We start from the raw sequence: 72,089 nt of genomic DNA on the forward strand, positions 1-72,089 counted from the left end.
CCAAAACACCAAAAAGAATAACTTACAGAAGGAAAAGTTTATTTGGAGCTCATGGTTTCAGAGGTCTCAATTCATAGACAGTAGATTCCATCACTCTGTGTCCAAGGTAAGGCAGAACATTCTGGGGGAAGGACTCTGTGGAGAAATGTTACTCAGCTCACAGCAGGACTAGATAGCTGATAGAGAGAATAGGGAAGGCACCACAGAGAAGACACACCTTTCCAGGGCCTGCCACAAGTCACCAACCTTCTCCAGCCATGCTCCCACCTGCTTAGTGACCACCTAGTCAGTTCATTCAAACAAGGATAGAGTTATTAGGTTACAGATATCATAATCTAATCATTTTACTAAAAATATTCTTGCATTAATATAGAAACTTTCAGAGGACACCTCATTTCCAAATCAAAACACATGTTGAAGAAATTAAGACATTGGATTGAAATTCAACTAATAAATTCAGAACAGCAAGAACACATAAGAGAAGTAATACATAATTATATTGATCATATATCACTGAAGCCACACAGGTGGTGTGTTTTTTTTTAAAATTCTGAATAATGAGGTAATATAGGACAAGTACATCAAATGCCAAAAGTAGGGAGTAAGCAAATTGTATAATAATGTACCCTCTTGGAGAGGGCTGGTAACCAATTTGATGGAATCAATTTGTATCCTGAAGGTTTAGTGAATAGCCAAGTGTGATTAAGTATTTTAATAGATTGATAGTGATTAAATAAAGTTAGTTAAATCCTGGAATTAAATAATCATTTTTTATAGAACTGTGCATGATAGTAAAGGAATTTAGTGGTTTTAGTGGTCAATAAGCAGAAGATGAGTACAGGGAATTTATATGATCCACCCATTATTACCTCCATGTTAAAAATAAAGTTTTGAGATGGAGAAGTAAAAGGGATTTAAACCCACTAAATATAGATACTTTGGTCTATTAGAGCCAATCAGTTTATGTGCTTCTAAGTAGCATAGATAAAATTGATTGACTATTGTGAGCACTCAGAAAGTTAATGTAAAAAAAAGTTATTTTACCAAAACACAATTGCAAATGAAGAGTCATGTTCTTAGTTGAAATTTCCTGTATTTCTCAAAGACAAGAACAACTAAGAAAATGGACTAGATTAAACAAATTATGTTTAATAAACAACCCTAAATTTTATTCCAGCTTTACATTAAACTGGTTATAATTTCATATGCATTAACAAAAGTAACTGCTTAAATATTTGTATATGAAAAAAGAAAGACAATAATGTTCTAAATCAATTTATATTCCCCAGGTTTGATGAGTGTATTAATAATACCTCCATGTGCTCAACCATTCCTCAAAATCTGTTAGTGAATATGTACGTGTGTGTGTGTGTGTGTGTGTGTGTGTGTGTGTGTGTGTGTGTGTACACATGTGCATGCCCATGATTGTGTGAGTACAATTTCAGGAAAAAAATTGGCATACCATAACAGGTAATGTAGCATGTTTGTTTCTAATTTGACTGATCTACTGAATTCCTTCTATGAGAATATAGAATTATTTTCTTTGTAGGCAAAGAAAATGTGATCTTGACATGGTTCCATTTAAAAAAAGATGGTGATGAAATAATTGCCATTCTGCTATTTTCTAAATGGATTTAAAAATCATGCAATATGAAATGTTAAAAGTGTGAAAGAAAGAGTTGTGTATGATTAGGGGGTACTATAAAGTGAATGGTTGTATACCCCAAGAATTTGTGCAATGGAAATTTGAGCCTTGGGGGTTGACAAGGTCATGAACATGAAGCTCTAATGGATGAGATTGAGTCCTTTATGATAGAGACCACATAGTGCTCCCTTGCACCTTTCAAGATTTGAGTTCACATAGCACTTTCAATTATGAAAAAGACAGCCCTCTGTGAATTAGAAAGTGAGTCAGCATTGAGTCATCTGCTATCTTGAGCTGGAATTCGTGACCTCCCGAAATATTAAAAGTAAGTCTTTATTGTTTACAAGCCACACAATTTATAGTATCTTCTTATAGAAATTGAAAGAACTAAGGCAGGAGAGATACAGAAATGAAAGAGAAAGATTTGGAGGGAGTTGCCAAAGCAGAGAGAAAAATAGTGATAAAGTGGTACCTTAGTCAGGCAATCTAGTAATGTTCTTGTTATTTTATTTTTCTGGTTTTATAGATTATGAATAACAACAATTTATGAAAGATTTTTGGTAAATGATCACAATAAAAATTAATGCATGTTGCATTTGAACTACCTAAGAGCATACTTTTGGGGCAGAATAAAACCAATTAAGTTGAAACTAAATTCGGCTTATGTAAATATATTTAGAGAAAAACTCAGTCAACCAACTGAAAGTATTGAATTGAGAAATAAATATATTATGGTTAATATTAACTCATGGCTTTTCCTCATGCTGCATACAAATTTTCAGTATGAGTCTTAAAAGTAAGTCAACAAATAATAGCATTCTTATTTATGAAGTATGTATAGAAAGATGAAGTACAAATAAAGATGCAATATTAGGGAAACTATTTTATTTAATATCATAATACATAATACAAGTGTGAATATATATATATATATATATATATATATATATATATATATATATATATATATCCACCCTCTGGGAAAGGAAAAGCACTGGTTTAACATTATGACTTACAGTTTGTATTTCATTTGTTTCAATTCAGGCACAGTTGACAAATGTGTCATTAAAATAATTTCTAAACTACATAACTGTAGGCTCTATCTAGTTTCTTGTTCACATTGTGTACATAGTAATAATAATAATAATAATAAAACAACTGCTAAGGGCCTGCTCTGTACAAGGCACATGAAAAGATGAAGGTAAAGCAAAGGTAATCTGTTTATTTCAGAGCTACCAGCAATTTATAGAGAAAAGACTTTAGCCTTTCTAAAACAGAAAAATAGAAAATATTGCAGACTTTCATAACTGAATGTAAGGTGTTCGGTTAGTGTTCTTTTGATGCTTTAATAGTTCCAAAAACTTAATTGTTTAAAATAAAACAAATTATTAACTAATAACAGTGTGAGTCAAATATGTGTAATGGATTTTGCTAGGCTGAGACCTAGGTCTTTGCAGGGCTGTGTTCCTTTTGGAGGGTCTAACAAAGAATCCATTTCTAGCCCTTTCCAGTTACCAGAGGTCACTGGAGGTCACACCAATTCAGCCAGCTCTTTCATCCCCAAAGTCAGATACACTGAGCCGAGTCATTTTTTTCTCACATTGTGTCACTATCACCTTCTTTTCTACCTCCTTCTACTTTTAAAATTCCTCTCTTTATGTTGTGTCTCAATAAATAATTCAAATTAATCTCTCAATTTAAAGAATGTCTAACAACTTTTATTCTCCTTTGCCACATAATGTAACATGTTCACAGTCTCTAGGGATTAGGTCTGGGCATCTTTGAGGGTCAATATTCTACCTAACAAGTATATTTTATAAAATCTTGATAGCAGAAATGATAATAGCTGTCACCTGAAATAGTAGGAATGAGCTTTGCAAAGGTCATGATACTTCCACATGCTCTGATGTGTGTGTAAAATATAGGTCAGCTATGTAAACTGAAAATACTAGATAGCAAATTCCTTTAGTCCATATTATTAATTAATAAAAATTCAGAACTAGCAGCTACTCTATGAACTATAAAGATAAAACTTACATTATATGTATTTTCGTCTATCACATCTAAACCAAATAGTTATTGAAGACAATATTTTCTGATACTAGTTTCAGAGTAAGCTCAGATTTTGGCAGAGCTAACATAAGGCTGTTAAGTGGCACATGTTGTTTTATATGGCACAATATAAGACTAAAGCATATTCAGAAGACTACATGAGTACCTATGATCTCAACTATTTTCAATGAAATCTTATTATTTCAATTCATTCTATAGTACTTTAATTTCTGAAGTTGACAATATTCAAATAAATACTAAAATTTCAATTAATTTAAGTAGGAAATTATTTTTTAAAATATAAATACACTGAATAAAAAAATAACACTGAATTTTTTAAATGCTCCTAACTTTAGATGTATCTGAGTTGATATCCACTTTTTTCTTTGTTTTAATCCAGATGTTTGGTGTTCATGCTGGAAAAAAATAAATTGGTCCTTATCTTCTGAACACTGGAACAGATCTCAAATCTAGATGAATGACACAATTACCTGGATAAATAATCCATTTTTCTAGAGTGACAATCTGCCCTAATGTTTCAATAGTGCTGCTTTCAAAATGTGAAATAAGATGCCCAAATGTACACTTTAGTCCCTGAAACAAGAGTTAAAGAAAGGTGTCCTGTTATCAGATTTAATGTAGAACAAATATAAATCATAAAAATCAATTATTATTTTTAAGTGTACTTAAATGACATAAATTAATGAGAACATATCCTTATTTAATGTATTTCTGATATATAAAACAATGACATTTTTATCTTTTCCCCTAACTCTGTTTAGCGTCTTTGATCAAAATGTCTTCAGTATAAAATATATTTTCAACAAAAGGTAAGCAGTGACAGAATTTAATTTTCATTTATCATGTCAAACAACTGATATATTTATGTATTCCCTGGAGCATTATATTACATGTTTTAGCTGGTCATCTGAGACTAATTTATATATAAATATTACTATATAACAGATTGACAGTCATAAATGCAATAAGATTTTATTTAAATAAATAGGATACTTTAATTTTAATTAAATGAATAATATACTTTAATCCAAGTATGGATAGACAAATGAAAATATAGCATGTGATACTGATACCTCAAAGACTTTGCAGAAATTGACCCAGATCTTGGGTCTTTAAGTGAATTTCCAGAAGGTCAGAAACAGATACTTTGTAATTAGATTACTTTAAAAATCTGTACCATATTTACTCATTTTATATTTTCATTACTAGCCATAATTATTCATTTGATTTTATAAAAACAAAAGAGACTTCACAAAATGAGATATTATTTTATTTTCTGGATGTAGGTTCAGGCTTCTAGCTATTATTTACTTTCAGCATTACAAATACTTATTGACAATTAGTTTTGCTGACAATTCTTTTGGATTTGGACAGTTGAAAATTATTTGTTCTTATTTGAAGGTAATCTCTCTTTGTTATAGCTTCTAGGTATTTTCTTTTTTTGTAGGTAGTCTTTTTTATTGTGGTTTCTTTCATCAATTAAAAAAAAATAATATTTCATTTTCTTTTTCTCCATTATTTGGATTGAGAAACCGACTGTCTTCTTACCTAACACATGTTTTTAGTTTTGGGCTGCTTTTTTGTTATTTTTTAACCATTTTATTGTGATGTGTCTGTCTTGTCATATTTGTTTTATCTTGTTGTAGGTTTTTGAGCTCCCTGATTCTGTGAGTTGATATGTCTTGGAAACTTGAGATACTTTTGGTTATTATCTCTTCAGATATTTTTTCCTATTATCTCTTTGAGTTCATTTTGGATCATTCCCATTGAAATATCCTGAAGGTCATTAAAACTTTCATCAAATGGGCCTAGGTTACCCTTACAACCCCAGATAGTTTCCTTACTTTGATTTATTTATTTTAATGAATACTTTTAATTTCTCTTCTACCCTTCTCAAATTCTGTGGATCCCTATTCCGTGAGAATCTGGTATTCTTGCCTGTGCCCATAAGCAGATAATGTGTCATACTTTGTGAAGTCCTTGGATAACCTGGATATGAATATGAATTAATTATTTTGTTCTTTAGTAAATTATTATCATAAACTTAATAATGGACTGAGGATTAGGGTTAGTGGACTGTACTTAGGACCCCCCAGAATTCTAAGCTTTAAAAGTAATTAAAATGTCAGTTATTCCTTCTTACCCTCCATTTTATTTGATCTGTTGTATTTAATCTGTCATTCAGATAAAAAAGTAAATATTGATTTAGTTTGGGGAGGTTTCTTTATTGCCTAATATGTTTTTAAAATAAGTTTTCAATTTATCTAGCTTGGTCTCCATAGTAAATCTTTTGTGAATTTCTATAATTCGAACTTGAAAATATCCAATGTTCATGTAATTTTAGTAACTTAAAATGTGTGTAATTTTCCCTTTAATTCATTAAAATTTCTATAATAATTGTGTGCTATTGAATTTAATATTCAAAATGTAAATATAGTCTACAAGAAACAATATGGTATAATTTCTTACATACAAAAAATTAAATATAAGTTTAAAAAAGAAACAAACACAAGAAGAATGATAATAATATTGGGCAGTGTTGAATTGTGTGTAACAGATAAATTTAATGTTAAGCCCTACCAGGAGGCAGAGAGAAAGGCTTTTATCCTATGCCTGACTGTATATCCCATTGCTCCATGGGAAACCCCCCACCCACTGCAATGTGCACAAACTTTCATTTCAACCACTTTGCAAGGTGTTGGCTTAGACTCCCGAGAAGCCTAGCAGGCAGCAGGTCCATGTCTGGCTGGGAAGAGCATGAGGAGAACACAAAAGAAGGAGGAAAATAAAGTAATGTATTTTGCCAATGAACTTGCAGACCCTGAACTTCATGCAAAGGGGAAAGTTTAAAACAATGTATTTTGGTGGAATCTCTGTAGCCCGCACCTCACCTCCCCAGCATGCTTTCTCCCTAATGCCCATTCTCATTGCCATCTCTGCCCTTTACTACGTGGACCCTCTTGGCTGTCTTTGTCCTCCTCTTGGACCCACCAATCATCTGGACCCACCAGTCTTACGGCCTAGGCATGACATATGTATACCATGTGTAAACACCACTCACCATTAACAGCACCATCTAATGAGAATCAGTGTCACAAGGGTAAGCTTCAAAGTGGCTTAGGGATGGAAGTGCCTGGAATAAAAGCTGACTTGATGTCCCAATTAACACATTTCATAATTCTATTTCCTGCCCTTGCAGGTTTGCAGTCACCTCCCTCTAATTTCTGTGAGAGACAGAGATGGGGTTGATAGAGAGGAAGGAACTTAGTAATGTGATAGTTTTGTGGATGACTTGATACACAGGCTTGAATTATGCACATTAGGCAAATTAGGGAATGAAGGAGGAAGACAAAAAAGACAGAAGGACAGTAGGAGAAAATGTCATCCCGAGTAATAGTATTAATATAGATTGAGGCTTGGCTTGTGAGGGTGGCTGGAAAAATTGAGAGCAGAAAAAAACCAGCCACATTGACTTTTATTTCAGGGTGGAAGAGAGAAACTATTGCCAGACACTTTCTTCTCTGCTGGGGACAAACTAGCTATGGGGCTGCTCAATAAGATAACGGGGTGGCCTCCATTTTGGCCCAACCTGTTTATTGACTCTAGTGAAGGTCTTTGATGGAAATAAAGCTAAATACACAGAGAACCTGGGCAAGGTCAGCTTGGAAGACATGGTGGTCTCTGAGAGTGTTCAAAGAACTTTGAAACGTCTCTATGGACTGGGCAGCCTGAAAGCCCACCCTAGGATGGCTTCTTCCAGGGCTGCCTAGCCCCATCTTATTCACACAGGCAAGTGCTTGCAGAGGGCAAAGCAGGCCCTGCTGAACCCATTGGCACACACAGATTTTCAGAGGCCAGGGCCATGGGGAACAGAAGACCCCCCCCCTCCACCTGAGCCATCTCTGGCTTCATTTCCCTGCCTCCAGTTTCTCCCCAGTTTGTTCCTGTCCTCTGTTCAGCTTACACACACCTCTTTACTAATCTTTCCAAGCCATGAAACCCATCTTATCCCTTCTCACTTAAATATCTGTCATGGATCACCAGTCCTATGTCTGGTCACCTGAGCATGGCATTCCAGACCTGTCATAACCAGAAGAGCTTTCTCTGGAGCCCTGCCATCTTCCCCTCACATCTGAGACTTTCACCCAAGCCCAGATCTCCCCAGTCTACCAGTTCCTTTGCTTCTACATGGATGCACACCTGCTGTGGTACTGGGCCTTCCTTTGGCTTAGGTCTCCCCCACTCCTTTGTTTTTTCCAGTGGGCTCTCTGTCTACCCAGGTCAAGTCAAAGTTCAAGAGGCTCCTTGCTTAAGCTTTTCCAGGCACTTAAGTTGCCTTTGCATGTTCCTGAGGACCTCTCTTTGAATCTCTGCATTCTCACAGTTCTCACTGCTTTGTAAACATTTGTCTGTGTGTCTGGTTTTCCTAGGGCTGCAGCTCCCAGAAGATAGAGAGAGGAGAGGACAAGTGGCTTCAGTTTCTGTATATCTGCAGTGTCTCACATAACATAGACCTTCAATCAATGAGCAGAGAAGAAAGAGAGGGAGAGAGTAAGAGACAGAGGAAAGAGTGTGCAGGAAGAAGGGGAAACATGTATAGCATTGTTATCTGTGTCACAATGCTATTGTCATTTTACATGGCCAGCCAGTTAAAGACAAGATGGGCCGAGTTCACTTTAGAACTTCCTCAATGTACAGATGTTAGCCAGGCTACATGATGCATCTAGTGACTGAGAGCTAACCTAGGCTTTGTAGATCCAGATCTCCAAAAGTTGAATCCCATTGAAGTCACTGCCACTGGTGAGGTTATGTGAGCTTCAGCTCTATTGTCAGCAAAATGGTAGGAAGGTACTGAGGATTCAACAAGGCAAAGTACTTGAAGGACTTTGCCCAGAGCCTGGTACATAGCACATGATCATTAAAAATTAACAGACTGGTCTCAGCCTGGGAAAGCTGCCATTATTACAGATCCCCCATGGATGGCCTCTTACAAGCCTTTCCTGCCCAGATTCTTCCCCATGATCTAAACTTCTCATTCTCTTTGCTGCCTGGATAGATATGTCAGGGAATGGCCCAATAGCCACTGGGATCTTGGTGATCAGGAAACATTGTCACTGTCACACAAATATCCACCAAAGCACCTTGGCTATATCATTGTCTTAGAAGCAGAAGACTTAGCAAGGATTCATAGATCTGAAAGCAGGAGGCTCAGTTCTTCCACTGTGATCTGTCAGCCTGGAGAACCCAGAATGGGTACTGAACCCATGCACAGGGGCTTCCCATCAAGATAATATTGTGTTTTCCCCTCATGTTTGTAGGGTGTGGTGTCCCTTCCTGGAGCAGCAGTGCCTCCTCCCAAGCCTGTCTGTGTAAATGTTGGCACAGCAGCCCAAGAAACTTGGTGGCATTTCCAGGTTTATTTGTTAAGACCTTCTTGGGAGTTGGGGAAGAAGGTGTACTGGTTTTCTCTTCATCACCGAAATACAACAGGAAGTCCAGAGATATTAGACCAGTGTCACTCTTGCAGGCTGTGCAGATCCAGTTCAGGACAAAGGACATATTCCACTGCACTCATGGTGTCAGAGAGATATTTCCAGCTCCAGCTCTCTCCAGGCACTGGCTTCCACTGAAGTGCCCCCTCTGCTCAAGGCTACATCTTCTTCCAAAACAGCAGGCCTCCAAAGACTGGTAAAGCCTGGTAATAATAACACAGACCCTGGCCACACTCAGAGTGATGGCCCATCTTCAGAGTCCTCACAGGGTTGGCTGATGGCTTTATTGAGGTTCATCACAGCCCAGTCTCTCTCACTATGATACTTGCTTTTTTTAGGGATCCTGCTGTTAGGTACAGAAGCCAGGGCCTCATGCACATGGAAAGCACTCGGCCATTGAGTGACATCCTCAGCCTCCAGCCCCAATCCTTTTCCTCCCTCCCATCCCATTAAATGTCCTGAACATTGTCCATCCCAGTAGTTGCTTCCTGGGGAATCTGCAACCTCCAGCCCATACCAGGAGGAAGGGAACAAGGTGAGGCTACAACACAAGAGCCAACACTCTTGATGATGACATCTGTGGTCTATTTCTATGGTGTTGGGCCCTGAATCAGGATCTGGGAATGAAGTCCTTCACAGATGACCCTGTACTCCATGTCTTCCATGTTTGAAAGGTGCCAGGTACCAGACTTATAATTACTGACAGGAGTGCTAACCTTACTTCAGGAAGAGAGGACAGGATGTTTGAGTTGTCTTGTTACACAGCAAGAGCTGACTGTAACATTCTCCTCTAGTAGGAAAACATTCCAGATACACATGCATACCCAATAGCTCAAATTTATTGAGTACCAATACTGTGCCTGGCTTTGTCCTCAGTGTTGTTGCTCATTTTCTGCAAGACATGTCAGGTCTTGATTTACATGTGCGTATACACCTAATCATATAATTAAAATTTAATCCAAATATTTTAAGTCCAGTTTTATCAGGACTTCCCCCTGCCATTAAAGTCTCTCTTATTTGTGTATTTAAGCACTGATGGCCCTGGCTACAAAGTCACACAGCCTGTCTACTAATCCCTGCCAAGAAGCAAGAGAGGTGGGGTGTTGGCCTGGGTGGGTCAGAGTTCCAGCGGCCCTGCTGCTGCCTGGAGCCAGTGCCTAGGGAGTAAAGGCTCCCTGACCTGTCAGACCTGTCATCTGCAGCAGCCAGGCCTTGGCACAGCAGGGAGGCCTGCTGCAGAAGCCCATGCCATGCATCACTGCAGCTGGGTCCACAACCTCAACTTCCCACTACTCAACCTCCATTGAGAAAATGGAAGTGGGGCAGACATGAATGAATGGTGGGAATATAGCATTAGATCATTTCCAAACCTGATTGGCCAAAATCTGGACCAATAGCATTGGTACATTTTTCGAACCCTAATTAGCATAACTTTGAGCCAATCACAGTAACCCAAGGGCTATATAAGACCCCGTGCCAGACACATTTCTCAGAAGATTGAAGACAGCAGAAGAAGACAGCAGAAGAGGAGAAGGGAGAAGGCAGCAGCGGCAGAGGAGAAGGCAGCGGAGGCGGCGGCGGCAGCGGTAGAAGCGGCGGCGGCGGCGGCGGCGGCGGCGGCGGCTGCGGCAGAGGAGGCGGCGGCGGCGGCGGCGGCGGCTGCTGCTGCGGCAGAGGAGGCGGCGGCGGCGGAGGAGGAGGAGGCGGCGGCGGCGGCGGCGGCGGCGGCGGCGGCGGCGGCGGCGGCGGCGGCGGCGGCAGAGGAGGCGGCGGCGGCGGCGGCGGCAGAGGAGGCGGCGGCGGCAGAGGAGGCGGCGGCGGCAGAGGAGGCGGCGGCGGCAGAGAAGACAAGGGCAGAGAAGATGCAGTGTGTTGAACTGCGAGTCTTCTACACTGATCTTCAACAAATACTTGGTCCATCTGGCCTGAGGATTCCATTCTTCGTGTTTGTGGGAGAAGACCTTTAAAAGAAAAAGACGTCGAGGGTGAGTTGCTGGGGTGTGCTGCTCTGCACAAAATACCTTATTTATTTATTTTTATGCGGTGCTGAAGATGGAACCCAGGGCCTAGCACGTGCCAGGTGAGGGCTCTACAGCTGAGCCACAACCCAAGCACCCCCCCACCCCAAGTCTTGAATGTTCTTATAGTGAGTTTTTCCTCTTTGTAGTTGTTCTTGTTATTGACAAATCTAAACGATGTTTTTGTCTTGTGAAAATTGTTTTTCCCAAAATCCAGTATATCCATCGTTGAGGTATCTGAAAGTTAGGCTTCAGGATCCTAATGTAAGATAACATTGGGTAGCTAGTACTAAGTTCAGGAGGAACCAGGAAAAAATATGAAGGGAAGGACAAAAAGAACCCCTGAAAAATGTAACCTGTCAGGTCTTGATTTACATGTGCTTGTACACAAAACACCATATGATTAAAATTTAATCCAAATATTTTAAATCTAGTTTTATCAGCATTTTTCCTCACAAGTTAAAGTATATCTTATTTGGCTTTGAACTTATCAACGACTAACTAATTTTGCTAGAAATAATTTTAATATTTTCCTCCTTGTTTCATCTATTCATTTCATCATTTTCTTTCCATGTCTTTTACATTTGCCTTTACTTCATATTTAGTTTATTATTCTGAGAACATGAAGGAATTTTTTTTCAAATACTTGATTGAATTATCACATAAGGTTCTCATGAATGGGATATGCCATTCTGACCAAGATTTGATAGTTTCAAAGATAAAATTAACCTGTGGCACTTGAGAAAGGTAGATGTCTATGCAGTTTCTTACTTTCCAGGATCTTGGCTTCTATTGGATATTGATATTGAGCAATATCCCCATCCTCAACAATTTAAGTTACTCAGCATTAAAAGAATAAAATTATGGCATTTGCATGTGAATGGATGGAGTTGGACAGTAACGTGCTAAATGAAATAAGTCAATCTCTAAAAACCAAAGGCAGAATATTCTGATAAGTGGATGCTGATCCATAGAGGAGAGGGGTTAGACATGGAAAAAATGAAGAAATATACTGTTTTTAACTTTAAAATACAATAATCCTTTGTTGGTATTCATTCAATTTCTTTAATATATACAGTACCATTCAGATCATCTACTTATTTTTGTAGTAGGCATTTTGGTAGATTTTGTCTTTCAAGAAATTATTCCATTTCATCTAGGTTTTCAAATTTCTGATTACATAAGTATTCATAATATTACTTTATTATCCTTCTAACATTCAGAGAATATTTAGGAATGGCCTCTTTTTCATTTCCAATATTAGTAATTTATTATTCCTCTCCTTCTCTCTCTCTCCTTTTAGCTACCTTGATTAGATTCTTACAAATTTTATCTTTTCAAAAGACCATCTTTTTTATTATTAATTTTCTCTTTTGGTATCCTGTTCTCAATGTCATTGAGTTCTGCTCTAATTTTAATTATTTCTTTTTTTCCTTTTATTTAAGATTTAGTCTGCTTTCCTTTTTCTGGTTTCCTAAGAGAGAAGCTTAGGTTATTGATTTCAGATCTTTCTTCTTTAATATATGCATTCAACATTACCAATTTTCCTGCTGTTTTTAATGTTCCCCACAAATTTTTATAACTTGTAATTTGATTTTTGATTATTTTGAAATGGTTTTAAATTTCTCTTGAGATTTCATATTTGTCTCATGTCACTTTAGAAGTCTTTTTTTTTTTTTTTTTTTTTTTTTTTTTTTACCCTTCCAGTCAGTATTCAGGGCTTTTCACTATCTTCCTATTGTCAGTTTCTAGTTTATTCATTGTGATCTGAGATTAGGCAGTGTAATTTCTACTTGTATGATTGTTAAGGTGTATTTTATGATCCAGAATGTGGTTTGATTTGGATGGTTTTTCATGTGAGCTGGAGAGCAAAATGTATAATTGTATATATGTGAATTAAATACAGCTAATTAGTATTAGCACAATGGAGTCAGACTAATTAAAAATAAGAAAAAATTGTTTTTGCATTTTTCTTTCACTTTGTCTAATACTCATCATGTCTTTATGTAGATTTGTTTTCTGAGCTGTGATATTTTCTTTTCCTCTGAGGCATTCCTTTTAATACTTCTTGCAGGGCAAGGTATACTATCAAAGAGTACCTCAATTTTTGTTGAGAAAGTCTTGATCTCTGCTTCACATTTGAAGGATAATTTTACTGAATACAGAATTTTATTTGGGTGGTTTTTATATTTCAAAGCTTTAAATATGTTGCTGTGTTTTTTTATTTGTAAGGTTTCTTAACAATGTCTGATAAATTCCATGCTTTCTCCTAAAGAGCTAAGGTGTTTTTTTTTTCTTAATAGAACGTCTTTCAATTTATTTTTCTTTATATTTGGTTATCCACAGTTTGAATATGGTATGCTTAAGGTATTGATATTTTTTACATTTATACTGATTGATGTTTTAAGAGATTTCTATAAAGATCGGATGAACATGGTAAGGAAAATTAAGATTTATAAGTTAGGTATAAAGCTATCAAATAGATATGGTCCATGATGGAACATGGACGATATGTAATTTGAAATGTTCCAATTACTACATATAAAATGCTGGAAATCATAGTAACTATGAGTGGTAATGGCTATATTAATTAGACCATGGTGATCAATACGTGATATGTGCACATATGTGTGTATACATACGATCGTTTTGCATACCTGAATATATATAGATTTATGTGCTGATTAAACATTTTAAAGTAAATAATATCAACAAATTTAATTTTAATGTAATTTGACTCAAATATAAAAATTATTATTTCAGTACATAATCGGTGTTTAATGACTAATTGTATCCCTTCTTTTATATTAATTCTTTGGTACCTGTGGTTTATTTTGCATGTATAGTCCATCTTAACTCATACTAGTCACACTTCAAGCATTCAATTATCATATGTGGCCAGAAGTAACTATATTGAACAGTACAGATCTATACATTTTTATGTATTAAGAGTTCATAATACAAATATTATTTCAAAATGTCAATTAACTGGTATTTTCTTGCTATATTCCCATGATTAAGTCAGGTTTGTGGGTGTTTACCAGAAAAATCTCAGACATAAAGTGTCATTTTCATATATCATATATGAGTGGTACATATAGCTTCTTTGGTGTAACAGTATTGTTTTTTAAATCCTAATCCATTATTCAATATTTTGAAGAAAGTCACTGTACACAGTGGGAAGGTTTTGTTTAACTGTAGATCATAATTTGGATTTCTTGCAACACTTTAGATGTTTCACTGTACTCTTCATTTGCTTGCATATAATTTTAGATGAAAGAAGAAATAAGTTGAAATAATTCATCTGGTTTTTTTAAGTTATGCTGAGGGTCAAACCCAGGGCCTCAGATATGCTAGGCACGTATTCTATACCCCAGTGAGCTATAATTCTTAACTATACTCCAGTCCCTATAATTCTTAACTTTGCTTGTCCATAGGTGCAGTATTTTTTCCATTAGACTTCTTTCAAGATTTTCTCCTTGTCTTTTGTTTTCTGTAGTTTGAGGTGGATATAGGTAGGTGAAAAGTATTTGATATTGTATCTGGCTGCTGGAGTTCATCTCTGCTTATATATAAGAAAGAGAGAGAGAGGGAGAATTTTTGAGATCTGATTTAGTCAGCAGTTTTGCAGCTATGATCAAAAGATCTTACAAGAACAATTAGTGGATTTGGGGGCTCACTGTCTCAGAGCACTCAGTCCAGGGACAGCTGGCTCCATTCCTCAGGTTTTGAGGTGAGGCAGGACATCATAGCAGAAGAGTGTGGCAGAGTGAAGTAGCTCACATGATGAAAGCAGAGAGGAATGTTGGTAGCCAGATACAAAATAATATCCCACAGACATGTCCCCAGGGACCTACTCCATTCGTTCTCTACCTGCCTTCAGTTACCACCCAGGTAATCCCATCAATGGAATTAATCCATGGATTGGGTTAAGGCTCTCATATCCCAATCATTTCCTTCTTGCATTGTCTCACACATGAGCTTTTGGAGGACACCTCACATCCAAACCATAACAATTTCTGAGTTCACATCTCCATGCTCTGTCTGTTTTTGCATTTCTGTTCTCTGCCTTTTATACTAGAGGCTTTGATGTATCTGAATCTGGTTCTGCTACTTGCTTCTTCTCTTCACACTGTTATTTATTTCTTGTCTTAATCCTTATTATACATTTTTTCATTGAATGATGAACACTTATTAATAGATTTAATGTACATAAGGCAGATAGTGTGAAAATTGTTGCTAGTCTTTCTCAGGCTTGGAATTTATATAGTTTTGTTCGCTGACCATGCAAGGAGTTTAAGTTACTTCTTGGTTCTTACCTTTGTATCCTGTCTTGATTTTGACCTCTTTTGAATATTCTTGTTCAGGGAGTCTGGATCTTTCAATAACTTAAGTTGTAGCCCACTATACTAGAGCTCTGTTGTTGTGATGGTAATGAATCCTTAATCTCAAAACTAAGTGCCAGTCATGAGTGTGTCCATATCCATGAAATCTGACCTTCACACTATTTTTTCTTCTGTAAAGTGCAATAGTAATGTCAAAGGGGCTGAATGGAGAGAGTGCTCCTCTTCTACCTGAGATTTTGTGGCAAGGACAGTTTTTCCATTTTCTGTTCTGTTCTAACCAACCCCCTGCCATTCCAGTCCCTGAAGAGTAGACTGTTGTTAGGGAGAACACTCTAGGGTAATTTCACAAGGATTTTTTTCAAAATATTTTCCTGGCTCTATTTACCATGAGAACCTCATAGAAAACATAGAGGTACAACCCCAAACCTTCAGGCTGCAGCTCCCAGGAGTTAGTCATCTCCTGATAGTTCACACTAAGCCTCTAGCAGTTTCTCAAAGTTGCTACTGAAATCTCTCCACCAGTTTATGGCTATAGTGACCTCTGCTTCAGATCTTGGGCAACAAAGTCTCTGTTGGGACTCTCTGAATCCCTGGCTTTTTCAGATTTGGGGGAGGCAGTTTGCCCTGGAAATTTGTTTTTCTGATGTGTGTGTAAGAAAAATTATTGGAGTTTATTTGTTAGTTGTAATCTGATTTTCCTCGTTGTAAAATAGGGATGACAAAATACAGGATCTTTGTATATAGGAACTGACATCTTTAGATTCATTAAAAAACGAGAAACAAACAAACAAAAAACGCTTATCTCCACTACTGAAATTTACTTTGGAAGCATGCAGGGAGGACAGGTTTTTGTTTTTGTTTTTTAATCAAAAATCAAAAACTAATATTTAAGAGGAAGAGATTATTTTCCTTACTCTAATATAATGAGATAGGGAAGTTGACAGAATAAGGTTGAATTTTCTCTTATGGAATTTTAATTAAATTCAGGAAGGTACATTCTTCAGATTTTGTAGGTATAAGACAGAATGTGAGTAGAAATTCATTTGACCTAAATTCTTTATATTTAATACAAAATTATGCATCTGTGTGTGTATGATCATTCTTAAGTCAAATGTTCATTACAATTATTTACTATAGTTTAAAATTTTCTAATGATCATTTCACTTTCCAAGTTTGTAATTTCAAATTCAGGGAATTTACATCATTTAGAATATACTTTATAAAAGTATTCATCAAAATTAATCATAAGTAAATATATTCAAACCCTCACTGTAAAATTCCCTCATTTTTTTCCAAATCAAACAAAAACAAAGAAATTACCTTTGCGCAAAAACTGAAAATGGAAAATTTTAACCAAAGGGGAATTATTTAAAAATTCTCAAGTGTCCTCAAATCAAAGCTTATAGTGGAAACTCTTTCACAAATTTAATTATATTGGTCATCCTCCCCAATGTTTATAATGGGTTAGGATACCTAAACTGGATGCAAAAGCAAAGTAAAAAATCTCAGGCCTAAAACCACATAAAGGCTCTTAATATTTAGGATAATTTCTATTCCCCTTAAGGCATATGTTGTGAAATATGGACATCTTCTGCAAGTAACTGGCACAGCTATATCCCCAAATCCTGGTAGAATTATATAGAAGTTTCCAGAATTAAAGAATTTCTCCTCTCTTCAATAACTAAAAGAATAAAATCTCGATTTTTCGTAAAAATTGGATGTGATAAATATTATGGGGTGCTTTAGTTTTGGAAATTGGATACTCTTGGGCCCATGCCCATGTATGTAGTAAAGTATATAAATCCAGATTAGTTTTTAGCCCAAAGAAGAAATGGATGTGAAGTGGGGGAGTATGTCCTTCACTCAACTGTCACCATTCTTGAACCTTCTTGGTTCCAATTCAGATGGATGCTTGAGTGCAGGAATCAGTTTTCAAGCTGCAAGTACATTTGGTTTGCAAAAGAAAGGTTATTGGATTAGTAATCCATAGCCATTTGTCATGCAGCTATTATCTGCCAAACACCAACCTGGTTTTCTTCCCAAAGAGGATACACATTATCCTTCTTCTCTAAATGCTATTATTAACTGGTGGAGTCTTTTAGACTGCTCTTCACTCATTGGGTATCTGTTCTAGTTGGGAGCAGAGATATCTGGGAAAAGAAAATGAGAGGACTATAAAAAGGGAAATGGCCAATTCCAGGGGATAGAGGGCTCATTCTTCTTCCAGGGTCCCTTTCAAGGGAAGAAGCTGTTCAACCTAACTAGGTAGGCCTGCCTGGGGTTAACTCAGTCACTCAACATAGATTGAAGACAATCATGTGATCACACCAGAACCCTCTCAGGGGTTGCCAGGGCACTATATCCACCCTGAGTCAATTTTAACAAACTCAAGATTGCAATGGCTTTCTGAAGTTTTGAATATATAATATATAATCCTTCCTTTATTTCCTCATTGTTCAATGTTAACACCCTCCAATGGTTAGCACATTTTTGAGATTTAGAAAATGTTCTGAAAATTAAATGTGGCCATAAAATTGAAACAGGAAAAGCTACTATGGCCAACTCAAAATATTTGACAGTCAAGAAAAGCATTAGAAAAGCTGAAAATCAATCCTGATTATTTCTGTCAACTAACATCATTTGCCTAAGGTCATTGCAAATTATATGACGTTATCAAAATCTTTGGGCAGTTCTACTACCTGCAATGAACAATACAGTACACTCCTATAATTCATTCACTCCTGTAAAAACAATTTTGTTCTTAAATTAGCTTCTTCACAATACTCTCCTATTTTTTCTCCTATACACTTTTTAAAATCAACACTTTCCAAATCATCTCTTCCACTCTGGGCCTTTAAATACCAGAGATGTGCTAATCATTCTCAAGTTTACATGGGAGTATCTCACCTCTACCTCAGTGTTCCATACCCACCTTCTTACTGAGTACTTCTCTGGCTTTCAAATAGGCATCCAAATCTAGCAAGTTTCAAACTTTATTCTTGTGTCCAACATAAGCCAGCAGTCCTTGAAGTCCAAACCCACAGAATCACGTCTCATCTCTCCTCATAACAAAACTCTTCAAATAAGCACCACCTCTGCCATCTCTCATCTGGACTTTGGCAGTAGTCTCCTGGTTGATTCTGTCTCCTCCACACAGACAGCAGATGCTTTTTGGTTCATGAGTTTATAAAAGAAAGCGAGATGGGAGGTGATGAATATCTTGTTCAGGTTATGCTGAGCCTGACAATTGTCCCATCATTCAGAGCAGAGAGCAACTATCCCATGCCTCAGAGGCCCTCATCTGCTACCTCCAGATTTGCTTTTCCTAAATGAAGAAGGGAGACAGAAGATATCAAAATGATTCTCTTTATTAGCGTTAGCATGTGCTTTGCTAATGGTGACCTCTGTGGGATCACGTTTTCATTTCTTAATTTCCACTTGGCCCTCTTCTCCCATGTGGAAAATGAATTTATTGATACTCCCTTCATGTTGAGGTTGATATGAAGATTAAATGAGATTAAACTTCTCTGTAGTGCCTGACTCAACTCAGGTTGACTGTATGGTCATTTGTATTCGTGGGATTCTTTTATTTAGGTAAATTCCTTGTAGGTTTGCTGCCTCAAGCATCACGTATAAGTGAGATAGTTTAATTCCCAAGAATAATTTATCACCTCATCTCCAGGTGCTTGTCATTCATCTTTTGTCATGGATTGGATGTGAGGTGTCCCCCAGCTCACATGTGGAACAATGCAAGAAGGTTCAGAAATGATTGGGTGGTAAGAGTCTTAACTCAATAATTTTATCCCCTGCTAGGGATTACCTGAGTGATAACTGAACTGGTAGGGTATGTCTACAGGAGGTGGGAATTAGGGCAAGGATTTAGTGTCTATTTATATCTGGAAAGTGGAGTCTGTCTCTTTGCTTTCTGATCACCATGATGTGAGCTGTTTCCCTCTGCCACACTCTCCCATCATGATGTTCAGCTTCACTTTGCTTCCTGGGAAATAGAGCCAGCCTTCTATGAACTAAGACCTTTAAAACCATGAGCTTCTGAATAAGCTTTTCCTCTTCTATAATCGTGTTGGTCAGGTCCTTTAATCACAGCAGCAAAAAAAGCTGAATAAAACATTTTTTCTATTCCGTTGGAATGCTATCTCCACCATGTAAGTGTGACTTAATGACCAAAGTATTGAAAAGACAGTAAAGAAAAGGATATTATTTGTTTCTTAAGGAAGAAAAGGGACATTATCTCAGAAGAGATGTCAGACTTGAGAATGGAACACATTGGCCTGCTGTTTCTAGGTTAGGTTACTGCATCTCCTTTAGGTGATATTTCCCAGAATCCATCCAGGGCTATACAGAGCTCAGATTTTTATCTCCTTACATTTCCAAAAATACTTAGACAGAAGACCATCTGGGAAGTTTTATTTTCTTTCTTTGGCATCTTCATTAAGACTCCCAAAGACTCAAAGTTGGCTTCCAGCTGAACCAAAGCTGCAGGCATCCATCAATGCCTGGGACCAGAGATTTTTTTCAGAAACAAAGGAGTTCTCCCCCAAGTCTCAGGATGAGGGACAAGACACCTGGAAGGTCTAAAAGCAGCAGGACCTTCTCCTCCTTCATTTCTGTTCAGAGATTTCTGCATGGAAGTATTCCAATCATGCATTGTTTTATTGCTTCTCTACCAACTTTCTGTTCTCTAGCTTAACTCATGTGTAAATCACAAGTAAAAGTTGTGTATATTTAAGGCAGGTAACATGATGTTTTGACTTGAGCATAAGTGGGAATGCTGGGTCGTATAGTAGGCCTATTTTTTAATTTCTTGAGGAACCTCCATACTGCTTCCCATTCCACCAACAGGAAGCAAGTGTGAAACTGGTGAAAACAGCTTCCTCATTCTTCTCAAACACAATACTATAAAGAGGTAGAGAAGGAGGTAAGAATAAAGTCTACACAGACATCTAGCACCATAGTGAAACTCCAGCTGCTTTGCCAGGACACAGGTCCCTCAAAATTAATTTTTTTCCCCAAAATTGTATTTTTCCTTTTAAGCAAAGAGAATTATTTTGAGAATTCATGTTTTAACAAAAGAACGTTGTGGATGAAAGCAAGTCAGGGAGACCTGATAATTGGGAAGCACCACCATTGAATAAGAACATGAGGTTCCTGAGTGCTCCCTGTGGAAGCAGCCCCATCCAGCCAGCCTTTTGGACCAGGAAAACAAAGCAGAATGACCAGGCCTAGCCAGGCACAGCACCCTCCACCAGCCATGAGCCAGCCTCGGTGTAGTGCTAGACCTGGATCCTTCGTTTAGGGACCATCTGAGGAGCTACTGGGCAGCTTAGCAGGCCCATGCCCTCAACTCCAAATTTTCAGAGGGTAGCAGTAGTCAAGGCCACTGCTACTTTCTTTCCTATCCTGAAGAGGATTTTCTTCCCCTCATGTCTTTCTTTTTCTTAATGTATTAAAATTTAGTTTGTAAAAGCATTATTATTACTAATTATCCCATAGTAATTGGACATATGTTGGTGTTATCCAAAGGAGTTAGAGCAGTAGAGTTTAATCAACATGTACAGGGTCAAAGACCTCCACTCTTTGCCTTGGTGAAGGGACTCATGTAGATGAAACTGTCCTCACAGGACTGGTGGTGATTAAAAAGTCCTCAAAGGATTGGGACAAATTAAAGTGGCCTTACTAGATTGGCATAGATTAACATTTCCTTATTGGATTTGTGAAGATTAACGTGTCTTTATAGGATTGGTTTAGATTAATGTGGCCTCACAGGATTCATATTGATTAAACTGTCCTCACAGGCTTGTATGTATGTATATATATATATATATATATATATATATATATATATATAAATGATCTTTCTATGTTGGTATTGATTAAGCTGTCTTCACAGGGATAGGATTGCATCACTTCTTGCAGTAGCCTTTTGTTTGAAGTGGAATGAGCCCTGTCTGTGTGAAGGGTTGATTCCTAGCCCCTCACAATTCTTACTTTGAAGTCCTAACCGAGTAGCTCATAATATGCCCGTATTTGGAGACAGGGTTTTTCTTTAGTGATTATTAAATTTAATGAGGCTTTCTGGTGGCTCCATTCAGATGCAAGCAGTGTCCTTAGAGCTGAGAAAACTGGGCACAGATTCCCAGAGGTACCAATATAAGGACATAGGGAGGGAGGCCATCTGCAAGCTCAGAGAGAAGCCTCAGAGGGTACCAGCCCTGACCACACTGGTTGTCAGACTCTGGCAAGCCCTGTGTTGGGGCTACCTACTCCACATGTAGGTGGCTATCCTGCCTGTGTACTGGGAGATCTTTCCATATAATGTGGAGCAAAGTGCAGTGGCAGCTTGACCTTTCTGACCACCTGTCTCTGACTCTCCATAATCCCTCCCCCAGTTTTGTCCCTGAATTTTCCTCACCTCTTCTTCTACCCTCAGCACCTCTTCCTGGCTTTCCAATCAATCCTGAGGACAGCCCCTCTTGGCAACTTCCCTGAAGATGGATAACCCAAAGTGTCATCTGGGAGCTCTAGTCCTGTCCCATTCTGGTTAGAGTAATGTAACTCCATCTCATCTTCCACACTCTAAGATTACTCAAAGTGATTTCTCCCCAACTCTGCCTAGAATTTTGCATCATATATGATTATATGGGCTGTCAGCAGCCTCTTGCATTACAGCCTGAGCCCCTAGGCTCTGCTCCCTGAGGTGATTATTTGTGCACATGCTGAGTACCTCTGACTTTGGTCAGCTAAAGTGCAAGAGGATGACACTCCACCCCCAATACTGAATTTCCTGAATTTCCATTTCCACTTAGTGAGAATTCAGTTCCACCAATCTGATCTGTTTGACCTTAGATCTTTAAAGCATATCTCAAGGCCTTTTTGAATTTCAAAATTCTAGAGTGACACAAGTACATTTAAATGCCTTTCAGATTTTTTTTTAGAAATGTATCCCCTTTAAAGTAGTAGTAAATCTATGAATATGCTTAAATTCTCTGTAAATTTTTTCATTAAGCTGAATTTTTGAGAATGAGTCATTGTGATATTTTGTTTTGTCAACCACTTATTTATGAATGTGCAAAATCCGTGCACCCTCAGGAGCTGAGTGGCAGTGATGGAGAAGCACAAACCTCATCTCGGGGTAAGGGTCAAATATTTTGTCAGAGGAAATGACAATTTTTAGAGAATTTGTCTTTTTAGGGTCTTGGGCAGAGTTAGCCCAGCATGCTTTGGTTTCCTGGATAGTGTCTATTCCATGTGGCCATTGAGCTTGTGAATTGTGGCTGGGGAGACTTAGAAATAGACTTTTGGTTTTAATTATTTAGAATGAAAATAATTTCACGTGGCTGATGGCTATTTCATAGGACTCTGGGGAGTTGAAGTGATTTGGACATCATGGATGCCTGCTTTCCTAAGAGAAGTCCCTAAGGGCCACCCAGGCCCTCATGGGGCAGGGATGCAGAATGGAGACAGATGACTTAGGAGCTGAGAGAAACATGGAAGACAGGAGGACAGGACAGTATATTGTGCTGTGTGTTGCCAACCCAAAGCCATCCTCACTGTAGAGGTTGCTCTGTGGAAAAAAGACCAATCTGTCTGAGGTGGGGGTAGAATAGATGCAGGGGAATGGTGTGCTGGGTGCCCAGGATCTGTGGTCTCAAGGACATGTCAGATCCTCAACCACTAACAATAGGCCCTTCTATGCTAAGGACATTGCCGGTAAGTGGTGTGAGGCCAGAGGCCTCTCGAGCAGTGATGGGCACCTTGGTTCCTTGAAAGTATAGCCATCGGGACACCCACCAGCCTCAGAGCTTGGGAGTAAGACCTGAAGAAGCCTCTGGAAGGCCTTGCCCCCAGGAAGAATGTCATTCCTCTGATTATCCTGCATCGCTGAGCACTGACAGCAAATTCTCTTCTCAATGCCAGTTTCATTAGTGTGCCTGGCACAGCTCCTTAGGGAAGCAACCAGAAGTCAAAAAAGAGGTGAACTAGCAGAAGAAATCCCAGGGTAATGTCTGGTGTCCACATTCATAGACATAAAGCACAATGGATTCTTCCTCTTATTTCACTTCTAAGAGAAAATGAATGAGGTGGAGGGAAAGGAGGAGGCAGGGAAAGAAGACAAGGAAGAGGAGGAAAGAAAAGTAAAAAGTCATAGGATGGAAGGAACAGAAGAGAAGGAGGAGGAACAGTAAGAGAAAGTGAAAGAAGATAAAAAAAAGGAGTGGAGGAGGAGGAGGAGGAGGAGGAGAATTATTCCACATTGTGGACTATAGCAAATCAGAGACTCACTCTTTGCAAAGCACAACCATTGCATTAGAATATGGGGTCCCTGAGTACTCCCTGTGAAAGGAGCCCCACCCAGCCTGCCCTTTAGACCAGGAAAAAAAAAATGCTTGGAGAGGAGGTTTCATAGGCAGGCCTGGCTAAGCACAGCAACTTTGCCAGCTATGAGCTAGCCAGGGTGTGGGCAGTCCTGTCTCCTTTGCTTAGGAACCATCTGTGTAGCTGCTGACAGTGTAGAAGACAGGTAACTCTGACTTAGTTTTCAGAGGGTGGCAGCAGTCAAGTCCACTGCTGCTATCTGAGATTCTCTTTCCTATTTTGGGGAGGATTGTTTCCCCTTAAGTCCGTTTTTCCTTCCCAGATCTTTAGTTGCAGATGGACACAATACATTTATTTTGTTTATTTAATATTTTTTTAAAATGTGGTGATGTTGATGATCGAACTCAGTGCCTCATGCATGCTAGACAAGGGCTCTACCACTGAGCCACTACCCCATCCCAAGTTTGTCTTTTTCTTAACATCCTAAGTGAGTTTTTTGATTTAACTTATAAAAGTAATTTTATTCCTAATTATCACATAGTAATTGGACATATGTTGGTATTATCCTGAGAAGTTAGAGCAGAACAGTTCAACCACGTACAGGGGAAATGTCCTTTCCACATTGTCTTGATGAAAGGACTCCTGTCAATGGGATTATTCTCCCAGGACTGGTGTTGAGTAAAAAGTTCTCACAGGATTATAGATTCAATTATAGATTAAAGTTGCCTTACCAGATTTGTATTGATTAAAGTGGCCTTACTGGTTTGGTATAGATTAAATTTGCCTTATTGGATTGGTATTGATTAAAATCTTTTCACAGTATTGGCATAATTCAAAATGGCCTTACCATTTTGATATAGATTAAGCAATTTTCATGGCTTGGATCATGTAACTTCTCACAGTGGTCCAGTGTTTGGAGAGGAATGAGCCCAATCTGTGTGATGGGCTAACTCCAGGCTCACAGTGCATTTGTTGAAATCCTAACTCAGTAGCTCAGAATGTGACTATTTGGAGACAGGATCTCTACTTGCCCTGGAGTGAGTGCTGAACCTGTTTTCTGAGACCATAGCTGACCCAGAACTGTGTCAACACCCTACAGGGAGCCTCAGAGTCTAGCCTCTGGGAGGCCATCACATTTCTCACCTATGTCCTGGCATGCCCCAGGTAATCCTCAATCCTGGAGGAAGAGGAGGGCACTAGTCCTGGCCTCCCAGGTTCCTTGAGCTCAGCAGGGTGTGTGGAGTTGGGGGAAAGCTCTCTGCCTGCTTTCCACAGCTGCACTGGGCCCCTGTGACCCCACCAGGAAGTCTCTCCCAGAGTCAGGGCAGAGGGAGTGACTACTGTGTTTTAGGCTGGTATAGGGTGTAGCAGCTCTCAGCCCTCTCAGGAAACATTCAGAGCCCTGGGCTCATCCCAGCCTCAGCCTGTGGCCTTTCCTGAAGATGGGAGGGTCTAGAGTTTAAGTAGGGTGAAGCCTGTGAGGAGCTGGTCAATTAGAGACAGGGACTGAGCGATGACCTCAAGGTCCTTTTGCTTCCTATGTTAAACAGGCAGTGGGTTCTGTCCTGAAATTTCCAGAACCCTGGAACTTCATTATCTGACCTCATCATGTCCATTTTGAGGAAAATGGATTCAAGTGCCTGCAGCTGACCCTTGACTAGGTAGGAAAGGACCTCCTGGGAAGGGGTAACTTTGCAGTGTCCAGAGGTCATCTGGATGGAGGCAGGAGTTCTCTCCTTAGTCCCTGTGCTCAGCCCCTATGGGGAAAGGTGTCTACTCTCAGTATACTGACAGTCAGCCCCCTTCCCTTCCACCCATCTGACTTTGTCTTGCACCACTCTTATGGGTGTGGCTCCCAGCTTGTTCTGTGCTCACTCCCTTGAAGGGCCAGCTGGGCCCAGTGGGCACAGGTGAGACACCATGACCAAGTGGAGTATCATCTACTGTACATTCCTGAGGGACTCCCTGCTGAGATTAAAAGCGATATTTTGTCTGTTCCAGAGTGTGGATGGCAACAGGGGAGCTGAAAGAATATAAGGGGTGGTTTGTTCAGCCCTGGACTTTCTGGGCTCCAGGGCTTTGGGGACATAAAATATGGGTGGAAAATATTCAAACCATAGCACCATTTTTTTCAATCAAAACATGGGATGATTGCTCTACTTTAGCTAAAATATGCAAATGTATGTTGAATAACTAGAATCGTGAATTTCAGAGGTTGTGCATCAGGATTAGGTAGTGGCACAGCTCTCTCTGCAACACTAAACAAGCTAATAAATCAACAGAATCTAAGCTCGGGATGCATTTGTAACCTGTGGAAAGAGATGAAATTAAAAGTTGGGATGGGGGTATGAAGCTGTAGCATAATGTCCTCTAAGCTAATCAGAGGTGGGTCACAGAGGCCCTAATGGCAGTCACCTCCAGGTTCTCCCCTAGATGCGGTTCTGTGGGGATCCTGGAGTTGCCTCCATGTTTGCCTGATGTTCCCCAGGAAGCTCCTATGGACAAAGATGCAGGCCTGGGTTGTTGTGCTTGCATTTTTCTGAGTTTACCATCCACATCCAAAACTTTTAAATCTCTTTATCCATATGCAACAACTTCATACTGAGCCTGAGTTTATCAGCTGCATATACAGGTGTTTCTACTCAGAATTCATTTTTTCCTCTGTGAGGTGTGCAAAGGTCAGGGCAGTCCAGAGTCCAGACTAGAGGCCTGGGGGAGCTGAGAGACACCAGGGCCTCCATGGCATGGATTCATAGCAGTTATGCTGTTTGTTCACCCATTGAAGTGCATCCTGATTGCTTAAGGTATTGGGCATTGTGAATAGAACTACTGTATGTAATTGCATGTACATTTTTGAGGCAGTTGTCTATATTTTTAGAAACATGGTGGTGACACCATGTCTAAAACTTTGGTGAAAAATAGTCAGTTTTTTGATAGGGGTGAGCTGTTGTGTGCTCTACCAGCAATGCACAAGAGTACCTGTGGCTGCTCATCATCCTCATGGTTGATACTACACTTAGTAAAGACCTTAGCAGCTTAGAAGGTGTGCAGTGCACCTTGGGGTCTTAGTTTGTGCTTTCCTCATGACAGGTGATGCAAAGAATCATTTCTTTGCTTCTTTGCCATCTCATATCTTTCTTGTCAGTTGTCTTTTCAGATCTTTACCCATTATGTTGTCTTATTGTTGAGTCTTACTATATTTTGTACACAGGTTTGTTTTAGACATATACTTTCCAAAGTTTCCCCCAGTCTTTGACCTCTCTTTTTATTTCCTTATATGATTTTTTACAGAGTAATTTAATACAGTCTATGTTATCAAGTTTTTCTTTCGTGGATTTTTTGTTGTGATTGTTTGGTAGCAGGGATTGAACCTAGGGGTGCTTAACTACTGAACCACATCCCCAGCTTTCATGGATTTTTTTGTGGGGCTGTATTTAAAACCTCATCATGAAACATGTGGTCATGCACATCTTCTAGCATTTTACAGTTTCACATTTTAAATGCAAGTCTAGGGAGTATTTTGATAGGTTCTGGCGTCTAGATGTGTGGCTTCCTTTTGCAGTCAGTGCTGTCTAGTCTAGGTTTAAAAACAGCTTGTTGGAAATTTCTGGAATGCACTGAATCTTCAGATCAGGTTCAAGATAATTTCATCTTAATTATATTGAAACTTGAACAAAGAATATCTCTGCATTTATTTATATTTCCATATTTCCTTTTATTTCTTTCAAAACATTGCAAGATTTTCTGAAAGTATGGTTGTACTTCAAGACTTACATGAAAGTACTTCAAATTTGGGATCTCTATTTTAAATATTAATGCTTTAAAATTTTTCTTATTCCAATTTATAAATGTCACTGTTTCCTCTACGTGATTGCTGAAATATAGGAAATCAATGAAATTTTGTCTATGGGCCATGCACTCTGCTGCTTGCTATCTCCATCCATTCTGATCAAGACATAGGATGGTAGGCTCTATTTCTTTGTGATTTCCAAAATCCTGTCCTGGAATAGTCAAAACTCTGAATTTCAGAGCTTCACTGTGCCTAGCAAAAGGGGGTGCAGCTCTGAGTAGTGAACACCCAGCATTCTGCACTGACCACAGTGGCCAGCAGGGGGCACTCAGAACAACTTTCTCTGATCAACTGCTTTTGGGGGCTGTGTTCTGTGCCCTACTGGAACTTCCTTCTCCTGGGGACCCATCTGAGAGATGCCACATCTAGGGACTCCTAGGGGCTCTATCAAAGGTGTAGACGAGAGTTTTGTTTTTTTTTTGTTTTTTTTTTTTTTTTAATCCTTGGGACACACCTGGAAAGATACCATGGCCTGGTGGATATGTCTGTGGTGAGGACCAGAGGAAACTTCCTTTTCCTTGGCATCTACTCATGGAGACTCCATTGTGGATTCAGGATGACTGAGGTCCATGTGAGGAAAATATGAGGAAGAAGCTTCCTGTGCACTGCATGTTGTGCTGAGAAGGATTATTTCTGCTATGTTCTTTACTTTCTCAGGTAATATTTTAGCAGAACTTATTTTACAACAGTATTTCTTACTGGGGCTTTGGCTGCTCATTATATCATGGTATGTCAATGAATTTTGTGTGGCTTGAATGTCTAAAGACACAAATGCCCCCTCAAGATGGTGCAGGGAGGGCCCAGTGCCTGGAGTCTCACTGGGGCCTACAGGTAAGGGCTGATGAAAAGGCAGCAAGAAGCTCACAGGAGCTTCTAGGATGAGAGAGGCAAAAATTATGATGGATTGCACTACCCAGAATCCTGGGTAACTGCAGAATCCTCATTGTAGTTACCAGAGTCTTCTGCAGTGAGGGAAGCATGAGTCAAATAGCAGCCTGTGCTACCCATAATTCTTGGGGACCTGCAACTTGCAGAGACCTCTGTGGAGAGGGCTGTACTGACAAAAACATCAAACTATGATACCAATTACTTTCGGTTGCCTACTCTGCCAAGGAGCTTCTGGGGTGAGAATTGCAAGGGCAGAATATCAGACTTCAATGCTCAGAACCTCTGGGGATGCCTACACACCCTGTAACCCTGTAAGTCCCCGAGGTTTCTGTGGTGATTGCTGTATTGGTAGAGCACATTTCCTAGAATCTCCAAGGTATCAGGGAAAGCATGGAGTCTTCAGCTCCTGTGATCCTCAGCAAGACTGTGCAGGCACAACACTAGATTTTATTATCCAGAACTCTCAGGGACTACAGCTCCCAGAATTATCTGTGGTGTGTGGGCAAACCATTGAACTGCATTACCCACAAAACCTAAGGGGGAATTTAATTTTCAGAATTTTCTGCAGTGAGTAGGAAAAACACAGGACTATATTACCCACAAATATTGGTGCCAGCAGCTCTCAGGATCCTCTGTTGTGAGGACTGTTGGACTGAGGGATTAACTACAGTATCCAGAGTCCTTGGTGAGATGTGTTCCCAGGTGAGTATGCAGCCTGCAATTCCCAGGGTCTTCCCAAGTTAGAGCTGTGCACTATGCAGGTCAGACTATACTACCTACAATTCCTGGGGACACACTGGTGAATGTGCTGCCTGCAATTTCAGGAGGCTTCCACACTGAGGTCTTCAGTGCCAAGGCAAGCATGTGGCCTTCAATTATCATGGCCCTTGCAGTAGGGGCATGCAGGCAAAACACTTGACTGCCTTATCCGAATCCTCAGGATGGATTGCAGTTTCCAGGATCTGCAATAGTGAGAACTGCGTGTCCATGTGTCCTGGATCTCTCAGAGGCTTCCACAGTGAGGGCTACGGAGTCAGAAGGCAAGACTATACTACCCAGAATCCCTGGGGGCCTGCATTTCCCACACACCTTCCTTTTGAGTACTGCTGGGGTAAGTTTTGTATTGCATGACACAGACTCCTCCCCAGGAGTGTCTAGGTAGGCTTGTGCTACCAGAGCTTTGATGGTGAAGTCCACTTAGGTAGGATGGACTGCACTACCCAGGATAATCAATGGCCCACAGCTCTCAGAGACCTCTGGGTCAGGGCTGACTGAGTAGAACTGACTATAATATTCAGAATTCCTGGGGGCACCGAGCTCTAAGTAGTCACTGTACAGTTGAACATAGAACCAGGCTGTAATACCCATGATCCTTTGGGGATTGCAGCTCCCAGAATCCACTGTAGTGATGCTGCATGGGCAGAACACCAGACTACACTGTCCAGAATCCCTAGGTATGCCTCTGACTGTGTAGCCTGAAATTTCTAGAGGCCTCTGCAGTGCAGGCTGCATTGTAGAAGACTGGATTACACTACTCAGAATCTTTGGTGCGGTTATGAGGGTGAATGTGTTACTTGAAGCCCACATAGGCTTCTGGTTTGAGGGCTGAATGGGGAAGAATGCCAGACTACACTGTTTTCAGAATCACTAGGGGTGCCTGAGTAGGCTGCAGCTCACAGAGACCTCTGCACTGTGTTGTGTTGTAGAATACAAGACTGCATTACCCAGAGTCCTGGGGGTATGAAGGTGAATGTGCTACTTGCAGCCCCTGGGCTTCTAGGGTGAGGGCTGCATGAATACAACACCAGAGTCCACTGTCAGCGCCCTCCAGGATGCCTGGGCCAGCACATGGCACACAGCTTCCATGGTCCGGAAGGGCAAATACTGTGTGGGCAGAGCACCAGATACACTGTCCAGAATCCCTGAGAACCCTGAATCTGCATAGCCTACAGCTCCCAGGAGCATCCATGGTGAGAGCTGGACAGGCAGGACAGAGTGAATTACATAGAATGCTCTCAGAGGCTACTGGGAACTTGGTCTGAACTCAGGTTCTTCTGCTCTCCTACAGTGGTCACCTTGGGCTGGGAATTGTCAGATTTTCTTAAAACCCCTGATTCTAAAACAGAGCAGTCCCTGGCTAAGTCACTCTTGTCTCAAAGACTACATGTCCCAGAAGTCCCTGTGGTGGTCTGTTTCTGACCTCTGTCCTTGGAAGTGTGAGTGAAGGTCTAGACTCCCTGTAGCTGCCTTCCTCTCTGCCTCTGCCTGCCTGGCTCAGGCTGCTGCAGCACTTGGCCTGATGGAGTGCAGGGAGAGGGGTCTCCTGGACTCCATTTCTCCTCTCCTGAGATTCCACTCCTCATGGTGCCACAGCCAGACCTAGTTACAGCAGTGGGAACAGATTTTATTCAGTAACCGCCAAGGGTGGAAGAAGGCACTGACTTTCATCAGGGAGCTGGGAGAGGCCCTGCCTTTGAGCCATGAGCAGCTCCTGCACTGCCTGTGGCCAAAGGGGCTGGGCCTTGCCATCATCTTCAATGATACCTCCTTCAGAGTGAGGAGCTGGCTTCCCCCTCAGGATCAACCCAGGAGAGCCCTAGTTCACAGGGCAGATTTCCCTTCTCAGAGCAGATTGAGAGAGACATCCAGGTTGGGGACCCTCATGGTCACGCCTCCACGGGGAGCTCCCTTGTTCTCAGAGCAGCCGCAGGGGACTCTTGGCTTAGAGACTTTTGTGAGTCTTGACTTTAGGGATGCCTGGGGCTCCTTTCTCCTTAGAGCAGCCTGAGGGGAATGCCCCTTTTGGGCACCCTTGTGTGTCACATTTCTAGGGTCGCCTAGGCTTTCCTTCTCAGAGCAGCCTGATGAAGATGCCAGGGATGGGGACCATTGGGTCTTGTCTCTAGGATCACCAGGAACCCCTTTCTCCTCAGAGCAGCTTGAGGGAGAAGCCTGGTGTGGGGACTCTCATGGGTCACATCTCTAGGGACACCTTCTCAGAGCACCCTGAGGGAGATGCCAGGCCTTGGGACCCTCATGGGTCATTTCTCTAAGTAGATCCATGGTTTCTATCTCCTCAGAGTGGTCTGAGTGAGACGCCAGTGTGGGGACCCTACTGGGTCTCATCTGTAGGGCAAGTCACAGCTTGTAGGGGCATGCTGCAACATGTGGTGCCACAGTCAGGCTGGGCACAAAATAACCCACCCGCCAGGAGGCACTTGTAGGTACAAACAGGAAGTCCTTTATTGCCCGAACTCCCAGTGCCATTCCAGGAACACCACCAACTGGAAATCCCTCCTCAACCAACACAAACTCCTCAGGAATCCCCAGGAGAACTCCAAAGTAGCAGGGGGCCCTGGGCAACCTAGGCAGACAGCAGGCTGTCTATATACAGCTGAATATGCAGCTTAATTTAGCCATTATCATCTCAATGGCTTGCTGGCAGCACCTCTCAACCACTCCCTCTGGCAAAATGCTAGGCATCATTCCCACTTGAATGTGGCTCTCAACATCTCCCCCCTGACAGATTATGCTAATGTCTTTATGTTAGTGGGGTTTCCACACTGTGGGTAAAGGAGCAGTTTTAGAGATGTCCCTTCCTGAGATTGTTACAGAAAGACAGGAAAGCCTGTGTTCTCCCATAAGGTAGCTATGAATCTTTATGCATGTAATAGATTTTGGAGAGTCCCACACCATTAGTGCTACTGAGAAATTGTGGAAATAGATCATGTAGGAATGACCAGTCCATTCTACTAGTGTCAGGTACTAGTGGAGACTCAGGTGAGGACTGACTTCCACCTTAAATCTTCTTTGATTTCTGTTTTTTTGCAGAAGAAAGATGGTCCAAATTTAGGTATCCAAGCTAGGGGAGAGAGTGCAGCTCATCAGTGCTCTCTCAAACCTGAGAGCAACAGGTCTCCAGAGACTGCAGACAAAGGTGAGCACTGGGCTGGCTTCTGAATATTTCACAAAGGCTTCATCAGTTTGCTTGCTCCCACATAGGGAGTGGGAAAGGTGTTTCAGCAGCACTGATGGAACCAAGTGAGGGATGCCTGAGCATTTGCTTCCTTTTAGAAAAAGCCCCTTTTGTACCTGATTTGTAATCTGGTCTATTAAGATTTTTGTTTTTATGTAGGGTGCTTAACTTTGGGTAGGGAGATAATTAATTGGTATTAGCAGATGCATTTACCTCCATTATGGACTTAACTAAGGCACTAGACTGTGTGGTCTGTTTTCCCTCCTCTAACAAGTGTGAAAGAGCAGTGAAACCTCCCTTGGATTCTTTTCATTGGGAAACAAACTAGAATGAAAGGCCTTGTCCTGACATTTGGTGCTACATGATCTATGGTAACACTCTTTTAGCACCATCTTATCTTGTAGCAGGCACTCCCAGATGAAGCTTATTGTACATCTCTCAGAATGTTAAGGATCTTCAATATCCCGTTTCTATGCTATTGTCACCTGGCTGCTTAAACTCTTTCCATCTAAATATATATAATGCTAAATTGTGCTATGATGTGAGTATCTCTTATCCAAAATGTTTGGAACTGGAAATGTTTCAGATTTTCAGATTTTGTAATATTTTTGTGTTATATATGATAATGAGATGTCTTGGATACTAGTAGTCAAGTCTCAACATGAAACTTACTTATGTTTCATATATAACCTATACGCATATATGAAAGTTGTTGTAGAGGAGGACAATTTTTTCCCTATTGTTTTGGTTTTTGCTGTTTTGAGCCTTGAACTGAGGATCTTGCATGGAGTAGGCAAGCACTCTGCCTTGAGCTACATGCCCAGCCCCTGAAAATAATCTTATGCAATATTTTTAGAAACTTTTTTTTTTTTTGGTAGATGCTGTGGATTGACCCCAAAGATGCTTAACTACTGAGCAGCATCCCCAACCCTTTTTATGTTTTATTTAGAGACTGGGACTCACTAAATTCCTTAGGGCATCACTAAATTCCTGAGGCTTGCCTTGAGCTCATAATACTTCTGCCTCAGCCTCCTGAGCTGCAGGAATCTACAGGAATGAATGGGTCACCATGCTGGATACACCTTCATGGGACTGCAACCCATCACAGGAGGTCATATGTGGAATTTTCTACCTTTGTCATATCAGACTGGCACTCAAACTTTTCAGATTTGGGAGTATTTCAGATTTTTTAATTAGGAATGTTCGACCTGTTGAACATATTCCAGTGGGATTTCTATTTGAAAACTTAATGTAACCTTGATTCACTTCACTTGTCTATGGACATCTCAGTCCAAGCCTTGAATTTCACATAATCACTATGCTACTTAATTCTCAAATATTTCTCTTAAATTAAATATATAGAAATTGCCCTACAAGGTGACCCTTGATACTAATACTTGGGTATTAGATTTTATCACACTAAACCACATGGTTGTTACAGAATGAATACAGAGTTTCATGTTAAAGACATCAGCACTGCCAAAATTTTCAGAATTCCTTGGAGACCAAATTGAGAAAGCTTCCCAACTAAGGCAGCTGTCTTCTTACCAGGAATCTCTAGTGTTGAAAGTAAATTTTTATACTTTGGGATAATTGTGGGAATGTGTAATGTAATACCTTTTTAATGATTTTTAATTTATGAAAAATGCATCTAATATTTATCGAGTACTTCCTATGGACACTTGCTATGTATTTTCTCATGTACTCCTGGTGCCTGTCCTGGGAACATGAGTATTCATGCATTAAGCCCATTTTACTGATAGGGAAAATGTCTAATTCTGAGCCCTAGAGAGCTAGTTAAGGCAGAATTCAAACTGAGACTTTTTGCAACCAAACTTGCATTCTAAACCAGTATTCCATCTGGTTTTTCCATTGATCTTCCTCAGTGTTGGAGACTAAATCCTCTCTTCGACTGTGAGAACAAAATGAAGTCCTTTTAGATGTCAGACAATTGGTAGAAATTCTCTAATCCTGTTGGCTGAAATATTGCCTTGAGAATGAAAAAGATTGTTTCTTAACTACCAGAAAGAAAATTGGAAGGGGTGAGTGTGGAGGAGTGCAGAGAGAGAGAATACTTTTGAAAAGATACAGTCTTTGGGGCTGAGGCCTTAGCTCAGTGGCAGAGCACTGGCCTAGCATTTATGAGGCCCTGGGTTGGAAATTTTGCACCATATAAAAATGAAAATAAGAAAGAAATGCTGTTCATCTACAGCAACAACAAAATTTAAAATATTCAATCTTTGAGTTCTTTTTTGGTTAATTTCAATTAACCAAAAATTTGGTTAATTTCAAATTCACATAACAGTCACCCTCTTAAAATGTAAAATTGAGTGCTTTTTGGTATATTCACAGAGTTACACGACAATTACCACTATCTAATTCCACAAAATTTTTGTCACCCCAGTAGGAAACTCTGTACCTATAGAACAATCATTCATTCCCTAGCTTCCTTACTGGGTTTGGGATATTTTATATGAATGGAATCATAATAAGTGGGCGCGTGTATGCTTCTTGTAGTGTAATGTTGTCCTGGTCTGTTCATATTGTAGCATGTATCAGTACTTCATTTCTTTTTTGGCTGAGTAAAATTCCATTGTATGGACACAGCCCATTTTATTTATCCAAGCATGTGTTGATTATTGTTTGAATTGTTTCCATATGGGGACTATTAGGAATAATACTGGTGAGAATATTATTGTGCGGGGTTTTGCAGCTATGTTTTCTTCCCCTGAATATATGCCTACGAATGGAATTGCTGGGTCATTGCCAGATGCACTGATTCTGCACTCAGGCCTATAATCCCTTGTCATCCTGCCTGAGAGACTACCATGTCTCACAGACACAGGTCGTTATCTCAACTTCCTTTGTTCTAGTCAAGAAGATTCACCAGCTTACAAGCCCCAGGAACCAATTTCTTAGTGTTCTTGTGGGATTTATATTTGTATGGGGTCCTCACTTACCCAACCTGGTCCTTGTGTTGAGCTGTAGTCAAGCCTCACCTGCCACATTCTCAGCTCTCTGAGAAAGATTGGGTAGTGGTCTGAATTTGGTTTTCATTTGCAATGCTTTAGCTATTCTGTGTGGTGGCTCCTACTGCTTCATTCTTTAGTTTCCCTAAGTACTGCTTCCTAATCCTTTTATTCTACTGATATATGCCTGGCATCATAATGTTTAAAGAGCCTCTCCATTATTCAGAGAGGCAACAGGTCCTGTAGAATTCCCAGAGGAATAGAGTGCCTGGCTTCAAGATGCTGCAACATACCTGGCACCCAAGAATGGGTCTGTGGCAACAAAGCTGAGGAGTGGACACCTTTCCTTTGTTCCTGGCTGTTTTGCATTCTACAGCAGTTTCCTTTCTTTGCATTGCTGCACATAACCCCTCCAACCTCCTGTGGTGGCTCTGCTGGTCACAGTGGAGAATTTTAACTCCCATGGGGTCAATGGCCTGTCAAGTACTTTTTATTTGACAGCTTTTTTTTTTTTTTTTTTTTTTTTTTTTTTTTTTTTTGCTGTGTATCTCATAGGCTTGCTTACCAACACAAACTGGTTTTGGTTTCTTTCATACCCAAACCAGAACACATTTGGGTATCCTGAAATTTTATAGATCATGCATTTTTTTGTTATATGAATCTCACCTACCTTATTTTCTCTTATGAAGTAATGCAAATCTACTTTGTTCTAGTGGAGCTATTTGGGTAACATATAAGCAATTTTGGTTCAGTTTAGGGAATGAATTCAACTCAGTTTGGGCTTCATTTCATATCAGTGGCAGCCATTTTAATTAATCTGAATAAAACATTTTGTTTTTCTCTCACTGTGTCTTACAAAGCACCCCCCTCCCTTGGTTGTTAAAGAGAAAAAAAAAATCTTTTTATTCCTATGTTTATGGCTTCTATCCTCCTTTGAAAGCTGAGCCTAACTGATCATTGGCCAAAAATTAGTGTTCTAGAATCTACCTTCAGAATTAGAGTATTATTGGTTGTGAAGAAATGAAGACTATAGGTCAGGGGCTTTAGGTCTCTGCAGGGTTGAAGGGGGCAAGGTGAAGAGGGGGCAAGGTGAGGGAGAAGTGAATCTCTGCCCATGTTCTCCCAGAAAAGATGGGCTTAGTCCTGCTTTGTATTTTGATACAATATAAGATCATGTTTACACAAGGAAAAAATGGTTCCACATAACTTTAAAAAGTAAAAGAAAATGGCTTAAAATATATTGCTAGAGGTCATATAGATAGGACACAGGCTTTCTTTGCAGTTGCTGGACCTAAGCCCTTTAGCCCATACAAGGGGGAAAAAATGAACTACATTGCTGAGGGCCATAGCGGAGTTGGAATGATGCATTGCATTTTTGCCAGAATGGAGTGGTTGAGAGGTATGCCAGCAAGCCATTTAGATGATAATGGTTATGTTAAGCTGTGTATTCAATCATAAATTAGATCCCTGCTGTCCTCCTGGGCCTGCTACTTTGGAGTTCTCCAGGGATTCCCGGGGAGAGTTCCCATTGGTTGGGGAAGTGCCGGAGGGGGGGATTTTCAGAGGAGGGATTTCCGGTTGGTGTGTGGTGTGTCGCGGGAGAAGGGAAATAAAGTAGTTGCAGTTGAGAGTTGAAATAAAGTAGTTGCTCTTTGAACCTACAAGGCTTTGTGGTGGCTTGGTTATTCGTGCCCAGCCAGACTGCGGCTCTACATGTTTACTTACTTTTGAGAATCACCATCATACACACCACACTCCACAAAATAGGCAAAACTTGGCAATTCTCTCAGGACATCTACATTTAAAAGTTTAGATCAAATATGGTTAGTTGTTTTGTTCATTTTCAAAATAAATGGGAAAAATTTGTGTGACAGAATCAGGCTTTCTTATCTTTAAAGTGGAGCCAAATATCTCATAATTATCTTTGTGTCTCCTTTTTGGACCTTTTCCAGAAAGTATACAAATTATTAATATTCCCATGTAGTAGAATTACAGGGGACTCAACTTTCGTGTAGCCATGGATATCTTAAGATACATGCTTTGGATGTGTTACTCCATATAATATTAGGTGGTTACCACCAGCCCTTTCAGTAAGCAAATCTGTAGACCAAGCTGATGACACTCCATACACAGTGAAGCATTCATTCACCAAGGATGTTTTAAGAAGACATGATTAGGGAAGGGATACCATGGGGTGGAAAGACCAGAAAGTGTAATGCCAGGCAGATGTAAATGGGAGAAGAGGCTCAGAGAAAATAACAAAAAAGAAGAAAATGGCATATGCCCTTGGTACCTGTCTCATCAGTAAAAGAAAAATCATAATAGCCATTTTGCCGTGTTGTTCTGTCAGAAATAATGTAGAGAAACAATCAGCTAAGAATTGATAAATCATAGGTATCACCAAGTCTCATAATGTGGTGAGATTCACTGACCTCATGATGACTTGTTTGGCAAGTGGCATAGTTAGTCACTGTGGACTGGCATGGATGTGTACCCTCAGGCACTGTTACTCTTGTGGCAAGTTTACTTCCCATCCTGCAGAACAGCAGTGCCTTTGGGGACCTAGCCCAGGGTCTTGAACACATTGAATACTTGTTGGAGGGAATTTTGCTCATCCACAAATATTGGCTCAATGTGTCTCTTCAGAGCCAGCCTCCAGTCCTCATTGTATTGGTGAGACTTGTGCCACCATCACACTTGGGGAAGGAGATTGCCTTTCTCCTGGCAAATGAGATGCAAATGACTCTGACATTAATTAACTTCTAAATGGGCTCTGACCTGTGTGTCAAGATCAAGATTGGCTCCTTTTTCTAATACCTGGCACCTGAAACTGTCACTTTCAGTGAGAGGAGGCTACAGCCCTCAAGCAAAAGTCTACACATTGGGTCAGTTCACCCCTTGGGTCAGTGTGGAAAGGGAATAGAAGTGGACATGGCTTTCAGGACCCTCAAGAAAGGGGTAGGAGGCAGAATGGTCCAGTATGGGAGAAAAGTTCAGGCTGCAGAGGGTTGGGGCAGAGGGGATCTCCCGAAAGACAATTGGGAAGGGGGATGGGAAGGGGGATGGGGTCTATCACTCTGGCATCCCATTAGGTGAGGGCTGCTGTGGGACCACCAGAGCAGGCTGCAGGGGAACAGGGGCTTCTGCCTGGGGGCTGCTGCCTCTGAAGGCATGATGCCTGTCTTCATGGAGGTGCGGCTCTGATGGAAGATCCGGAATTTGGAGTTGAGTGTCAATATTGGCAACAGCCTGAGGAGGGCCTATTCTGATCGCGGCAGTCATGCCATGTCTGTGTGACCCATGTCTGTTGACCCAGTACAGCAGTGGGCTGTAACTGAAGGTGGCAGCTCTCATCACCTCCACCCACTGCTGGGCACGCTGCCTCCTCTGCAGGTTCTTCCTCCAGCGTAGTAAGAGGATGCAGCCACCAGTTATCACGGTGCAGAGCCCCAACAATCTGAAGATCCATGGGACCCACACTGAGGCAGGAAAAAAAAGAAAGAGGCAAGCTGACTGACAGCTCCAGCTTGGGACCTGAACAGTTTCTCATTCCTCTCCTGGATTTGGCTCATTCTTCCTCTCATCCCTTCCCACCCTTCTTGAAGACATGGGTAATAATTTTCCTGATTCAGTCAAAGCTATATTTTCAGGGCACATAAGAGACCCCATTAGCCTTTTACAGATAAGGAACACTAGGTGTAGAGGGGCCATGACCTTCTCAGACTCAAGTCAGGCCTTCTGGCTCCAGTCCAGGCCCCATGCAGTCCTTCAGACTGAGAAGCCTCATGAAGAGCAAGGACCTCAATTGTATCTTTTCTGCTTGGGAAGAACATGGTCTCTGCCTTCGAGGAGTCCTTAGTTTCCTAGAGGAGTCTGTCTCTTAACTAATAGCACTCCATTCAGACAGCCACCACCCCATGCATGCAAAGGATCTTCCCTGAAAGTTTGTCCTCCACACTCAAAGTCTGGGTGTACGTATGGCCTGGAAGGCCCAGATCCTCCTTTTGCAAATCCATAAGGTTCACTCTGGTTACCAGGCCTATGAAAGAGTGAACCCACCCGCTACTCTGCCCAGCACTGGGAGTCCCCAGAAGGGCCCAGTCCCAATGTTCTCTAAAGATGAGGTCTCCGGGTTCTGAACCTCAGGATTCTATGGCTGGTGCTTGTAGAGTGGTTGATGGAATAAGGGACTCCATCTTGTGACATCTCATGAGCATATTGTCTTCCATGAAAGACTGGTCCACCATAGAATTGTTTGTCCCCAACTTTGTGTGATGAACTCACAGGGCAGCCTCCAGGAAAGGGCCCTTACACCCTCAGGGGCTTCTACTTGTGTTTTCAGTTGTTAGGGAGCCATTTTCCAGTGGGGAGTGGGGCAGGGAGGACAGTGAGCATTGGACAGCCATACCCTCAATAAATATCTTACCTAGTTGTCAGGGAACAAAACATCTCTCAGAAGAACCAAGTGGTCCAAACCTCCTCCTTTGGCTCCTACCGTCCCTGTTTTGTTTCTTCAAGAAGTGTTTTTTTTTTTTTTTTTTTTTTTTTTTTTTTTTTTTTGGCATCATCAGGTCCCATGGGGACCTCCCCCCATGTGATCCTGCTTCTCTTTCCAGCTCCATCTCCCTTCCCACCCGTCATATACCTTTCTGCCCTGGGCATGCCAGATTCCCACAGACCCTGCTTATTCCCCCTCTGGACTTTTTGCTCCGCTCCCTAACTCAGGAGTGTTGCTTACCACATTTCCACCACACTGAACACCTCCTTATCCTCCCAGGTGGTCAACTCCCCTTCTCTGAGACAAATAGTCGTTTCAGTTGATTTCCCAGTTTCTAGAACTCTGAAGCAGATGAATTTGAAACAAATTGGTCCCAGTGACAGGAATAAAAGTGATTTCAACAACTATAAATTTGTATAAAGTGGAAAACATAGTGTTCTGCTGATTTAATATATTATTTTTAGAAAATTGCTCTATTTGAACTGGTATAAAAGTGGTGCCCTTTGAAATAACACGACCCGCCCACTATGAACAACTAAAGTTCAGTCAAGTATGAATTAAATTTTAAAAAAATTAACCTGAAAAACCCCAGCATGATGATCTGCCACAGAGTCGTATTTTAAAATTGACATATTTTTTTTCATCCCCCTCTCACCATCCCCAACCTGGGGGGAAACAGGATTACTTTTTATCCCCATCCAGTTATCTATTCTTGAGCACACACCCACCATGGGAGTGAAGAAATTCAGAGTTGGGGATGGCAGCAGAAGACTTAAAAAATGATTATATCCCAGATTAACACGTGAAGAAGATCGGGCACACCTGAAATCACATCATTAAAAACCCTCTGTTCCCCCTGATGTGCAGAATCACAGCCTCTGGGACAAGAGTCCCCTGTGTTTTTCCTTTGCTTTCAAAGCAATTAAACTTCTGTTTATCAACTAATATACAGATAAACAAATGGGTATATCCATCCAACAGAAATTATGTGTGGATTTGTGTGTGTACATATACATTGTATTTATATAAGATTCTGATATTAGGGATGAAACCCAGTATTTAGTTATTGAATAAAAAATATAGGAAGCCTAAATCAATTAAAAATTGATTAATAATTTTCTCTTGAAAAAATGTTAATAGCATTTTCTACATCTATATTACTTGTTGAGATGTGCATATATATGTGTGTTTGTCTATAATATATGTATAATATAAATATATAATATATATATACACACATATCTATATTTATCTATCTGTATCTATATATCTATATATCTATGTCTGTATCTAGCTCGCTATCTATCTATAAAGTTAGGGCTGATGCATTAAGACTATGTAGGAATAACAGTTAACAAAGAGACGTAATCTTTATTTGAAGGTCCTTGGAAAGATCAATTATTGCTACAATTAAGAAATCATAACCAGTTGACTTGTATCTAATTTTTCCTATTTTATTTTATAGAGTGCTGTGTGGAGTGCTCCTCAGCCTTAGAGATTCACAGATATTCAAGAACACAGTGTCCATGGTTTGCAGGTATCACTCCTTTGATCCTGGAGTTTTTTAAGTCTCTGGGCTGGGGCTCCATCCCAGCTGTCTCCTTGACCTCATCTGTTTGTGGAGCCTGCTGCCCAGCAGGGATAGCAGGAGTGGTCTTGATGTTGAGAGGAAGGGTCCCTTCACCTAGGATATGGGTGCCTCAGAAGAGACTCCTCCCTTTTTATTGCCCTACTTGTGTAAATGCCACTAAGACTGTAAACGGTGCTGTGTGGGTGTGTGGCTACTGGCCACAGGCTTTTAAATAGATTCTAAGTGTTGATGTTCTAGCACCCTGAATGATTCTAAGATGATGGAGCATACATCCTAATTTTTAAATTATCAAGCTAACTGTCATTGTGGTGAAAAAAACAGATACACACCAGCTTTTTGTTGTTGTTGTTAAAAACAATCATGAACATGGAAATCTGTGAGGATAAGTGCATGGAGTACTGCATACATGGCATACCTTAAGGGTGTCTGAGAGGCAAAGCACTCCCCTGTGCTAGGCGTGTGAGTAGCATACCATTCACCCCATAGGCACAGCCGTAGGCATGAGGCCACATGTTGCAGTACCAGCACTTGGTCCATGGCCCCTCCTTGACTGGTCGCTGCCAGGACAGTTGGACAGAAATTGTATTGGTGGCTGCCTATAGTCTGCTTAGCTATTGCCTAAGTTTATATACATGGTAACTGTGCAATAAAATCAGACCCGCTTCCTGCTTGGTCTCTGAAGGTCTTGATTAGCAACTGTACAGCCACACACTCCTCTAACCTGTACCATGTACCTCCTCACTGGGTGAGAGAGAGCCCACAGATATCCATCTCCAGGAACTGTGATTGACATGGTGATAACCAGGAAGCAATAGTATGATGGTTTTAGTTTTGCATCTGAATCTATAACATCCTCAGTTCACCTTGGCAAAATCACTTAATTCCAGTTACTTCAACTTAGAAGGATTTTCTGATCCTTGACAACTAATTTGATCTATATGTTTCTCACCCTTGACCATGAACTCTTCATTTGGATTTAGAAATCGTGATTAAGTTTCCTAATCAAGTATTAGTGTCTGTGACTAAATCAAGGTTAATTTTAGTGTGCCCCTAAAGCCCCTTCAAGTGTGAATATGAAAGTAGCAAGTTATGTGTTTGTTGCCATGTTGGAGTCAACACAAATCAAATATGAATTATGCCCTATCAAAATGTTTAATTATTGAATAGCCTGAAGAGGTTTTCTGTTTTTAAAAATGATTTACTGTTTTTAAAAGGGACAATATAAAAAAAGATTCTCTTACGCCACTTATCCTTAAAAAACATGGACAAATGATGCATTATAAAGTAATATGAACACTGGATAAGCCACAAAATACAGAGTTATTCTTACACTGTCAGCTCTAATATCCATGAATATATCAGAGCACTTACTTATGATTTTTTAATGTAAGGAAATAATCCACCATGAGTGAGAATCGGCAGGCAAATGACATCAGGATCAGACATTCAAAAATTTTACAGAATGAAATGGTGTAAAAATTCCATAGTAAAGTATGCTTAAAGGGGAAAATTGTTAATGGAATAAAAGTCATAAGAAAACAAAATGAGAATGTTGAATTAAAAGGTCAATTTAGATTTTGATATTTAACAATGGTAAACTTCACAAAAATAAAGGAAAATTGGAAAATTGGAGGAAGTACCAAAGAGCGGTTTAAACCCAAAGAACATGTTTAACTAGAAAATACATGAAAATATCCATGGTTTAGTTGAGAGCCATAAAGATATGGAAGGGAAGAAAGTAAATGTTCAGCAAATTATAGGACAAAATAAAATCTTGCTGTATATCAAATAGAATTTTCCTTAGAAAAAATGTGGTTGGGAATAATAATCAAAAAAAGACTCTGAAATGTTTGAAAATCATAATTTAACTAAGATCAATGAAAATAATTCTTCACTTAGGCATATTATAGATTTAAGAATACTAGGGGGCTGAGGTTGTGGCTCAGTGGTAGAACGCTTGCCTAGAATGTGTGAGGCACTTGGTTCGATCCTCAGCACCACATGTAAATAAAATGAATAAAATAAAGGTCCATCAGTGTCTAAAAAATATTTTTTAAAAGACATTTAAAAAAAGAATACTAGGAAGAAGAAAATTTACAACAATTGGAAGAAGAATATGTTTATAAAAACAAATCATAAATGTATTATTTATTATTCAATACCAGTAGTAGAAACCAGAATAAATTCTACTGTATGCTTAAACCGTGCCAAAGTAATCAAAGTAGAATTTGATTCCCAGCTAAGCTATCATCAAGGGTGTCTGAATTACAAACATGCTTACATGAATATATAGGGCATGCACTGTAAGCCTTGATTTCATAAGTAATGAGTAACTGCTAGGGTATGTTAAAACAAGGTAAAGTCCTAGTTTAAAATTGATTTGTGTGTGTTCAAAGAAAACTCAGAAAGATAGATATATAATACTATAATAACATTTACACAGTAAAAGTTTAGAGAATTAAAACATTTTAAGGTTATTCAGTTACTGGGGAAAAAAAAGAGGTGCTGGATAAATTTAGACTTAACATTTTATTTCCATAATTCAGTTGTGTGAAACCACAATAGGAAATAAAACATATCAATAGAAGGGAAGAAATGAAGTAACATTAAGGAAGGGTAGAAACATTGACCAATAGAGTAGCATGCAGGGAAGGACTAATTGAAAAAGCTAAAGTATAATAAAGTCTTACCTAGGATTGTACACAGCCTCTTCAGTTACTGCCATTTGCATCATGCAGCCAGGACTTTGAACTCTCCTTCTGCCAAATGTGAACTGGGTGAATTCTCTGAATCTCAGTTTCTTCTATAAAATGAGAATAATACTACTTATCTTAAAGGGTTGTTTTCAGAACCCACAATGAAAGTAGGGCTTTACCATAATCCCTTACTTTGCATCCTTCGCTCATAGTTTTAACACCACTTCTTTTTTTTTTCTTTTCCTTTTTTTTTTTTTTTTGTAATTCTTAGTGAAACAGCATTTAACATCACCACTTAAATTTTGTGTCAAAAATACATTTGTAAACTACTAGCATATTAGAATTTTGTTATCTATGACTTCCTTTATTTTGCCAGATCCTTTCTGCCACGATTGGCAATGCCTAGCTCATCTTGCAGATTGGCAATGCAAAATAGGCTGCATGGGATTCAGAATGAAGTGAGTGGAATAGACAGGTGATAATTTACCTTTCCTACCATGTCCTCTTATTCCCTGTTTTCCTGCCTCCATTGATAGTACATATTTTGAATCTTCTGAAGTTCACATTCTCCTTATATTTGGTGTTTGGACAAATGGAAATAGGATGATCACTCCAAAAAGTATTTAGACTCAAACATAATTCACATTACACATTGTTAAAATAAGTTGATTACTCTTAAGTCTATGGATCACTATAGTTTTAATGACCTACAATTCAACATAACCCTACCAATGCCCTAAACTTTAATTTTCAATGCATTCAATGAACTAATAATGTATCTGATAAGGGGTTAAGTGCAAAAATTGTTTTCCTGATACACATACACCTGAAATTTTATCCATCCACTTGTTTTTATATTTTCATCTCCTCCTCCATATCTCATACTTCCTGACATAAGGAATACAAACTTTTTGGATTACAGAATTTTCACACAGGAAGTTCCAAGGATGATGGCCTTTAGCCTATAAAATCTTGGCAAAATATATTGAAGAAGTACCAATGTTTTAAATTGAATAAATCATGAAGAAAATTCAGCAAAAGAATAACTATTATTTAATTTTCAGTTGCTTTTAGGACACCATTAGAAACTGCACAAATACAGGGGCTGCTATTTTTAAGGCCACAACAGCTAGCCAAAGTGGAATCCCTTCCTGGGGATGCACAGTGCTAGTGGGATTCATTGCTGTTGAAAAAGCATCATCTCATGACTTTTCTCTTTCCTTCCTTCCAACTGAAATACTAATCATGATACTGAAAAAAGGAAGGCATGGAGAGAAGGAAGGGAGTTACAAAAGCAAGAACACATATCACACACTACAGTGCTGCTATTTGAAAAGAGTCACATAGATCTGTGCATCAGATAGCCCTGAAGATGACAGTGTCCTTGTCCAAATCAGTGTATTGCATTTCTAAACTACATTTCAGATAGAAGAATGACCTGGCTGACAGCAATGTCCTGCAAAAGTTGCCATATGGGCTGACCCTAGCCAGAGCTGAACTGGAGATGCTGACTGAGAACCTGACGAAAGAGTTGGCCTATCTGAAGTAGAATCAATCATGAGGAGGCCAAAAATTGATTTCTTTTTTCCTTCCAGACCTCAAAATTAAAACATCAGGTTTGCAACGCTGGAGTTAAAACACGACCTCTTTAAGTAGCCATTTGTTTTGGATGTGCTCGTGCATGTACATTGCTGATACTGCTGTTTATAATAGTTCTTATATAATCAGAGACACATTCTGATTTTGTCATTTTCATAACAGGTAATAAATTAGGAAATAAAGAATTTTAACTCTCTTGATTTAGTGATTTTGAAATTATATATTATCAGTGCCACACATGGCACTCTGATGGACCACAGTGTATACCAGTGACTGTTGTAGAGAATAGACACTGGCAGTAAGTTTTTACTCAGTTTTCAGTGATTCTACCAATTCTGCAGGACTAAACACATCTTGCAGCCTTTGGCTTAACAGCTGTAGATAAAATCTATCTAGCAACTTGCATACCAAGCCTCCCCTTCCTGTACAGACAGGACAGTGGATTCTCTAGAAGGGGAGGATTAAGTAATCCTTCTGGCCCATAGGCACAGCATATAGAGTCCATGGTCACTTAAATATCCTGTGAAAATATCTTTAGTTGTTATTTTGTTGTTGTTGTTTGGAGTCTTAAAGGCAGTTTCCAGGACTTGGGGTCTGTTCCCTCTAAGGCGGGGAAAAGACGGGTCCTTGTGAATCAGGATGATCTTGACAAACCACAGTGAAGAATTCATGTGGCTTAGTATATTTGCAAGTTCATCCTACAGGTGTATGTTTGTGACCACCACAATGTGTATTCCTTTTAAATGACTGAACAACACTTGTACACTGCACCCACAGTCCACGCAGGAAGTGGCTGGGGATGGTGAGGTTCTCTCCCAAGACCGCCCCAACCTAGCAGACAACCTAGTTGCTCAGTAGAGAGGCTATATCAGGGGATGGCGTGAGCAGCCACACAGTGGCCTCATGGTTGAGCGAGACATGGCAGCTGGGGGAAGCATAAGGTCCTGGGCATCTGCCTGGGTACGACTGCCTCCCGCATTCTTCTTCCTGAGCAGGACAGTCGACCAGGCGCAAGACCAGGGCCTGGAGCCTCCACCAGAGACGACATCCCAGCTACTGGTTACCTTATCACTCTGACACCCACTATCCCATGCCCTTGCTGCCATGCCAGCCTGGAACTCTTCGCTGCAGCCAAACAGACTCCCCACATGGCCACTGGATGCCACTTTCACTGTCCTGCAGCTGGTCCCCAGTTACTCTTGCAGGATGAAGATGCTCACTGCTGGACACTGCCTGTTGTTGCTTCCCCTGCTTCTGAACTCTTATGGTGCCACCACCATTGTGCAGCACTCAAATTTCCAAACTCCAGATGGACTCCAACAATGCCCACCAAGGCCCCAATGTCATTGTACTTTACACCACAACTGGTGCCCAACCCCTATACTGAGGCTGGACCCCTGATGCATCTGCATGTTGCTCCTGCACCTGCCAGACTCTGGAGCTCCACCCTGCTGCCACCAGACTTTAACATGGATACTAGACAGTGACACTCAGTACTGGGGCCAACTTCACTGCAACTGCCAGAATTTGGTCCATTATGTTTTTGCCAAGAAGACCCTCTCCATTAAGTAAAAGTGCAAGGCAAAAAAACAAGTGCTGATGTAGAAGCTCTTGCAAGTTATCTAGAAGGTCTTGGTAAGCTATTCGATGAAGATGAATTGGGCTTGGAGGTATTGGTGTCTGAAGTTCAATTGTGGCAGTGGTGGCAAAGGCAACTGAGGAGTCTGTAGGTAACAACATCAAGCCAGGCATCCAGAGAGTTGCATTCTCATCCTCTGGCAGTGGCAGGAGTCTGGTCCCAGTGCAGTGATGGTGGCTGCGACATCACTGGTGGCCCTGTGGGGACTCCAGTGGCTTCAGTGTGAAGCTCTGTTAGCGGTGATGGTGACAGCTTGGGACAGCAGGCCTCAGAGTCAGAGGGTGACTGGAGGCTGTGATGGCCTCTGCAGTGGCTCCTCCAGGCAACTGGTATTGCTCCTTGTAGGGCCTGCCTGCCCACAAAGCAGGGCGCAGGAGCTGGTGGTACCAAGACACCTGCTGAGGACCTTAAGCTGCCCATTCCAGCAATGCCTGGCATTGGCCTTGAGTCCACCAGGCTGCTCACCTAATCCTTGAGTTCACCCTGCCACTCCCTGCATTGCAGCCTCTGAGGGATGAGTAGGCCTGCTGCCAGCTGGGGCAACCTTTGGAGAAAGCGCCCACCCTCCCCAGGTACATCTCCTCTGTGCTGGGTAGCAGAGTGCAGAGGTGGGAGGTGGGGGGGCCTAGAAAATCCTCACCCTCCAAGTGCATTCCTTGGGCTGACAAGGGTATAGGGCACTGTGGCAGTGGGAGTCTAAGGGCAACGAGTTCTCTGTCTTGGTCTTCTGCCACTCCCAGCCACAGAAATGCACTTTTGGGGTGAAGATGTCCTAGGACCTCTGCTTTCTGCACCCACAGTCCACGCAGGAAGTGGCTGGGGATGGTGAGGTTCTCTCCCAAGACCGCCCCAACCTAGCAGACAACCTAGTTCCTCAGTAGAGAGGCTATATCAGGGGATGGCGTGAGCAGCCACACAGTGGCCTCATGGTTGAGCGAGACATGGCAGCTGGGGGAAGCATAAGGTCCTGGGCATCTGCCTGGGTACGACTGCCTCCCGCATTCTTCTTCCTGAGCAGGACAGTCGACCAGGCGCAAGACCAGGGCCTGGAGCCTCCACCAGAGACGACATCCCAGCTACTGGTTACCTTATCACTCTGACACCCACTATCCCATGCCCTTGCTGCCATGCCAGCCTGGAACTCTTCGCTGCAGCCAAACAGACTCCCCACATGGCCACTGGGTGCCACTTTCACTGTCCTGCAGCTGGTCCCCAGTTACTCTTGCAGGATGAAGATGCTCACTGCTGGACACTGCCTGTTGTTGCTTCCCCTGCTTCTGAACTCTTATGGTGCCACCACCATTGTGCAGCACTCAAATTTCCAAACTCCAGATGGACTCCAACAATGCCCACCAAGGCCCCAATGTCATTGTACTTTACACCACAACTGGTGCCCAACCCCTATACTGAGGCTGGACCCCTGATGCATCTGCATGTTGCTCCTGCACCTGCCAGACTCTGGAGCTCCACCCTGCTGCCACCAGACTTTAACATGGATACTAGACAGTGACACTCAGTACTGGGGCCAACTTCACTGCAACTGCCAGAATTTGGTCCATTATGTTTTTGCCAAGAAGACCCTCTCCATTAAGTAAAAGTGCAAGGCAAAAAAACAAGTGCTGATGTAGAAGCTCTTGCAAGTTATCTAGAAGGTCTTGGTAAGCTATTCGATGAAGATGTGTTGTGCTTGAAGGTATTATTGTCTAAATTTCAGTTATGGCAGTGGTGGCAAAGGCAACTGAGGAGTCTGTAGGTGGCAACGTCAAGCCAGGAATCCAGAGAGTTGCATTCTCATCCTCTGGAAGTGGCAGGAATCTGGTCCCAGGGCAGTGATGGTGGCCGCACATCACTGGTGGCCCTGTGGGGACTCCAGTGGCTTCAGTGTGGAGCTCTTTTAGCAGTGATGGTGACAGCTTGGGACAGCAGGCCTCAGAGTCATAGGGTGACTGGAGGCTGTGATGGCCTCTGCAGTGGCTCCTCCAGGCAACTGGTATTGCTCCTTGTAGGGCCTGCCTGCCCACAAAGCAGGGCGCAGGAGCCGGTGGTACCAAGACACCTGCTGAGGACCTTATGCTGCCCATTCCAGCAATGCCTGGCATTGGCCTTGAGTCCACCAGGCTGCTCACCTAATCCTTGAGTTCACCCTACCCCTCCCTGAGTTTCACCCTCTGAGGGATGAGTAGGCCTGCTGCCAGCTGGGGCAGCCTTGGGAGAAGGCACCCGCCCTCCCCAGCTACATCTCCCCTGGGCTGTGGTAGCAGAGTGCAGAGGTGGGAGGTGGGGGGGCCTAGAAAATCCTCACTCGTCAAGTGCATCCCTGGGGTGGGACAAGGTGGAGGGCACAGTTGGCAGTGGGAGTCTAAGGGCAACGAGTTCTCTGTCTTGGTCTTCTGCCACTCCCAGCCACAGAAATGCACTTTTGGGGTGAAGATGTCCTAGGACCTCTGCTTTCTGCACCCACAGTCCACTCAGGAAGTGGCTGAGGATGGTGAGGTTCTCTCCCAAGACCGCCCCAACCTAGCAGACAACCTAGTTGCTCAGTAGAGAGGGTATATCAGGGGATGGGGTGAGCAGACACACAGTGGGCTCATGGACAGAGCTAGACATGGCAGCTGGGGGAAGCATAAGGTCCTGGGCAGCTGCCTGGGTACCACCGCCTCCCGCATTCTTCTTCCTGAGCAGGACAGTCGACCAGGGACAAGACCAGGGCCTGGAGCCTCCACCACAGATGACATCCCAGCTACTGGTTACCTTATCACTCTGACACCCACTATCCCATGCCCTTGCTGCCATGCCAGCCCGGAACTCTTCGCTGCAGCCAACCAGACTCCCCACATGGCCACTGGATGCCACTTTCACTGTCCTGCAGCTGGCCCCCACTTACTTCTGCAGGATGAAGATGCTCACTGCTGGACACTGCCTGTTCTTGCTGCCCCTGCTTCTGAACTCTTATGGTGCCACCACCATTGTGCAGCACTCAAATTTCCAAACTCCAGATGGACTCCAACAATGCCCACCAAAGCCCCAATGTCATTGTACTTTACACCACAACTGGTGCCCAACCCCTATACTGAGGCTGGACCCCTGATGCATCTGCATGTTGCTCCTGCACCTGCCACACTCTGGAGCTCCACCCTGCTGCCACCAGACTTTAACATGGATACTAGACAGTGACACTCAGTACTGGGGCCAACTTCACTGCAACTGCCAGAATTTGGTCCATTATGTTTTTGCCAAGAAGTCCCTCTGCATAAAATAAAAGTGCAAGGCAAAATAACAAGTGCTGATGTAGAAGCTCTTGCAAGTTATCTAGAAGGTCTTGGTAAGCTATTCGATGAAGATGTGTTGTGCTTGGAGGTATTGGTGTCTGAAGTTCAGTTATGGCAGTGGTGGCAAAGGCAACTGAGGAGTCTGTAGGTGGCAACGTCAACCCAGGCATCCAGAGAGCTGCATTCTCATCCTCTGGCAGTGTCAGGAGTCTGGTCCCAGTGCAGTGATGGTGGCTGCGACATCACTGGTGGCCCTGTGGGGACTCCAGTGGCTTCAGTGTGAAGCTCTGTTAGCGGTGATGGTGACAGCTTGGGACAGCAGGCCTCAGAGTCAGAGGGTGACTGGAGGCTGTGATGGCCTCTGCAGTGGCTCCTCCAGGCAACTGGTATTGCTCCTTGTAGGGCCTGCCTGCCCACAAAGCAGGGTGCAGGAGCCGGTGCTACCCAGACACCTGCTGAGAACCTTATGCTGCCCATTCCAGCAATGCCTGTCATTGGCCTTGAGTCCACCAGGCTGCTCACCTAATCTTTGAGTTCACCCTGCCACTCCCTGCATTGCAGCCTCTGAGGGATGAGTAGGCCTGCTGCCAGCTGGGGCAACCTTTGGAGTAAGCACCCACCCTCCCCAGGTACATCTCCTCTGTGCTGGGTAGCAGAGTGCAGAGGTGGGAGGTGGGGGGGCCTAGAAAATCCTCACCCTCCAAGTGCATTCCTTGGGCTGACAAGGGTATAGGGCACTGTGGCAGTTGGAGTCTAAGGGCAACGAGTTCTCTGTCTTGGTCTTCTGCCACTCCCAGCCCACAGAAATGCACTTTTGGGGTGAAGATGTCCAGGACCTCTGCTTTCTGCACCCACAGTCCACGCAGGAAGTGGCTGGGGATGGTGAGGTTTTCTCTCAAGGCCGCCTCAACCTAGCAGACAACCTAGTTCCTCAGTAGAGAGGCTATATCAGGCGATAGGGTGAGCAGACACACAGTTGCCTCATGGTTGAGCGAGACATGGCAGCTGTGGAAAGCATAAGGTCCTGGGTAGCTGCCGGGGTACGACTGCCTCCCGCATTCTTCTTCCTGAGCAGGCCAGCCGACCAGGGGCAAGACCAGGGCCTAGAGCCTCCACCACAGATGACATCCCAGCTTCTGGTTACCTTATCACTCTGACACCCACTATCCCATGCCCTTGATGCCATGCCAGCCCGGAACTCTTCGCTGCAGCCAACCAGACTCCCCACATGGCCACTTGATGCCACTTTCACTGTCCTGCAGCTGGACCTCAGTTACTTCTGCAGGATGAAGATGCTCCCTGCTGGACACTGCCTGTTGTTTCTGCCCCTGCTTCTGAACTCTTATGGTGCCACCACCATTGTGCAGCACTCAAACTTCCAAACTCCAGATGGACACCAACCATGCCCAATAAGGCCCCAATGTCATTGTACTTTACACCACACCTGCTGCCTGACCCCTATACTGAGGCTGGACCCTTGATGCATCTGCATGTTGCTCCTGCACCTACCAGAGTGTGGAGCTCTACCCTGCTGCCACCAGACTTTAACATGGATACTAGACAGTGACACTCAGTACTGGGGCCAACATCACTGCAACTGCCCGAGTTTGGTCCATTATGTTTTTTTCAAGAAGCCCCTCTACATAAAATAAAAGTGCAAGGCAAAAAAACAAGTGCTGATGTAGAAGCTCTTGCAAGTTATCTAGAAGGTCTTGCTAAGCTATTCGATGAAGATGAATTGGGCTTGGAGGTATTGGTGTCTGAAGTTCAATTGTGACAGTGGTGGCAAAGGCAACTGAGGAGTCTGTAGGTAACAACGTCAAGCCAGGCATCCAGAGAGTTGCATTCTCATCCTCTGGCAGTGGCAAAAGTCTGGTCCCAGTGCAGTTATGGTGGCTGCGACATCACTGGTGGCCCTGTGGGGACTCCAGTGGCTTCAGTGTGAAGCTCTGTTAGTGGTGATGGTGACAGCTTGGGACAGCAGGCCTCAGAGTCAGAGGGTGACTGGAGGCTGTGATGGCCTCTGCAGTGGCTCCTCCAGGCAACTGGTATTGCTCCTTGTAGGGCCTGCCTGCCCACAAAGCAGGGCGCAGGAGCTGGTGGTACCAAGACACCTGCTGAGGACCTTAAGCTGCCCATTCCAGCAATGCCTGTCATTGGCCTTGAGTCCACCAGGCTGCTCACCTAATCCTTGAGTTCACCCTGCCACTCCCTGCATTGCAGCCTCTGAGGGATGAGTAGGCCTGCTGCCAGCTGGGGCAACCTTTGGAGAAAGCGCCCACCCTCCCCAGGTACATCTCCTCTGTGCTGGGTAGCAGAGTGCAGAGGTGGGAGGTGGGGGGGCCTAGAAAATCCTCACCCTCCAAGTGCATTCCTTGGGCTGACAAGGGTATAGGGCACAGGTGGCAGTGGGAGTCTAAGGGCAACGAATTCTCTGTCTTGGTCTTCTGCCACTCCCAGCCACAGAAATGCACTTTTGGGGTGAAGATGTCCTAGGACCTCTGCTTTCTGCACCCACAGTCCACGCAGGAAGTGGCTGGGAATGGTGAGGTTCTCTCCCAAGACCGCCCCAACCTAGCAGACAACCTAGTTCCTCAGTAGAGAGGCTATATCAGGGGATGGCGTGAGCAGCCACACAGTGGCCTCATGGTTGAGCGAGACATGGCAGCTGGGGGAAGCATAAGGTCCTGGGCATCTGCCTGGGTACGACTGCCTCCCGCATTCTTCTTCCTGAGCAGGCCAGTCGACCAGGCGCAAGACCAGGGCCTGGAGCCTCCACCAGAGACGACATCCCAGCTACTGGTTACCTTATCACTCTGACACCCACTATCCCATGCCCTTGCTGCCATGCCAGCCCGGAACTCTTCGCTGCAGCCAACCAGACTCCCCACATGGCCACTGGATGCCACTTTCACTGTCCTGCAGCTGGCCCCCACTTACTTCTGCAGGATGAAGATGCTCACTGCTGGACACTGCCTGTTCTTGCTGCCCCTGCTTCTGAACTCTTATGGTGCCACCACCATTGTGCAGCACTCAAATTTCCAAACTCCAGATGGACTCCAACAATGCCCACCAAAGCCCCAATGTCATTGTACTTTACACCACAACTGGTGCCCAACCCCTATACTGAGGCTGGACCCCTGATGCATCTGCATGTTGCTCCTGCACCTGCCACACTCTGGAGCTCCACCCTGCTGCCACCAGACTTTAACATGGATACTAGACAGTGACACTCAGTACTGGGGCCAACTTCACTGCAACTGCCAGAATTTGGTCCATTATGTTTTTGCCAAGAAGACCCTCTCCATTAAGTAAAAGTGCAAGGCAAAAAAACAAGTGCTGATGTAGAAGCTCTTGCAAGTTATCTAGAAGGTCTTGGTAAGCTATTCGATGAAGATGTGTTGTGCTTGAAGGTATTATTGTCTAAATTTCAGTTATGGCAGTGGTGGCAAAGGCAACTGAGGAGTCTGTAGGTGGCAACGTCAAGCCAGGAATCCAGAGAGTTGCATTCTCATCCTCTGGCAGTGGCAGGAGTCTGGTCCCAGGGCAGTGATGGTGGCCGCACATCACTGGTGGCCCTGTGGGGACTCCAGTGGCTTCAGTGTGGAGCTCTTTTAGCAGTGATGGTGCAGCTTGGGACAGCAGGCCTCAGAGTCAGAGGGTGACTGGAGGCTGTGATGGCCTCTGCAGTGGCTCCTCCAGGCAACTGGTATTGCTCCTTGTAGGGCCTGCCTGCCCACAAAGCAGGGCGCAGGAGCCGGTGGTACCCAGACACCTGCTGAGGACCTTATGCTGCCCATTTCAGCAATGCCTGTCATTGGCCTTGAGTCCACCAGGCTGCTCACCTAATCTTTGAGTTCACCCTGCCACTCCCTGCATTGCAGCCTCTGAGGGATGAGTAGGCCTGCTGCCAGCTGGGGCAACCTTTGGAGAAAGCGCCCACCCTCCCCAGGTACATCTCCTCTGTGCTGGGTAGCAGAGTGCAGAGGTGGGAGGTGGGGGGGCCTAGAAAATCCTCACCCTCCAAGTGCATTCCTTGGGCTGACAAGGGTATAGGGCACAGGTGGCAGTGGGAGTCTAAGGGCAACGAGTTCTCTGTCTTGGTCTTCTGCCACTCCCAGCCACAGAAATGCACTTTTGGGGTGAAGATGTCCTAGGACCTCTGCTTTCTGCACCCACAGTCCATGCAGGAAGTGGCTGGGAATGGTGAGGTTCTCTCCCAAGACCGCCCCAACCTAGCAGACTACCTAGTTCCTCAGTAGAGAGGCTATATCAGGGGATGGCGTGAGCAGCCACACAGTGGCCTCATGGTTGAGCGAGACATGGCAGCTGGGGGAAGCATAAGGTCCTGGGCATCTGCCTGGGTACGACTGCCTCCCGCATTCTTCTTCCTGAGCAGGCCAGTCGGCCAGGCGCAAGACCACGGCCTGGAGCCTCCACCAGAGACGACATCCCAGCTACTGGTTACCTTATCACTCTGACACCCACTATTCCATGCCCTTGCTGCCATGCCAGCCTGGAACTCTTCGCTGCAGCCAAACAGACTCCCCACATGGCCACTGGATGCCACTTTCACTGTCCTGCAGCTGGCCCCCACTTACTTCTGCAGGATGAAGATGCTCACTGCTGGACACTGCCTGTTGTTGCTGCCCCTGCTTCTGAACTCTTATGGTGCCACCACCATTGTGCAGCACTCAAACTTCCAAACTCCAGATGGACACCAACCATGCCCAATAAGGCCCCAATGTCATTGTACTTTACACCACACCTGCTGCCCGACCCCTATACAGAGGCTGGACCCCTGATGCAGCTGTATGTTGCTTCCGCCCCTGCCAGACTCTGGAGCTCCACCCTGCTGCCACCAGACTTTAACGTGGATACTAGACAGTGACACTCAGTACTGGGGCCAACTTCATTGCAACTGCAGCCAAACCCTTGTCACTATGGCAGATGAAAACACTCATGGCTGGAAGCATCTGTTGTTACAACCACTGTTTCTGGATTCTTCCACGGTCACCGCCACCATGAGTAGGAAGCAAGGAACTCCCCTAAATCAGAGTTGCATGCTGACACCGCCACAGTCGCCCCCACCTCACACCAATACTCAACTCCTGACTTTCGACGCCTGATGCCCTATGCCCACAACAGCTGGATGCTGCTCTTGCCACCATATGCCACCATTTCATGATGGTGCCATTGCAGTGAATTGACCCCAACGATGCTTCTCTGCTCAAGATGTATAAGAGCTGGGAAACTGATCGTTCTCCATTACAGTCACCTCACCAAGTTCCACTGCATGCTGCCTGCCTTTTGTCACCCCAGGACCAGACACCAGTCCTCAGGACCCTAGAGGAGTTGTGGCTCTAACTCAGGGAACTCATCCAAATAAACAAGTGAGCACTCTCAATAAAGGCTGCAGTCCTCACAGCAGGCAGTGGGTGGGACTAGGTGGGTCCAGCTCACTGGTGAGAGGGTGGGGTTAGAGCCTGGGAGCTGCTGGCAAGGTCTAGACCTGATCCTGTAGGGCAAGATAGAGAGGGATCTTTGGCTGCTCTGGAAGTCTAGCCCTGGAAGAACCTTCTGGTTCTTTCTCCTGAACTTTCCATGGTGTCTCCTTCTCCTACTCCTCCACTCTTCCCTGAGGAGACTCTGTGTCCTGGACATAGGGTCATCTGGGCACAGGGTCTCTGGGCAGTGGAGTGAGGCCCCAGTACATTGCAGCAGGCTGGGGACAGCCAGACTGGCCATACCTGGACCTGTAGGAAAAATAGCCTATTGGGAAAATACCCTCCTAGATCTACCAAATTTAGCCTAACACTGGCTTCTTCCAAGAGATTATCAAGAAAGGAAAAACATAAGTAAGCAAGTTTGTCTGGCTAAGGGGTGGTTTGAGGAGAAGTAAAGACTTCAGATTGGGTAGAGCTGGATTTAAATCCCTCTTAACTGGGTGACCTTGACCAGGGTGCAGAACTAGGTACAACCTTGGGTTTGCATCTGGTAGAGTAAAGTTGGGTGAGGAGGATAAGCCAGGGGTAAAATTAAGCTGTTGAGCAGTACCTAAACTTTGGGAGCCAGGAAGGCATTTGACATGATTTCCATGCAGAAATATATTCTGAGATTAAAGTCAACCCACTTAGAGGTGCACCTTTGGAAGGCAACTGACCTGTGAGCAGGCGGTTGAATTTACTTCATTTTTTAGATGAAATAATAATATATGGAAGATCATAGGCCGATGTTGGGTCAGGCTTGTGAAATTATAGGCTGTTTTCAAATTTGTTAAATCTACATAGTTCAAGCCTCCTGGGATATCCCCCACCTCTTGTCACACCCCCACATAGAGCACTATCTACAATCCCTTACTCTAATTTTTAGAGTGTCACCAAATATGTCAACGCATGTATGTACATAGGCAGAGATATACATTATGTAATACTTTGTTCCTTTTAGCCTGCTTTGGGACCTCCTGAAAATAAAATCTCTTATTCTTACGTACATTCTTTTGCAGCTTTCCCTCCTTAATTGGTACCCCTTAAGCTGAGCATCAGGAAGAAGGAAACACCAGAGAAACTCAAAGATCCGAAGGACACCAACCCTGCTCAAGTCACTCTGGAAGCTGACTAGCCTGAATGTGCCCAAAGCTTGAGGAAACATCAGCCCTGCTTCAGCCACTCTGGGTTGGATGTACAAGGTGAAAGATACACTAACCAAAAGGAAAAATGGACTGTTTCACTCTTTAAGACAGCTCTCATACTGTCATTGCCACCCCTTACTTCTGCCATATACAGAGTCCTTTGTTTTTTCTTGACTCTAGGACTGATAACAATCAAACACATAGTTAATAATATCAGAAAACAAACGCATGTACCAGTTCAATCCTGAAAGGGCATTGCAGTTGAGATCCAAGCTCACTATTTGGAGGATGGTTTCCTTTTCTTGGTGGATTCAAAAGCTTAATTGACATAGCATGGATTGTGCTCTGAACTTGTGTATTGCTTCCATGTTTGTTTCCTCTTTTCATTAAAACTAGTGGTTCTACAATAGAAGCAGGTTTCCTTTTTAAAAAAGAGAAACAACAACTATGATATTACATTATATAAAGCTTTAAGCCAAGAAGATAATAATGCCCTTTGACTTAGAGGATTAAATAATGAGCATCAAAGGGGGTAATGCTGTAGTTTCCAAAAGACTCCCACCTTAATTGTAACACACAAGTCTCTCTCCTAATCAGGAAGAGATTATTTTAAGAAGTCAACAAAATTTCCAGAGCACTCATTGTGCTTTGAGCTCCTTTTTGTTGTAAAGGCCAGGTTTCTCTTTCTTGTAAGAGTTAGGCCTGCAGGGCTGGGGTTGTGGCTCAGTGATAGAGCACTTGCCTCGCACATGTGAGGCCCCTTGTTCAGTTCTCAGCACCACATAAAAATAAAGGTATTGTGCTCATCTACATCCTAAAAGAAAATAGTCTCCGACCAAGTTTTTTGATGTGCGAAAATTTCTGTTTTCTGTGTAAAACATTGTGAAACCTCTGTCCAACCTATGAATGTGGAACAAAGTTAAGTTATATTAAACATTGTGCTGTGTAACCACCCACTGCAATGTTAGAGAATTTCCAGACCTGGGGTCCAGAGCTTGTTTGGTGTTATCCCCTCTGGGTTGCTGCAGCTTAAATAAATCTGCTTCCTCCAAATTCCTCAGGTGTCGAGACTCATCTTTCCTGCATCAATGCCTGCTTGAAATGCTAGAATGTCCTAATTCTTGAAGGGCCTGAAGAGACAGTCTCTCAGACTCTGTCACAGTATGAATTCTAGGAATGAATTCACAGTATGAATTCATCACAATGAATCTAATTTCAGGTTTCATTATAGGGACTTCCTGGATGTAATATCAAAGTTGCGTGATAAAACTTGTATACGTCTATTGAGTTGCCATGATATACTCCATAAAGATATATAAATGACATATTTGAATAAAAATTTAATCTGGGGGAAAATATGCTTTGTGAGAAATCTAAAGCCATGCTTGCATTTTGCGTTATTTTAAATATTATGCTGTAATAATATTATATTTTATTATTACATTTTTAAATCTGAAAAAGACATCAGAATTTTGTACCATAATATTGTCAAAAAGGGAAAATTTTATTGATTAGAAATATGCTTTCCTGTTTTTAGAGCTAACAGTTGAATTAAAGTTTTGCACCAGACACCAAGTCCATCAGAACCTCAGTCTGGTGAAACCACATCTTGGTGCCTGCCCAGGCCAGTGCCCAAGAGCAGGTCCCAGAAGGAAATCAGGCTGGCTCTTCCCAGAGCCCTCTGGACAGAGGTTGGCCTCCTCCACTCTTTGTGTTATTTTTTCTCTGATTGCTTGGCTCCTCTCCATGCTCTTCAAGCTGTCCTCTCCCATCTTTGTTGTTCAGTGACATCACCTGTCATTCATGTTTTTATAGACCTCTGAGGAAGAGAAAATCCACATGGATTTCAGAATGGCTCAAGATGTAAATGACTGGTCATCATTGGACACCCTAAAAGGGGATGGTATTGATGGCACAGGGGTACAAATCTCATGACGGGCCAGAAAACTCATTTACAGAGCAGCCAAAGGTCTATGTAGATCCATAAAATGGCCACAAACAACCTGAAAATCTAGGTAGTAACTCATCTGGAGCAGTCATAACCTCTTATCAGTGGCTTCTTTTGGAATTGAATTAGGTGCGAAAAATAGCTCCTATGCCATTTGGTTAGGAAAAATGGTAATGATGATGAAGGTGATAATGCAATAGCTTATATTCATAGACCACTTTGCATACATTATTTCATTGAATATTCACAAAGTCCTTTCACTGACTGTCCTAGTCAGTTCTAGCTGCTACAACAAAATACTCTAAGCTTAAGAAACATTTATTTCTCCCCATTTGGGAGGGTGGGAAGTTCATGGTCAAGGTACTGATAGATTGAATTCTTGGAAAGAGCCCTCTTTTTGCTCATAGCTGGCTGCCTCTCACTGTATTCTCAACTGGTGGAGAGCAAGTAAGCCCTGGTCTCTTTTTGAAATTCTGAGAAAACTAATCTCATCTTGGGAGACATGCCCCGCGCCTCCCCACCCCCACCCCCCACCGGCCTATGGAAATCTGATTACCTCCCAATGGCCCCACTTCTCTTGGCATTAGGGCTTCAACATGAATTTGGAGGAGACACAAACATTCAGTAGGAAATGCACTGTGGAGTGTTGGGCATATTCTGTATCTTCTCTGTGCTTCTGCTGCCTCATAAAGAAAAAGGATGGTAATAACTCCTGGTCAATGTGTGTGTGTGTGTGTGTGTGTGTGTGTGTGTGTGTGTGTATGATTACATTGAATTAAAAACAGGTGATTAGATGATATATGCAAGTAATCCTCGATTTAATAAAACTGAATATACAAACACAGGTGTCAAAATAAAAGCTGAAACCAAGTTTAAGAAAAAATTTCAGTGTGGGAATAGAAAATATTTCCCAGGAAGAGGATAAAAATGGAGTTTTTTTTTTCCTGATATCAACTTTTTAGGAGATCTAATAGATATTTATGAAATTTAACATGACAATTTAGAAACAGTGATATATGCTTATATTATGCATGTATTACTTTATTCTGATTCCACATTTAGAAATCAATTTTTAACTAAAACTCATCATAGTCCTCTCCAACATTGGTGTTTTTTTACCCTCTCCAAAACAAATTTGGAGTCTTAAAGGCAGTTTCCAGGACTTGGGGTCTGTTCCCTCTAAGGCGAGGGAAAGACGGGTCCTTGAGAATCAGGATGATCTTGACAAACCACAGTGAGGCCTTCATGTGGCTTAGTATATTTGCAAGTTCATCCTACCGGTGTATGTTTGCGACCACCACAATGTGTATTCCTTTTAAATGACTGAACAACACTTGTACACAACACTATCCATAGACTCAAACCCAAGGCCACATTCCAAGGAATCTTAGCAATCTGTACTTTCTATCTGATCTACCCCAAGCATGAATTGCTGATTTAATAAGAAGTAAAACAAGAAATAAAGACTGTGTTGAACTTTGTTAGTAGAAAATAAAGAGTTTGTCCCACCTCAGACCCCAGGACCACTCAGCTGTGGCCCACATTTGGTCACCCTGTCCATCAATGCAGTCAGTACCCTGACTCCAGAGGCAGGCAAGATCTAGGAGGGTGTCCATTTTTCCTCCCTATGCAGCAGGAAATGGTGACAGAAAGAGGAAACTGAGAATTTCCCAGCCTGAAAGCCTGTGGGGAGGCCCATGTTGGGGGACATAAACCCATCTTCCAGCCATTTTCTCAAAAGCACTATGATTTCGTGACACTCGGGAAGTGGAGGAGCTTCTGGTTCTGGCCACTCCAGAGGAAAGTTCAAGATAAGTGCCAATTCAGCTGTGTGGCATGAGGAAGGACCTATAGACTGAGCCCCAGGACCATGTTCTTGGCAACCCAACTCCAACTTTGTCACCCACTGCAAGTCTGTGCTGCACTGGCCCATCAGGTGATTCCATTACTTCCAGGACCCTGATTCCCAATGCAGCCTACTGGGCAGCACCTCGAACTGGGTTCAGAAGGATACCATGCCAGGAATTCTCCCACCAGGAGAGACGAGCACTGCCACAACCTCACCCAGCGGCCTTCACTGATTATTGAAGGTCCAGTGGACCCAGAAAAGGCCATGGGCAATGCAAGGGGCCCAAGGAGCACCCACTTGGGACAACAGTCCCAGGTGAGGCTCCCTCCAACCTCACTCCTCCAGGTCCCCACTCACTGATATTTTGCCCAGTTCAGAAGCAAGCCCAGAACTCCACCAGTGAGGAGGGGGGACAGTTCTTAATAGCTGAGCATGGAGGAGCATGCAGGGCTGCTCAGTGGGTTATGGGAAGCTTGAGCTTGAAACCTCACAGCTAAACCTGGCAGGGTGCCCTTCCATCCAGGAAAAGCCAAGACCCATGACAACTGGAACCTCCAAAGAGTGAATGCTGAGTGGATCTCTGGGTCTGTAGGTGTCTGCGTTGGATTGGACTGGTGAAAGGTGACATATCTTACACTGTAGGAACAGTAGGAGGCCTAGTATTGTCCCCAGAACAGCTAAGCAATGAAGACAGTCAAAAAATTGGAGAGCTGGGGTTGTGGCTCAGTTGCAGAGTACTTGCCTAGCACGTGGGAGGCACTGGGTTCAATTCTCAGCACTGCATAGAAATGAATAAAGGCCTGTTGACAACTAAAAAAATAAATTTAAAAATGGGAGAATCTTGATAACCAAAATTCAAAGAAAGCAACCCAAATATGGATAAAACTCGATTTTGTGAGCACACAGCTGGGTTTTTCTGGTTTCCACACAAAGAGAGAGGACTGTGCACAGAGGGTAGCATTCCCTCCCAGCCTGCCCTGCTGAACCCCTCAGCCAGACTCTGGGGGATGCCTTAAATGCATTCTCAGCAGCTGTTCCCTCCACTGTTCCCAGAGGAAGTGCAGGAAGACCCACAGGCCGTGATCCCAAAGCTGCCACCACCTGCAAATGCTGCTCAGCCAAGAAACTTGCCCCCCCCCCCCCCCGCAGTTCCCCTTCTGACTGGCCAGGCCCAGGCAGGACAGCAGACAGAACTCTGACAGCTCAGGGGCGGGGCATGGGCTGAGGGATTCCTGCCTTTGCAAGAGCTCCTGGCTGTCAAACTAAGTCCCGCCCACCCTCACCAGAGCAAGGCTAGATACAAACACTAGCTCACACCTTCAAGGGAGGACAAGGTGTCCTTGCCCAGCCCCAGCAAGCGAGATCCTGGAGATGCCACCACCACTTGCTCCCCTGCTGGTGCACCGCCTATCTAATGACATTGCTTTCCCCTTCAGAGGCCCAGGGAGGCTACCCCCTGCTCCAAGCTTGGAGGTATGGGGGGCGCTTCTATTGGGGCCATGCCACTTCCCGCCTTTTCAGAGAAGAGCACTCCTGAGGAGGCACCGACCTGTCCCTGGACCGGAGGTGCAGGTACTGCCAGCCAAACACCTGCTCATCACCCTAGTCCGCACGTGCTCCACGCCCCAAGAGCTACCCTCAACCCGCAGCAAGAGCCTGCTCAGCCCTCCGACTGCCCCCCCTCCCTCCGCCCCCCCTCCATTGGAGTTCAGACCATCTGTGCTGCCATCCTGGCTGCCTCTGGCGAGGGGCAGGGTCGTTGCACCAGTCTGAGGGGAGAGATCCCTGGCCTTGCCATAGCTGCCACCCCTCAAACCCAGCATCTACAACCCTTCCGAGATGACCCGGAAACCTCACTGGGTCAGGAGGTGGACCAGCGGGATCTGAATCACATCCCAGTGTCAGCACTCAACAGTCGCCCCAGGACCCACGCACGCACCAGGCTCGCAGTTCCCTTGCCTATTTCTTCCGCATCTGGTGCAAGCACCTGGACTTTGCACGTGCATGCAGACTTTGCACATGCACGCGGAATTTGCACGCGCGCGTCCGTTCCTGGCGCAAGCCTGCCTCTTGTCCAGTATTAACGGTTTTCCTCACGTGCTCGCGTGTTCTCCACTCATTCCTTCCTCAGCTGCGCCTTGGCAACAGGTCTCACAGCCATTTCGCCTGAAGCTGCGTGAGCAGGGGAAGAAGGCCTTCTGCGATCAAGGCTACAATTACCCACTAGCGCCTTCGCTGAGGCTGCCATGGAGACTTCTCACAGCAAGTATTGTCCCTCACCCCTGCCCCCGGCGCTGAGGGGCAGAGACCTGGCAGAAGGGTCCCACCAGGAGCCGGGTCATGGGCGGCGCCGACATCCCTATACTGGTTGGCCACTAAGGGCTTCCTGGGCTGGTGGCACCACTCGCAGGTCGTCTTGCCGCCATCCTGCAACTGCTCCTCAGCGGTTGCGCAATGTGCCTGCTCGGTGCTTATCCAGGGTCCTGCGGACCCTGCGATCTTTTCTGGGAGGCTTGGATATTGCCTCCTCCCTCCGCATGCCAGGTCTCCTGAGGAGGACGCTGCTGTCAACTGCAGCTTTCATGAATTCCTGCATCCCAGGCCGCAGACTCAGACAGCCGCCTTGTAGAGTGCAGGGGCAGGAAGTGGCTCCTTGCCAGCTTCCAGCAGCCCAAGAACCCTGCCCAGGGGGGACTGTGATCACAGCCCCTGGAGACAGTGGCCAAGTGGTGGCTGAGCAAGCAGAGCACCCTGTACACAGAGAACATCAGAGGGGGCGCCCTCAGGTCACTGCAAGAGCATCTGCTTTTAGGCCCCTGGGGACCCATAGCTGTGTGGCTGCCTTTGTGCCCAGGCCTGGGCCTCTGTGGAGTAACCTCTGCACCCAGAGGTCCCAAGACAGAGCTGAGAGCTCCCGGGCCATCTGCATGAGCTCCTGCCCCAAAAGAAACCCCATCAGCAGCTCCTACAGCTCCACGCAAGGTCTCCAAGCCCTGAAGAGGAAGGCTCCAGACCCATCCAACGGGGAGCCGCCCCTGGGATGTTCTTCATCCCCAGGGATTCCCCCAAAGAAGGCCCAGGGTGAGAAGGTGGCAGAAGGCAGGGCGGGACACCCATTTCCCAAGAAGAAGTCCTCACCCACGGGAGACACCAGCAGGCCACGGAAACGCAAGTTTCCTCTCCTGCGATGCCGCCGAGGGGAACCTCTGAAGCTGCCACCACCTCTGTTACTGGCCTGTGCAGTGACGGCTGAGGACCTAGACAGGGAGAAGAAGAAAGCTCTGCAGCGCATCAACGGTCTTCTGATGGGTGAGACCCAGGCCATTGGGAACAGCTGTGCCATGGCCCCACCAGCCCATGGGGGGGTCCCCTCTCCACCGGGAGGGGCCAGGCCTCTGGCATCAGTGGGCCTCAGCCAGACCTTTCCCCATCCCCCCAGCAGCACAACCATGGTGGCCCACACCCCAGTGTGGGTCAGCTCTGCTGTCTCTTCCCAGAGCCATGCTCCAATCACCAACCTCACAGGACCGCTCTCCCCCAGCCTGCCAATCGCTGCTTTGGCCCTTCCTCCCAGGCCCTCTCTCAGCACATTGGCAGGCTTGGCTGCACAGCCAGTGGCCCCCTTTGGGGTCACATCCTTCAACACCACTCTGCCTTCACAGCCCCCACATCTGGGGCCTCCCTCCACCTTGGGTAGGAGCTTCCGGCGCTCTCACCAGGGCCCAAAGCCCTACTGTACTCATAGGCCCTCACGTGCAGCAAGCTCCAGCTCTCCAGCTCCAAGAGTGCGAGGACACATTCCGCAGGGGAAGCAGCCTCTCACCCCTGGAGCCACCGTCCCACCCAGTTCTGGGGTTCCTGGTGGGATGAAGCCTGGAGCCCCTAGCTTTGTCAGCTGTCGTCAGCATGGACACGTAGGAGCTCCCGGTCCAGGGGCAGCTCCGATGCCACCCTTGACTGTGGGCCCAACAACCATGGGCAGCCTAAAATACTCAGCCCTTGGGTCTGATAAACACAGAAACTCCACTGTGGGTCTTCGTGGCAGCACCCAGACACATTCAGTGACCTCAAAGGCAGATGGGATGGGTCGGACATCACGCAAGCAAATATCAATGTCAGAAAGTAGAGAAACCCCCAAAACTAGAGAGCACCGTGGGGCAAGTTTGGGAAATGACACCTCCAGTGCCCCTAGCCAGAGCAACACCATGGCACCCAGAACACACACACAAAAGGGTAAAAAAGGGCAAGGAAAGAGTGGAGTTCCTACCCCGAGTGCCATTCCTCAAAGCCTGCCCACTCAGAAACATCAAAGCTTACCTCAGGGGACAAGCACTCCCACTGAAAAGGGTATCTCTAGTGGCCCTGCAGTCCCTGGGACATCAAGGAGATCAGAGAGCCCAGACTTGCTTTCTGACCTCATGTCAGCCTTTGGGGACTGGTGTAGCTCCTCCCAAAGAGGAGAAACCCCAAGCACCAGGCAGCAACATGGGGCAAGTTTGGGACAGAACCTCTCCAGTGCCCCTAGCCAGAGCACCACCATGGCACCCAGAAAGCACACCAAAGAGGGTAAGAAAGAGCAAGGAAAGAGTGGAGTTCCTACCCCGAGTGCCATTCCTCAAAGCCTGCCCACTCAGAAACATCAAAGCTTACCTCAGGGGACAAGCACTCCCACTGAAAAGGGTATCTCTAGTGGCCCTGCAGTCCCTGGGACATCAAGGAGATCAGAGAGCCCAGACTTGCTTTCTGACCTCATGTCAGCCTTTGGGGACTGGTGTAGCTCCTCCCAAAGAGGAGAAACCCCAAGCACCAGGCAGCAACATGGGGCAAGTTTGGGACAGAACCTCTCCAGTGCCCCTAGCCAGAGCACCACCATGGCACCCAGAAAGCACACCAAAGAGGGTAAAAAAGAGCAAGGAAAGAGTGGAGTTCCTACCCCGAGTGCCATTCCTCAAAGCCTGCCCACTCAGAAACATCAAAGCTTACCTCAGGGGACAAGCACTCCCACTGAAAAGGGTATCTCTAGTGGCCCTGCAGTCCCTGGGACATCAAGGAGATCAGAGAGCCCAGACTTGCTTTCTGACCTCATGTCAGCCTTTGGGGCCTGGTGTAGCTCCTCCCAAAGAGGAGAAACCCCAAGCACCAGGCAGCAACATGGGGCAAGTTTGGGACAGAACCTCTCCAGTGCCCCTAGCCAGAGCACCACCATGGCACCCAGAAAGCACACCAAAGAGGGTAAAAAAGAGCAAGGAAAGAGTGGAGTTCCTACCCCGAGTGCCATCCCTCAAAGCCTGCCCACCCAGAAACACCTAAGCTCACCTCAGGGGACAAGTACTACCACTGAAAAGGGCATCTCTAGTCTCCCTGTGGCCCCTGTGACATCAAGGAGATCAGAGAGCCCAGACTTGCTCCCTGAACTCATTACAGCTTTTGGGGCCTTGTGTATCTCCTCCCAAAGAGGAGGTACCCCAAGCAACAGGCAGCAACATGGGGCACAGTTGGTACAGAACACTTCCAGTGCCCCTAGCCACAGTACCACCGTGGCACTGGGGAAACACACAGAAAAGGGAACAAAGGGGCAAGGAAACACTCATGTTCCTACCCTGACTGCCATTCCTCAAAGCCTGCCCACCCAGAAACACCTAAGCCCACCTTGCGGGACAAGCAGTACAGCCAGTAAAGATACCTCTAGTTACCCTTTGGTCCCAATGACATCGAGTGGATCTGGGAGCCATGATATGCTCCCTGAACTCATCATAGCTTTTGAGGCCTTGTGTATCTCCTCCAAAAGAGGAGGTACCCCAAGCAACCGGCAGCAACATGGGGCACAGTTAGAACAGAACACCTCCAGTGCCCCTAGCCAGAGCACCACCATGGGGACCAAGGGACAGAATGCAAGGCACACCCCAGGGAAAGCAACCTCTGGTGTGGCCACAGTTACTGCCATCCCCCAAAGCCTGCCCACACAGAAGGGCTTAAGCTCTCCTGGGGGAACCAGCACCACATCCTCAAAATCAACCTCTACTGTGACGTCCACCCATAATCCACCTATGAGCCCTGGGAGCCCAGACTGGCTCCCAGATCTGATCTCTGCTTTTGGAGCCATGGTCATCAGCCCACGTGGAGAAACAAGAAGCGCGAGAAAGCGCTAGAACACACTTGGGCTTTAACACCTTCAGCCCCCCATACCCAGGATAGGATGATGCTAACTTCCTTAAGGACTGACACTGCCTAGATCCCAACAGTCCTCCACTGCCCTCAGCTGCGCCTCAGCTGGCCCTGCCTCCACTCCATGGGGCCACTGGGCATCCTATAACCTCCACCATAGGATGGTGAGTCTGGCATGCTGTAGCCCTTGAAGACCTGTGAGGGCACTCAATTTGGCCAGGGCATCCACCCCAGTGAAGCTCCATGTGTCACTCAGCAGGCGTGAGACTTTTAATATCACAATCTTGAAACTTTTCAAAATAATTGTGAGATTTAGGGGGGTTATATGGGATTTTGTTTCCCCCTTTTTATTTTTAAAATTGTAGAAAAAAAGTTGATATAAACTGGACCACCATTAGCTTTAGAGAATGGCCCAGCACTGTACAAGTATTTAAACAGCAAGAAGTGACAATACATATTTTTATTTTATTGTTAAAGTCCATGCTGTCGAACTAAAGAGGGCACCACAGTAAAAGGAGGCCTAGATTTTTGTTGTTTTGTTTGTTTTTATGAGTCTTATGGTTTTCCTTTGTCTCTACTACTGGGCTAAGCAATAAAAGTATGAACTGGGGCCAGTACGGATACTAAAATACAGAATTACAACTTGTTTTATAAGTAATCACCTTATTATTATAAATTACCTTCAGTTGTTACATTAAAATTTGTACTTGCATAAGGCTTTACGAGATAATAGTTTTAAAACTTGTAAGGATAATACAATATAAAATTAATAAGCGTAAAAGATTTAATTTTATAATAGTTATAAGTTAAGGAATATAATTTTTATAATTTGAAACATTTACTTATTTACTATTTTATAATAGTTATAAATTAAGGAATATAATTTTTATAATTTGAAACATTTACTTATTTATATATAGTGTTTTTGTTTACTTTAGGAATAGAGTAATCTTTATAACAAAAGCCTATCTTCTGAATTTAACTTTAAATAAACTTGAATAATTGTCTTAAGTTGGAATGATATGAAAGAATTTTAACTTAGGTATGGTGACCACTTGTTCAATCTTAGGCAAGATGTTTTGATTTTGAAACTAGTCTTAATTTTTTACTTGAATATTATTTTATAAAAAATTATACAGAATTTTTAAATTAATATTAACTAGTGAACGTAATTTATCGTTATATATGAAACATGAAACAGACAAGGTAAGAGAGCCTTTAATTCCCTCTTAAGGGAAAGAGGCAAAACATTTTTAAACTTTAAATAAGTTAGGCTCTCTTTGTTGTCTTTTAGAGATATATTCAAGTTGACTTCTCAGGAGAACATAAAATTTTATAACATTTCTCGGTAGTCATCATGAACCATAGAGTGAAGCTGCTTGAAGAGGTATCCCATCGGCTTATAGGAGGGTGCAGTTGGCTGAGCGGGCAGGCCAGTGGTGATACCCTGTCTTTCATCCATAATGAGGTGGAAAGGGTGTTTAGGGTTAGGAAGTGAGAGAGAGTGAGTGTTAGAATATGTAAGAGCATTCCTGAGCTTTTAAAAGGAATTGGCTACTAGCTTAGGGGAGGTGAGGGTCCAATGAGGGGTCTCCTTAGTGGCCTTGTATAAGGGGTTGGTAAGAAGTGCAAAGTGGGGAACCCAATGCCTGAAAAAGTCTGCCAGACCCAGGAAAGAGAGGATGTATTCCACTGTTTTGGGTGGTTGTAGGTCATGGAGAGCTTGAATTCTGTCTGATGTGAGGCTTTTAGAGGTTGAAGTGAGAAGTGTACCTAAATAATTAACTGAAGTGGTAGTAAGCTGGGTTTTGGCTGGAGAGGTCCAAGAGTCCAGGGACCCCCAGGAAATTGAGGAGCTGAGCAGTGTGTTTTCACAAGCCTTGAATGATGAACCGCATAGAAGGTCATTCACATATTGTAAGAGTGTGCTGCCCCCTAAGTCACAAGCAGTTAGATCCCATGCCAAGCCTTGCCCAAAGAGATAGGGACTATCCCTGAAGCCTTGGGGTAGGACTGTCCATGTCAGCTGATGATACCTTCCCATGTGAAGGCAAAGAGCTAATAAGAGTCAGGATGGAGGGACACTATAAAGAAGGCATCTTTAAGATCCAGGACCTTAAAGTGAGTGCTCAAAGGGGGGACATGAGAAAGAAGAGTGTCAGGGTTGGGAACCACCAGGTGGATGGGAATAACTGTCTCATTCATTAGGCGAAGATTCTGGACTAAGTGATAGGCTCCTGAGGGTTTGCATCCTGGCAATATGGGAGTGTTGCAGGGGGAGTCAGTAGGAAAGCGGGGTCCCTGGGCAAGGAAGCAGTCTATAATGGGTTTAAATTGCTCCCTATAGGTTTTGGAGATGGGAAAATGGGGACATAAAGGAAGTTTAGTTTGCAGTTTCAGCTAAATATGTACTGGCTTGTGGTGGGAGGCTATGACCGGCTTGAAGATGTCCCAGTCCTGGAGATCGACTAGATCAGGGGACGATGGCACAGTAGATACTGTCTGGTTATTAGAGAGGTAAAGATTAGAGGCAGAAGAAGGACATGGGTGGTAGTATTCTCTGGATGTGTTTTGGACCGTGGCTCTTAGTAATTTGAGAACATCTCTGCCTAGGAGAGGAATCGGACAGGATGGAATGACTAGAAAAGAGTTTGTGAATGGGTGTCCCTTCAGGGCACAGGTCAGCTGAGCAGTTCAGTTTGGGGAGGAGGGTTTGCCTTCAATCTCCATAACTGAGTCCTTGGAAGAAAACACAGGCCCAGAGTGGGCAGGCAAGACCGAATAGGTAGCCCCTGTGTCCACAAGGATGGTTGTGGACTTAACCACTACCTGAACTGTTATCCTGGGCTCCACCTAGCTGGTCATACTCCGATGTAGAGGCAACAAGGAAGGGCCAACCATGGGGCAGTCACTCTTCAAATGTTCTGTGTGCTTACAGATAGGGCATGGCCTGGAAGGAGGGTGTGGCTTTGGGCATTGGTGATTTCAGTGACCTTTGCATCCACATTTGAAGCAAGTACCTGGTGTAGAGGAATGATGGAACCTCCATGGAGCTCTTGCTTGAGCTGTAGGCCTCAGGGCTCTGGTAAGGCCTGGGTTTGAAGTGTTACCTTTTTCTGTAATTGAGCCTACCTAGCTAGTTCAGCTGACTCCTCCTGGACATTATAAACTTTAAAGGCCATTTACACCAGATATTGGATAGGGTTCTGAGGGCCCTCCTCAGCTTGTTTGAGCTTTTTTTCTGATATCATAGGCTGACTGAGTCTGCTAGATGTGGGCTCACTCATGGGGGTAAGGATGGAGGACAGAACAACTGAGATGTCATGCCAGATAAGATCATAAGTCTGGGAGAGGTATTGGCATTTTGAAATATAAGTAGAAATGTCAGCAGAGAAGGACCCAAGGTGCTCTTCAATCTGGGAAAGATCTTGAAGTGAGAATGGGACATGTACTTGGACAATCCCTTCAGCATGAGCCACTTCCCTGAAGGGACAAAGGTACTCTGGGTTATCTGGTAAGAGGGTCTGGTGGGAGTGGGTGTGGACACTGACAGGAGAAAAGAGGGGTGAGTGGGTGGAGGTAATCATGGCTTCAGGAGAGGAGAAAGGAGTGGGTGAGAGGGATGGAGGGGGAGGGGAAAGGTTGTGTCAGTAGAAGAGGTGGGCAGAGGAGCCTTGGCTGCAGGAGAAGAGGGAGTTGTATGGAGCGAGGGAGGAGGAGCTGTGGTGGCAGGAGGAGGGGTGGGAGGGGTAAGAGGGGTGGCAGGAGCAGATTGGTGTGTATTGGGAGGGGGAAGACAGGTAAGGTAGGGCTGAGAGCAGCTCGGGTGGTTCTGAGGATGTGGAAAGAGAGGTTGAAGAACAATGGGAAGGAGTTTGGGATTTTCCTAGCAAGGAAGACTGGATCAGGAGAACAGATAGAACAGAGAGGAGGACAGAGCAGAGAGTAGAGGGAAGGGGACAGGATCATATCTCAAAAAACCTGAATGTTTTTGCCCACTTTCCTGTCCAGCAAGAAAAATTGTCCAATTCAGTGAGGGTTTCAAATCAAAGTTCCTTCTGGCGGCCATTGTGACTCATTGTTTAAGTCTGGTTCTCTTTCTAACATTCTCTCTCTGGGTTCATGTTCTGCCTTAAACCCCTTCAATCTTTCAGCTGAATTCTCTCAGATTCCATTGATATTTTTAAAAGATTAATGTTTTGCATAGTTTGTCTGGCAAGTTCAAATATTTGGCATCAGTGCCAAGAAAGTTATAGAATGTAGGAGGTGTCAGGTTTCCTTGTATTGTGAAATTTCTTGTATTTGTGCTAAATTTGCCCTGCCGATGAGATGGATGTGTCTCTGCTATTTACTTCTTTATTTATATATTTTTAATCTAGGATGGAACACAGAGGAGCTTAAGCACTGAGCCAGCCACTTTTTTTCATTTTCATTTTGAGAGAAGCTATCACTAATTTGAATAGGGCATCACTATATTACAGAGGCTGGATTTGAAATTTCAATCCTCCTACCTCAGCCTCCCATCTTCTGGGATTAAAGGCAGGCACTGCCATGCCCAGTTGTGTCTCACATCTGTTTTGGATCCATTCTTATCATCTGCCTTCTCCTGGTGC

General features: G+C 43.7%; 1 long non-coding RNA gene and 1 pseudogene across 3 annotated transcripts; one reads left to right on the top strand and one right to left on the bottom strand.

Moving 5' to 3' along the window:
- Positions 1-10,985: 10,985 nt before the first annotated feature.
- LOC144372461 (uncharacterized) lies at positions 10,986-58,567 on the top strand. Of its 3 annotated transcripts, XR_013432464.1 has the most exons (5): positions 11,001-11,195; positions 32,478-32,583; positions 41,555-41,626; positions 44,753-44,834; positions 57,389-58,567. It is a non-coding gene; the product is annotated as an uncharacterized LOC144372461 (long non-coding RNA). The 3 variants fall into 3 exon arrangements; XR_013432463.1 differs by lacking the exon at positions 44,753-44,834 and having other exon boundaries at positions 11,003-11,195; XR_013432462.1 differs by lacking the exons at positions 32,478-32,583; positions 41,555-41,626; positions 44,753-44,834 and having other exon boundaries at positions 10,986-11,195.
- On the bottom strand, positions 38,478-40,232 carry LOC144372462 (testis-expressed protein 38 pseudogene; annotated as a pseudogene).
- Positions 58,568-72,089: the final 13,522 nt, after the last annotated feature.

The sequence above is a fragment of the Ictidomys tridecemlineatus genome, unplaced genomic scaffold, assembly GCF_052094955.1.
Source record: "Ictidomys tridecemlineatus isolate mIctTri1 unplaced genomic scaffold, mIctTri1.hap1 Scaffold_1071, whole genome shotgun sequence".
NCBI lineage: Eukaryota > Metazoa > Chordata > Mammalia > Rodentia > Sciuridae > Ictidomys > Ictidomys tridecemlineatus.